Source organism: Plectropomus leopardus, chromosome 11 (assembly GCF_008729295.1).
Source record: "Plectropomus leopardus isolate mb chromosome 11, YSFRI_Pleo_2.0, whole genome shotgun sequence".
Taxonomy (NCBI): Eukaryota; Metazoa; Chordata; class Actinopteri; order Perciformes; family Serranidae; genus Plectropomus; species Plectropomus leopardus.
The window spans coordinates 17607859-17679947 of record NC_056473.1 but is presented as its reverse complement, the minus strand read 5'-3'; the positions used below and the strand labels follow the sequence as shown (position 1 = coordinate 17679947).

Below are 72089 nucleotides of genomic sequence, written 5' to 3'. Positions count from 1 at the left end.
GAAATGGTACAGATTTTTACATCTGAGTAGCCTAACCCTTTGAAACCTGAGCAAATTGGCTTGATTTCTTTCAAAAACATGTAAAAAAAAAAAAGGCAATGAGCATATTAACAAGAAATTACCCAAAAATAGTCAAAAGTTACACGAAAAATACCCTAGAAATGTAATAATCATAATGTTTATAAACACAGTTTTCTTGATATTTTACCCTAGGTATTTGATGTTTTTCTAGTTATTCTCTCTCTTCTTTTTTAAACTAATTTTCAGGTCATTTTCCTGTCACCCTTTACTATTTTTTGCCCAATATGCAGGACAGTTTATGGCAAGTTGCTGATTGTTTCTTTTCCCATGTTTTTGAAAGAAATCAAACCAAGAAATTAGTTTCAAAGGTCTGAATGCTTGTGAAAGGCATCTGAACGCAGCACAGGACCAGACTCCACTACTGTAACTAATAAATATGATGGTTCATTTTACGTTTACTTCTTTCAAAAGTTCTTCTACTTCAGGACGACTGACATTGTCCAGTGGAGTCCAGTGCTCCACCCTCTTTAGACTTTTGTTTAGGCATTCTTGACTTTAATATGGATGTATTAAGATAACTGGATACAACAATCATAAAATCATAAAATCATCAAGGCTGAAAAGTTCCCTTTTACACTGTCTACTCCACCAGGTAATGACTACAAACTTTTTTTTAAGCTCAATTTTAAATAATTTTGAATACATATATAAATATATGTATTAATGCATACTTTAATCTCTGCTTCCCTTGTCTGCAATTTTGCTTTTAATGGTGTTTTAAAAAGGTAAATAATATGGTAATTTATTTGACCTTTTATATCTTTTCTCTTTATTGTATCCTTTGATATATTTTATGCTTTATTGCTCTGTAAAGCACTTTGAATTGTCCTGTTGTATGAAATGCTCTATACAAATAAAGCTGCCTTGCCTTGGGATTTATCAATACGTGTATCTGAGAGACTTTTCGATGGACTTTTCTCAGGAACAATTCTGACAAACAACCTGGGAAGGTATTGGTGAATAAGACCCAGAGTCAGTTAAATTATGAACAATGTATAAAAGCACTAGACCATCAGGGGAAAAAAATCTTTCAATGCAAGCAGTAGACACGTTTTTTTTTTGGAAAAAAAAAAGCATGATAGTAAGACATGATGGGATAATGTGTTTGTTCTGAGGACAGAGAGGAGGAGAGTGAATCAAGCAGACCTTGAATAAGAGAAGGTGACCGAATATATACGTTGAGCACCCTCATTTAAATGTGTGTGCTTGTGTGTGTGTGTGTGCGTGTGTGTGTGTGTGTGTGTGTGTGTGTGCATATGACTCACCTAACGAGTGTTGTTGGTTGTTACACAGGACTAAATAAGTGGTCGTGACTCATGCTGATCAGTCCAGGACAACAAATGACCACTGTTTGGGGAAGGGAGAGAGGGTTAAAGGGGGAATACCACTTATGAATTCATAATATTCCAAATTTCCCACCTGACTGCTGCAAGATAACAGAGTGTTGTTTTTTTCAAAAGTCAAAATCATGTGGGTGAGTGGCCAAGTTTAAATTTGTCTCTCCAACAAACGTGTTGGAAGTCACAGTCGCCCATTTTGGTTTAAAGGAAGAGCACAGACCGTGTATCAGACAGGAGAGATCATAAGAAGCAGAAAAAGATTTTCCCACAAAGAGAGACGGCCATTATACCTTCTCTTCCCAAATAACACATAATTGCCGTGTCACAATGTAATGTGTTTAGATGGCTGGCGTGCAGCTCCATTTGAAGATGACCTAAATGACGAGTGATTAAGTGTAATTTGCACATATTATTAATAGCGTGAGGTGACAGAGAGGTGCTAATCATCTGCTGGGTTTAGTGGAGAGGACAGCAGATTAGCTCTGTGATCAAATATCCAAACCAAGTAAAATGACTTGATGTTTAGTTTTGTTTAATTGCGGTGACCATTAGCTGAAAGGGAGCTCAATGATCAAACTCTGGAGTGCTTCTTCCTCTCCAAATAATCTCATATTTTATATAGCAATGTTACCAACACTGATGTTGTTATTTGTTAAAAAAATAAACAAAATAATATACACTTTATTTATATAACACCTTCCATATCAGCCCGTTCTCATTCTGAACGTGTAAAATGTGAAAATGGGCTTTATAAATAAAATTGACTTGACTTGACTTAAAATACCACCGTTATGACAGTTCACGATGCCAAAAGCCACCTTTTACATCTGCATGAAACATCAGGTGAGAATGACAGACAGAACGTGTTGAACCTGTCGAGTCCACATGAAAAGTGGCAGGACAGGATCAGGTTTAAACCCTGATACCCTAATTACCCTAACCCTGACCCTGATTCTATCCCTCTGCACATTGTGTGCTGGAATATCAAGTGATAAAACCATAGGAAACACGGTTTTATTTCACATTTTGTGCTACGACTTAAAATGAGTCAGTAAATAAACCACTTGTGAATTCTGAAGTTTTTATGGTGACTATATGAGACAGGAGAATGTCATCACGCTGAACGTCTTTACAGCCTTTATTGAAGTAGGGATGTTATGTCATGGGGCCGTGGTGTAGTTCATGTCTAGCCTCGTGTTACCTTTTTATTTCCGGCGACTGCTTCAAAAATAAAAGTGGTGTTAATTTCTGAAGATTATCTTGCAGAACAAAATGTGTAAGTATCAGTATTTACTTGTTTTACTTGTTTGACAGAGAGCGTATTATCCACAAGAATCCAAAATTTAATTAAAAAAACCAAAACATAGCCTTTTAGATGAGGGAACCACTAACTTATGCGTCGGCCTACAGAAGGACGTCATCCCTGGAGCTCTCTATACATACAAATGTTTTTTCTGGTTGCAGCTCTGCATTTCCATATGAAGGAGATGGATGAAAGAGAAGAAGTTAGTTCAAAGGACACAAAGATGATGATGAATGACGAACTTACACAATAAGCAGTCCTGATGTGGCCTCAGCTCACACTGAGGATGAACCGCTCAGTGACAGATGCTCGTCATCCAACAGAAATAGAACTTTAATCTGAAATTTCTGCTGTTTTTCATGTTTCTGCTTTTGTGTGTGACTGTGAGAGTCTTAGGACCTCTGATGGATTTCATGTGTGTGTGTTGGTGTGGATCTCAGAATGATCCCTGCCTCTCTAAATGCTAATGATATTTGTAGATGGATGACAGAGAGAGCCCTGCTTTAGACCAGCAGGGAAGAACAAGGAACAGAATCGGCCGACAGCTGCTCAGGCTTCCTCATTCATCGCAAAATAATCACAATGACTGAACAAGAGGTTGAATATCAGTTTCAAATTTACGAGCTACCCGAGGAGACATTCCCTGTTACCTGTTATGGACACCCTCTGATTTGTGGATAAAAAAAAATATTTTTTTGGTGTAATTTTTGTTTCATATTCACCATTCCTATCCGTTATAATACAATTATACTTAAGTTAATATCTGAGACCTAAGAACATAATGATATCAATAAAAAAAGTTTTAAAAAAGTCTGTAAACAAACGTCTAGTTTAGAGAAACGTATTTGAATAGAAATAAAAGCTGAACAGTAAAATTACTGTAAACTGTTAACATTTTTATCCTAGTTTACAGACTGACTTTCTGCTTCAACTTTAGCCCAACTATGTCTGTGCTCACACAGTTTTCCAGTGTAATGAGAGGTTATTAAAGACTTTTAAAGTGTACTTACTTTCAGTTTGACCTACAAAAAAAAAAAACAAGTGGTTTCAGTAATGTGGATAAATTATTGGTTTGTTTACAATCTCTCTGACTGTATATTGTTATTCTCTCTTGACTCTGCCAAAAAATGCAATTCATTGAATGACCACTTGAAATTGGCTCAGAGAGCAAGTCATTCCCCGTAGTGAGCCCCAGGGATGACATTTTTCTGTAGGGCAACCCAGAAGCCAATGTCGCCCTGGTTCCCTCATCAAAAAGCCTATGAGATTTTTTCATGGGATTTTGGATCATTGCCAGAAATAAGCTCTGTAGCAAACAAACATTTATGACAAACATTTTATCCAGCATGATAATCTTCACTGACGAACTCCACTTTCAGGATTTGGAAGCCTAGATGCAATCGCCAGAAGCGTTATGGTATAAAGGAACTACCAAAACAAGGCCGTGCAGCCGTGTTCGGCGGGGAACACGTTCTGTAGTCTTTTTAGCCTCCCGTTAAGCCACGAGTGACGAATTTACTTATGCATTTTATGATGTTGAACAAAAAGAAAAATTCTCTCAGGCTTGTGTTAACCCCACTCCTTATTTCAGGCTTGCTAACTGATTTCTGGGTTTTAGGACTCATTACTGGTTTTCTCTATAGACCCCCATGTTAAAATGCCCAACTTTACAGCAAAAATCAAACATGTTTACAGCCTAGTGCAAGAAACAGTGTTGGTCTCTATTGCTAATTTCAACATGTAGTATAATTTAACATGTAGTATAATTTCCCTGTAAATAACCTTAGAAATCCGAAAGCTTGATGAAAGCCCATTTCAAGACTAACATGTTCTATGTTGTATGTCTTTGTGTCCCGCTGAGGCTGTCCTTTTGTGGCCATCTCTCCAGCTACCTTTTCCTGGATCCGTCAATGATGTTGAAATAGTCACCTCCTTTTCTCTTTTTTCTCAGCAAGACCTCTGTTCCTTCTCAAACAACAGAGGTCTGTTCCCCTGCTCCACTGCTGGGTGTCCTTTGATGATGAGGACAGCACAGACAGATATGAAAGCTGATGAAGCTGAGCCCTGATGCCCTTACCCACAAACTCTCACCACGTGGTAATTAGGAATTCGGGGAAGAAAAAAAAAGGCTTCTCCTCAGTTTCCTTCTCCCTGAACTCAAAGCTATAATATGCAGGATTGTCAGGTACTGTCTGTAACCATGCTCACCAGCAAAAAGTTAAAGTAATAATTAACCCCTGATTCTGCTTCACCTGACACTATTTGCATTTTTTCGATTCTGTGACTCTTGAATCCCTGCTGCTTACAGTCTGGCAACCGGTCGTTGCCTTTTTATAAAGCCTGGACCTCACCTGACTGCTGCTAAATGTCCCAAACACAGAAAACAATAGAATAATAAAATTCAGGCAGAGGGCAGAGTTAGCAGAAACATACACTACACCAACACATTTTCATCTCAACTTCTCACATACCGCTGCTTTGACAGTGGACTTACTTATTCACCTGCGGCTGCTGGTGACGTTCTGTGATGCTGCAACCAACGCCAGGATGACAACAAAAGCACATATTTAGGTTTTGGTAACAAAGGTACGTGGTTAGGTTTCGAAAAAAACATCACAGTTTGAAATAAAATAAATGTTTTTGTCAATAATGTAATGTAATGTCATGTGACACTCATATACGTCACATATGAGAACTCTATGTTATTATTAATATAACTTGATTGTCTTTTAGTTTCATGTGAGAGTTTGACTCACCTATCCACCTCCCCTTCTACTTGCCCTATGCAGACTTTCTCTTTATACTACAGTTGCTGTGAGCATCAAAAAATGACGCTGCCTGGTGCATCTCATACCGTGGCTAAAAGGTGCCTTGGTGTGTCAGTATCTGATGCCAAGGGCCCTTTAATTTTCCATACACAGAAGACTGCATAATGATCGCTAAAGCAAGATGCAGATAAAACAGCAGATTTATAATCCTTAGCCTTAGGGTTGTAGGCAAATGTTATGAATGATAATGAAATACTATTATTGTAAAATTCACCTTTCAGTTTTGCTGTACGAAGCGAAGAATGAGAGCAAGTCAAAGCTGAAACAACAGAAAGAATTTACCACAGCCCCGTGACTCGTGGAAGAGCATCCAGGCCCTGACCGCCTCTTGTCAGAAAGCTTTAACAAACCTCCACTGACAATACCAGGACGTGGAGGTCCTGATCCTTTGGAAGGAACTCTTCCTCATGTGGTGGATTGATTTCTCACACACTAAGTAATACTAAACCTTATTTAAAGATATGTATCCAGACAGGTCAATGGTTTACAGTGTATAAGATCTATTCATAACTGTCTCTTTAACCCAATTCAGACCTCCACAGTGGTCTGCACTGACAGCAGCAGAACCAGATTGAGGCAAAGCAGAGCAGGATGATCAGGTTCAGAGCACCAACGCAACACTCCAACCAATTGTAACTTAATCTATCGAGCTGCACAATGATGTGGAATCCAGGCAGACATACAGTATCCTCATCATCAAGTCCATGAACATCACATCAGTCTCTAGATGAGGCAGTCCAGCAGCAGCAGTTAGTTCTCAGGTCGGCTCAGAAGGAAATTAAAGGCCAAATTAGTGATTTGAATATAAACCAAAGCAAGATGATGAAGCCTTTCAAACAATTCGCTATTATGACATTGCCAGTTTTACTTGACATTGCAGATCAGAGTAGACAAAGAAAGAGAGATAAAGAGATTGCCTTTTGAAATCATATAAAATTCTTGGAATTCAAAATCAGTAAATACAGTTTCATGGTAATATGTTTCTGTTTAAATTCATGGTAATATTAGGTTAAACAAAACATCAGAGGGCACAAGACTTCCAAAAGACGTGCCACTTTCAGTATCCACAGTGAATGTAAGAAAAACCCTAATGAGAGTATATATGAGTAAATATGAGTAAAGCTGCGGGGTCTGCATTAAGAACATTTACCAACCAGCTAGTTAATGTCATCACTGATGTTTTTAACATATCACTGTCACAGGAGTGTTTCCTCCTGCTTGAAGTCAGCCACCATCGTCCCTGTACCTAAAAAGTCTGCAGTGTTTTATTTGAATGACAACCACCCATTCTGATCAGGGTTATTTTGAGTAACTGGTTCTTCAGTACATCAAAAACAACATCCCAGCCAGTCCAGACCATTCTCATCCCAAAGTGAAATATCACCTTATTGTTAGTGATTTTGGATCAGACACCAATACCAACAGTCACCTTTCACTGGGCCATCATAGGCCACTGGGCAGTGTCAGTTTGTAACACGGCTGAACGGAACCTTTCATGGTGTTATGGTACACCATCATTTCGCCGGATGGTACCTGGTGTAGCAAACATCATATAAGGAGCTCAAAAGTCCCTGTAGGGTGAGCCCAGTGTTTGCCTCATGTATGTATTTAAAGCCAAACTGTAATCTTATTTATCTGAACCTAGCCATGTGCTCGGTTACAGCGTCCTAGAACATCAATAGCAGACGCAGGTGGTCTAAAGGATAGGCTCTGCGCAGGCCAGTACCCACGAAGGCCCATCCCAGCAAGAGCCTATATACCTTGCAGTACCAACAGACTACAGAGTAGCTTCTTTTCTTCCCAAATCCACAACAAATTCAGATTTTTCTTGTGATAAGTCTATGATGGGGTGAGAATCTGAGGTACACAGTGTGAATCCAGGGATTAATTTGAGTGTCACCACTACAGGCTGCTGACTGTAATGGTGTGGAAAGTAACTTCTTGGCAAATGCTCACCACTTCAACATTGCATCTGTCAAATGGTAAGTTTACCTTGGCACGTATCTGAACAGGTGCATCCCTTTGTGTAATGTCACGGAGCACTCACTGTCTCAAGGTGGTTCCAGAAGCATGATGGACAATTCAGTTTATTCCAATGACCTGCACAACCTCAACAGTCTCAACCAAACAGAGCACCTTTGGGTCTCACCCAAGTGGCCATCAACGCTGTTATACTTGGTTGAATTTAGGTTGTGACATGGGGTGACCAAAATTAAACGTCAAGAAAATGTCTAATCCCAACATCAATTAGATTTAGAATACTGGCAACAGATGACATTGATGTTTTGTTGGTTTTAAGTTGTGCTGTTAAGTAACCAAAGTACAATGCACAATGATATTTTGTTGTAATATATGTTTAACAAAAGTCAGTGTATGCAAAATGTCATAATGTTAACATCCTTTGAACATAACTTTCTAACAACCAAACAGGAATTCCAGGTTTTAGATCCCATTACTGGGGTTCTACACCCGAACAATAAGAAAATGCCAGCTTTTTATGACGACTAATATTTCCCATTCAGAGACATTGAGGAGGAGAACTATGTAAACCATAACACAGATTGTGCGGTTCATGATCAGTGCAAACGGTACAGTAAATATAAAACCAATAAACTTAAAAAAGTTTGACTACTCAGAGCACAATTTGTATAAGATTGAAAATTATATTGATCCTGATAACCCCTATTACAATTACATCAACAACAACTGTGATGTACTAGACAGAAGAACAATCCAACAGTAGTGTGAAAATGTAAGGTGCTTCATCAATTTTACGGTGCGACCTATCATGCCGTATTAATGGCATTGTTCCCCTTTGCTGTTTTACTCAAGTTTTGTGTTGTCTTACAAAGTAAAAGGCCATTATTATTATTATTATTATTATTATTATTATTATTGCCCATTATTATTATTATTATTCAATTGTTCTAATTCACAGTTTTACTCTACTGGTCATTCATACCATTTGTTTAATTTTCAGTTGATTCAATAGTGTTCAGCACCTTCCACTGGTCATTGTAACGAGACACTTTCAGCTGATTATATCAGCATGCATTGAACTGGAGTACAGTCCAGCATTTTCTCTTGGTGAGGTTTTGAGAATACATGCCTGAATATTTCGAGCTAGTTTTATTGTACATTAATTATAATTGGATAATAAATGTATCCCTTTTGAGTTATTTTTGCAAGGACTTCAATGTGTGGAATAAAGGTAGTTACTGCTGATTCATGCAAGGCTGTTAAGCTAGTTCCCTGGCTAGTTAAATAATTAAGAGATGCTTGTTGTTCAGGTTCACCTACCTGGAAACACTATTTAATTCCTCTGTTTTACAGCTGTTTTATTTGAGGTTAAAATAGAATTGTAGCAGTGTTCTTGCCTATAAAAGACTTACGTATGATGTGCCTGCAAAATACAAAGGGAGCAGTAATAATATGAGCAATGTTTGTAAGAAATCATATCTTATGTATATTTTGTTTCAGTTTTACAAAGAAAACGAAGATTCAAGGAGACATTAGCATTGGGTCGCCGCTGGTTGTGTAGTCATTAAGTCATTTTCATTGAAAAGCTGTCTTTGCAACCATGAACAAAGCGATCCATGTCTTCAGTTTATCACGAGTCAAAATGCCAGTTAAAGTTGTGCCGAAGTAGTTACATCGTCTGAAACATCTGGCTCTCTTCCTTGACACTCCTTGAGGATCCATCTCTGCTAAAGCCAGGTGCTTGGCAGGCTTATCTTCCTCTTTCCTCTCATCCTCTTCCCCTTGTCCATCCTCTCCACTATCTTTCACCTACTCTGCCCTCTCATTTCTATTCTCATTTCAGTCTTCCCCTTTTTCTGTGTTCCTTCCCCTCGTAGTTACATTACCTTCTGTTTCTCCTTGTATCATGTCTCATTGTGTCCCTGCTCCATCATCTTTGTGCCCTGACTCTGTGGTAATGCCCACCACCGCGATGCCAGTGACCATCATCACACTCAGTAACAGTAAATCCTCAGGTGGGTTGGGGCCCCTCCACAGGTCACTGTGTGATGTGTGTATTCACAGAGAAGGTGGAGAATTGAAGAGAAAAAGAGAGGGAGAGAGAAAGAGAGAGCATGAAATGGCTTCCTACCTCTCTGTTATATTTTTCATCTGGGTATTAAAACATCAGTAAGTGTTTACTTGGACCTCCGCAGGGATAATGCAAATGTATGCAATATATTTTGTATCTTTTCTCCTCACAAACATTTTGGATGAATTTCATCAGTGTGTTTTTCTTGCTCTGGGCTGCTGAAGGGGTTCTAATATGCTTCAAATATAACAATGATAATAATGAAACACATCAGTATTACTGTTACTGAGGGTTATTATGTCTCAGAGGCTTATATATATTTTAGCAGTATCACACATAAGGGAGTGCTGTTGTGCTGAATGTCAACTGGATTTTATTCTGTTGTCGGCACGAAGCAGCAGTCTTCAAGCACCATTTATCAGTTAACAGTAATAAGTGATAAAAGATTATGATTTGTTTGTTTAATCAATTATCTGGCACCGCCAGCACAAATGATGCTGCAACCAAACTGGGATTGACTGTTGCCAGGTAACACATAAACAATCCTGCACACTAGCTCGCTACTTTGCGAATGTCTGCGTGTTACCACAGCCCAGCTACTTCATATCATGTACTTTTTTTCTGTATGTTCTCATTTATTGTGAAGCAGTGAATTAAGAGCATGATGTTTACAGTCACTTTGGTAGCATATGTTATTCTGATGAATTAACAGCTTGCATTGGCTGATGTCATATAAGCCTGGAGGTTTGCAGTAAAGTATCCAGTCTTCTCTCCTTCCCTTCTCCCTCTTTTGATGATCATTCATAATTTAAAACTGGGGTAGGCAGTTAAAATCCGGATTTCGCTTCCCGTCTGAATGTGATGTTTTTTTCACCTCCTCCCCCACACAATGACAGAGTCAGCTCATGAAATAGGTCTCTTTAGAAACATTGATAAGATACGTATGAAACGCACAAATGTAACTCATCAAAGATTTTCAGAAACACACAGTGCCAACAATTTCCTGCGGTGACTCTGCTGAAGCTTTATATTTGTTCCAAAAAACAGTTTTATAAAAAAAACCTAGTCTACACAGATAACAACAACAAACATCTACTCCCAACACGTTTTCATTCCAAGTTGTCTAATAATTTCGCTTTGCAGTGGACTTCCACGTCTGCATATTACGCTCTAGGTATCCCTTTGCATCTGCTGTTGATGTTAAGGAATACAGCTATCGTAACGTCAACACAAGCACATGTTGAGATTACGCTGCACGTGGTTATGTTTAGGCAACAAAAGCACATGACAACCAATGCCGGGACATCACCAAAAGCACATGCTGGCACGGATGGTTAGGATAAGGGGAATGAGGCACATGATAAGGTGTAGGAAAAACCACATCACATTCAGACGGTAAACGAACACAGGCTTTTGCATTAAAGTCTGGGGTTTGTTGGACTCATCCACTACCCTGGTGCTCCTTATATTACGCCGTTGCCAGCAGCATTTCTACCTGTTGCTGTTCTGTGGCATATCATGCGGATGCGACAGGTTACGTTCGGCCGCATTCTCAAGTGACACTGCCCGTCTGCATATCAGGCTGTCGTGGCAGGTGCCATCCAGCGACGTAAAATAGCATTGCGACTGGTTCTGTCCAGCTGTGTTCTCAGCTGATGCCGTCCAGGGCTGTATTATGTGGACACAAAAGGTGCCTTGTGGCATCAGGATTGTACGCCTAAATTGAGACATTACTGTAACCATTTCTCTCTACTCACATGTACATGTTTAAAACACGTGATTTAACATTGTCCAATGTGTCCCCTCGGTTCCAGCGAGGTGCCTTTCAATAAACAGTTGATTGTGATGATTGGGCCTCTGCTAGGATCCAATGAAGCGCTGTGTGATTGGCCTCATTTCAACGGCTTGGTAATTGTGTGCGAAGATTTGTTATGCTTTGAAAAGATGTGCCTGAGGACCAAACTAACTGCATGTTATTAGAATTGATTATTACTATCATGGGCAGATTTGCTCCCAACATGGTGTCAAGAAAATATTAAAGCTTTAGCAGCGGCTTCTCCTGAGCCTCCCTCAGACCAAATGTTATTTGATTTCGTCAGTAACATGTGTCACAGTGTGTGTCATGCTGATTCCTGTTAAAGGAAGAGAAAGCTGATGTTTAATGTTTCACTTGCACAGCTCATATAAATTAAATAACACCAAATTAAAATCCCTACAAAAATCTTCTAAGGTATTTAGAAGATAATCTAATCCAATAACAGTTACAGAGGCTGTGAACCCATGAACATTAAATACACAGTTATTCTTTATGTTCAACTTTTAAAGGGTTTGTCCAGATCACAGAAGATCTGGTGTCATAGTTCACAGATAAAAAAAGAAAATGCGCTGTCCGTGGTACTGACCCATTGGCCAAATGGATCACTTCCATGGGGTTACAGAAAAACCACGATTTTCTCATGTGATCACACATAGGAAACATGTTGCAACATGAAACGTGAAATAAAAGGTCACCACAGGTTTCGTACGGAAATCTACATGGGCGTCACACATAACACTGCAAAAATGTTCCAAATCCACATTTCCCATGTGTAAAGTACATGTTTCACATGTGAAAAGTATGTGTCCCACATATTTCACATGTGACCATATGTGTTTTGCACATATGATAATCTTGTGATTTTCCTTTAAGGCCTTGATTCAGAATTCTATTCCCTCTGGTTACAAGCTTATTCTTTTGTACATGTATATTTACCTACATGAGACGTGATAAACTGATCTGATCATTTGAACTTGATTTCCAGGCTGTGATGGTCTAGATTCTTCTAGCATTTCTTTGTAACAGACTTGCCCAATGGGGACTTTAAACATGAGTGTAATTTGGGAGTACTACTATTAGGCCTATGACAATAAGACCAGAATATATTACTATATTCTATCTGTAATGTGCCTTTGAAACCTGGATTGACAAAATGCAAAAAATGAGCAACTTGGTAAGAAATGTTCTATGAATTCTTAGAAATGTAGTTGGCGAGATTTAGAAAATGATTTGCAAAATGCCAGGGGAAAATGTCAAGTAAAAAAAAAAGGAACTAGGAAATAACTATATTTGTAACTATTACAATTACAGATTTTAAATTATGTTGTATAATGTTCTGATTCGCTGGTAGTTTTCTTGCACTTGTTACTAATTTCTTGCTCTTTTCATCATTTCTCCTTTCAGTGCTCATTGCCTTCTTGCCATGTTTTGCACGAATTCAAACCAATAAGAAATTAACGCAAAAATGAACACACATTAATCACTGACAGGATCAGAGTTATTGACCATGTGCTCTGTGGAAGCTGGGACGTGCTTGTTAAGAGTCACACACCAGATCAGAACTGAAAAACAGCGCAAACGTATTTCCCCCCCCTTTTTTTTTAAAAAAAAAAAAAATCAATCCAATGTCTCCGAGGGCGACATCGAAAAAATCTGATGATGGCATTATATGATCTTATTGAATTTCATTATGCGTTGTGTTCGTGACCTGCCCATCCTGTCTGCAGGAGGGAGCTGCTGACGCGAGCTGACAGCAGCGCGCTCGCGCTCCAATGCCATAAAAGGTGGACGGAGTCCTCATTTCATCCGAACCACTGACACCTACTCACTGCGAGCAACCCGAGCAGCTGATTCAGAGCGAACAGGCGGGACGGTCTCATCAAAGGTGAGTGACTCCTGAAGTTTCTTCTCTTTACTTACTGTCTGAAGTTTCGCCCAAACTGCGCACTAACGATGGAGAAAGTTTCTCTGAATGTTCGCCGGTGATTCATCTTCAGTAATTCATTCATTCATTAAGTGATGATGTTAAGGTTGTTTTTCTCTCTTTTTCTTAGATGCAGAAGTGCTTTGGGATTTTTTGCGTGTCGCTCATCTTTTGCGCAACTCTGTCTGAGACCATCGGCTTGGTCATTGGGGTAAGTTGCTCAAATTTAACATTCAACGCAACTTTATTTAAAACATGTGTTTTTCGTTTATACTCAGGTGACGATTTATTCAGATACAAAAATCCAAAATAACAATGTTAACGAGACAAATAAACGACATAGAATTAATCCTTTGAAACTTCAAAAAATAAATTAATTAAATTAACTCGTTTTCTTTCAAAACATGGCAACAAGGCAATGAGCGACGAAGGAAGAAATGACCCAAAAGTCAGCAAGAAATTTGTAACAAGTACAAGAATATTACCTGAAAATTCGTACAATAAATTTTAAAAGATGAAAAAAAAGAGGAAATGACCTGGAAAAGTGCTTAAAATTGGAATAATTCTGTGACATCATTTTAAATATGTAATAACTATAATTATAATTATACATATAGTTTTCCCCCAGCTTTTTTTTTCTTTTTTCCCTAGACATTTCTTAACAAGTTGCTCCAATTTGTTAAAGGTTGACGTAGCCTACTTGTGAAGTCTGAAAGCAGCAAAGGAAAAGTGATATCGCTCAAGATTTCAAATTAAAATATAAAAATAAATTAATGTATGCTGTAAAATAATATAAAAAGTATGAGATTTTCAATTTAGTTTATAATAACAGTTTCAGCAAGAGAGGCAATGACAAGACATACAGAGGGAAATACCATCAGGTATACATGTCAAAATGCTATACTGTGAATAGCAGTAAAAATAGATGTGGAAGTGTTGTTCCCAAAAGTCAGATATATCCTCACAATAAGCGTAATGCCAGCACATTTGTATGTAAAGAGGCAAAGCCACCTTCCACAGGTATCAGTCTGTAACCTGTTCGGCTGTAATATGATGCTTTTATTAGGTGATTTGGCATAACTGGTGGATGTTTTCCTCCTGGTAAATGACACTGAGGTTGTAATTTGTTTATTTACTATTACAATTCAGGTTCACCATTTTAGCAAATTGGCTTGATGTCTTTCAAAGACATCGGGAGAGGTCAGCAAGCAACATCAAGAAATGGCCCAAAAAATAGCAAGAAACTGATAAAAAGTTACAAGAAAATTACCCATCTAAAATTATCTACATCTACTATTACCCCTAGCTAATTTTCAGATAATTTCCTTGTCACCTTTTGATAATTTTTTGCTGTTTGTTTCTTGACAAATTGCTCATTATGTTTTTTAGGTTTTTGAAGGAAGTCAAACCAATTTACTCTTGTTTAGAGGTTTAATTAAAGGGTTTCTGAATGCAGCGCAAGAAAATTGACATTGAGCCAGGTGTTATTAATGATGCATCTTTGTCAGAAACTGCCACAAAAATTCTTAAACCAGAACAAGTGAATACAAACAGCTTACTTCTGAAAAACAATTAATGATAGTATATGAAAATACACACTCTGGCTGTCTGTCTGTGCTGAGATGTCTGAACAATATGTAGCACAATGATCATGGAAATCATTGACTGATAATTCATTTAAAAATGTACACTGAACATGAACCTGAATGTTATATTTTAAAAGACTTGAGACTCACTTGATGAAAGAAAAGACATCAGAAACACCAAAACATGACAATTTCCCTGTTTGTCTTGTCGATGATCTGATCACTGTGTGTCTGTTGACTCTGCAGGCGAAGGAGAAACGTGGCTGGACACTGAACAGCGCTGGCTACCTGTTAGGTCCCCGTAAGTACTGACTGCACACACACACACACACACACACACACACACACACACAGCCCACTTTTACACTGTATTTAAGTTATTACCCTAAAACTCACTTTGACACATCTGGAAATGTAGTTTGGGACATCTTAAAAATCATCATATGCTCTCACAGCAGTCACCATGTGCTTCCAGTATGTCCAAAACATTTCTCTGTCATTTTCAACCACAGGAATGTTACATTTGCATGTTATCATGTTGCAAATATCATAAAACTTTATGTTTCAACACTGTGGTTAAATGGATAGTTTGGGATTTTGTAGTGGGACTGTTTATGTATAGTTAATGTATTATGTACAGTAGCTGGGAGTCGGCGCACTCCCAGTTTGCAGAAACAGACGGGACCCTGCTGCAAAGAGGGGTTGATATCAAGACGTATTTTCGCCACTTTAAAAAAGGCCTACCTGAAAATAAATCTATATCAGTCCAAGTGGATGCTGTTTTGAGAGTATTTTCTCCACTTTAGCTCCTCGTCACAAAGCCCTTTCCTTTGGTGTTACATTTTCTCGACTGTATAACTTCCATATCTTTAATTGATTAGTGCAGTATTATAATGCAGATTGGCTTTTTGGTCAGAAAATACGGTCACAAAATCCGACTGAGACTAAACTTCACATTTCTAAATTAAACCACCACCAAATAAACAACAGAGTCAATGAGGAGCACTGCTGTAACCAACCATCAGGTAAAATTACGCTAAATACCAACAAATAAATGAAATGACTCATCAAGCAACCAGTAAAATAACCAGTAAACCAATAAAGTGTGTAATCCTGACATCATGTTATTTAGAAATATGTCATGTGTTTACAGTCTACAACTAGCTTCTGCTCCCACAGAAATGTCCCCTCTCTGTCTCATGTCTCTGAGACAGAGACAGTCTCCCTCCGCAGTTCTTCTCCTCGCTTCTCCAGTTCATTAAAGTATCCCTTTGTCTCCACGGTGAACACCATTTCGTTGTCACTGTCATGATCGCTCAGTCGTTTAATTTGCTTGTTTTTGTTGTCTCTTCCATAAACTGCCCAAGTTTGACTTGACCAGCTGACCGGTGGCTTGATACAATTCACTATGCAGTTGTGCAGGACCCTTTCCTTAATGCTGTCAGCCACTCAATATCACGATTTGAGCCTGTCAGTGGCAAAGACAAGAACCTTTAGTGGATGTAAATCGACAGTTCCCAATTGCCAGTAGAGATTTTCTGTGGTCTCTCTCTCAATACTGGACCATTTAAAAAAAACGCTGTCTCCATTAGTCTCTGAGACACAAAAACACGAGAAAATAGGGTCCAGGATGAAAAACAATGGACAGGTATTAGGTTTGTATCAATCTCCTCAGTCTCTCAATCTCCCAGTCAGAGAATTGTGACTAATCGGAGCTCACCTGTAGTGTTTGAAAATGTTGCCTGTGTAAAACAACTTACACCAGAAAAGGTCAAGCTCATCTTCTGTGAATCAGTGCTGTTCTGTTTCTTTGTCCCTGTCCACTGTCTCCACTGTGTCAGTTAATTTAGTGTAATTTAACAATAGTCTCATTACCGTTAACATTGGTTGTCCAGATGGTTTGTGTGTACGTGTGTGTATGTGTGTTCTTACCAAACTGAGGGGTCTAAATCAGTCCACAACCCTAGAAATGTTGTTCCTTTGTGTGTGTGTGTGCGTGCGTGTGTGTATCTAAACTATTCAGCAGAAAAAAATGATGCCATTGTTTCTGCAAATCATCGATACATTTATTTACATGTTATTATGTAGCGGATACGTTAGAACTTCGAGATTAGGTTTAGGCACAAAACCACTTTGTTATGATTTGTCACATTTTAGTCATTTTGATAATTTATACTTTTAGTCTAGTTTTAGTTGACTAAGACTCCAAACTTTAAAGTTGACAAAAAATAATGACATTTAGTCAACTTTTAGTTATTACCTTTAGTCAAGATGTTTTTTTCCTATTTAAACTAATCCAATTAGGCTAATATACGTTATTTACGAAATACGAAACACGATATTATAATCAAGGTGACAGGTTGTGTGAGAAAAACACATAGACATTATTTTTTGTTGGCCGTCTGTTCTTATTTCCTCTCATTTTAAATGTCATCCACCACTTATATTTTCATCACAATGTCTCGACAGTGAAAATGAAACAAAGATCTTGTCATAGTCTTTCTTGTTAAGATGTCTTTTTAGCTGGCCATCGTTTTGTTCGGAAAGACAAAAGGAAAAAAAAGGTCACTGCCGAATAATTTTTATTATCGTTTTTGTCAAAGAAATGAACACTGCTGGAAATACAGCAATGTTTTGGTAAAAAGCAAATTTTTTCATGCCACTATCACTGCTTGAAAAGAGCGTCAAGTCGCTACAAAAAAGCCCCAAAACACTGTTGGAGCCTAAAAAGCTGCTGGAAACACAGCAAAGACTCACTAAATCACAACAGGTATTGCTGCTATTGGTCTCGAACAGTAGTTTGCAGCTTGGCAGGCATCATTTGTCACCATCCCCTCCCCCCCCTGAAGACAAAATCGGCTCATATGTTACGTCACTTTAAAAACGTAGTGTAAAAAAGTAATGTATTTATGGTTTGTAGAAACGTACACTGCCAACATTTTCTTCTGGCAACTGAGTGTGTGTGTGTGTGTGTGTGTGTGTGTGTGTGTGTGTGTGTATGAGTGTGTGTGAAGCCCAGGTAAAGGTTGCTCCTGCCTCATCCTGTGTTTCAGGTCGTATTGATCACCTAATTCAGATAAAGGATTCTCCCACAACCAGAGGCAGAGACGAGCTGGTCACTCAATGTAAGATAGAAACATACGGCCGCTGCAGGGCCTTGGTGTCAGGCCAGTGAATTGCTCTGTCCAAACATCCCGCCTCTTAGCTGCTTCTGTCGCTCATCAGGGGAGGACAACCGTCATCCTACTGCTGCCTGCGCTTACGCATCCAAACACTGCATTTCTCTCTGTGCTATAAAGCAAAGAAAATCTCTTTGTGTCTGTTGGGTGAGGGAAGGTGTGGCATTGTGGGATTACACTGTACACTGAGCGGATTGACACACTATCCCTGAGCATCTAAAACTCACAATGGAGAGGTACCTGGAGTATATATATTACACATATATATATTATACAATATTTTAAAGCATAGGGTTAGGTATGGTTAAGATTAGGTGAGGAAGGCACATGATAGGGTGTAGAAAAAAACACCACATTCAGACAGAAAACGAAAACCAGACTCCCGCATGAAAGTCTGGGGTTGCTGGACCCATCCACTGCTCCTTCCACCTGCCCTATAGAAGCCCTTATGCTCCTTATATTATGTCCTTACTGGCAGCGTTTCATCCTGTCGTGTAGCATGCAGATATGACAGGTTCTGCCTGGTGCATTCTCAAGTGACGCCACACGTCTGTATATCAGACTGCTGCAGCAGGTGCCGTCCAGCGGCGAATAATAACACCGTGACTGGTTCTGTCCAGCCAGGTTCTCAGCTGATGCTGTCCAGGGGTGTTTCATGCAGATGCAAAGGATGGTTATTGGTGTCTGGATAATATGCTGAAAGCACTGTCAAAATTTTGACAGTACACACTCACACACTTTAGCTTCACTCACGTCTGAGGAAGATGTGAGCTCTCTGTTTGCAAACAGATTTGTGTACACCAGCTTCTGTTGGTTTATTTTGATGTTAGAAGCCGTTTATCTAGGAAGTTAAGACAACTTAAATATCCAGTGTGTAGGATTTAAGGGGATATATTTCGGCAGAAATGGAATATAACATTATTAAGTATATTTACTTTAGTGTGTTAATTTTAAAAGAGAGACAGTGAAAGAAAGAGAGGGAGTTATCATTAAAGGTTAATAAATATGAAACAATACAGCTATATCTGGAAAACTATATTTATAATGTTACTTGTGTAATTATTGTAAACTATTTTATTGATTTATTGATTTATTTATTTTTTACCAACTTTTTGTTTTTTCACCTATTTTTTTATATATATACCATTTTAGTGTGTTAAAAAAGTGTTTAAAATCTCAATTAAAGAAGTTTTACATGCTTAAGAAAAAATACTACATATTACCGACATACTGCATAAAAAGTTTGATGATAAAACAAAAAACACATCACATCAACCAAAGCACTACGGGCCCACTGAGACAGGAGGATCAGTTTAGACTTGAAACACAAAACCATTAAAATACATTATTTTCACTTCCTGTGATAACTCCGTTGTCATGCATTTTAATTGGTCTTATAGGTCAACACATACACAAACTCAAGCACTACTTAAGTTAATGAGGAAGCCCATAAGATGAGTCAAACACTTCCAGCCACTTAATATCCCTCCTCTTCAACCACACATTATGACCACTCATAATTTAAAGTTGTGGACTGGCTGTGGGAACTTAAAAGATAAATACACATACTTGAAAAACACTGGTGAGAGACAAATGAAAAAAAAACCAAACAGATAAGATAGATATTTTCTGTCTTCTGGTGAATATACATTTTAATTCCCATTTCAGCCCCAGTCTGTACCTCTCCTGATGTGTTATTATTAAATTTGTTTCACAGAGCTAAGCATCTGTTTTTCTGAAAAAGCCAAAAAAAAAAAAAAACAAACAGGCATTTTTACGGTAACATCACTCAGTGCTGTTTGGAGATATTACCCGGATCTGCATCCTGTGTTGCAACTCTATAATCTATCCAGGTAGCAATGACATATCTCCTTGCTTGTTCTGTACACAAGACAAATGCATTCTCGTTATTTGTATGATGTAACAGAATAGACATTAAAATTATTATTGACATATGTAACAAATGATGCTTTTAAATGTGGGCTCACATCGGAAAAATTAAGCAAAGACATCACAACTTGGGAAATGGTTTAAAAACATTATTATATGCGGCAATTACATTTACAGGCCCGAGTATATAATTTCTTATTATATTATTTTATCATGATTATTATATTATCATTTTGTTTAAGATGGTTGTCCCACTAAATAGTAAAAAAACAAACTCTGAAAAAGGGCTGAAATTACATCTACTCTTTCTGGCCTCTTATTGTATCTGTCATATCTGGCCTTTCTTCCGCCCCCCCCAGAAACCGAAACCAACATAAACAAGTTATGTTTAGATTTCTGCTCTCTCCTGCGCTGCTTTAACCACTGGCATAGCAGTGCTCATCAAGATAAATAATTTTAGCATTAGAGGCAGGGGCATAGCACCAAGTTTTGGGCCCTCTGCAGAAGCTGTTTCTGTGGGCCCCCACCCTATCTCTCCTCCATGTCACTCTCATGCATTTTGCTTAGTCTCCCTTTCCTTTCCTCCTGTTCATTTGCTTGGAACCCAGATGTTTTTGGAACCCAGATTTTGCTTTCTTCGGAGAAAGATATGACAGTATACACTGGTGCTACAGCAGCATGAGCACTTACAACAAAAACTTTGGGCGGTATCTTATTTTTCATTCCTACAGTAAATAACAACCCCTGGATGACAGGTGCACCACTTCCTTTCAGCTTTTCAGACTAATAAATCCGCAATAGACAGCCACCGAAAGTTATGAAAAGTAATTTTCTAATTACTTTCTTTATTAAACAGAGAAATACAACATAACTCCTTTTGAATTCAACCTTTGCTCGGTCACAGAAAACTGACGTTGCATAATTGCCTTGTTAACTCATCATAAACTACATTTAATTTAAACTGGACAGAAACTCACCGGTTAACATGTTCGTTTAGAACAAATGTTTTCTGGTGTGTGACATAGCAGAGCTGTCATGAACCACTTAGACTCGTTCAAACATTGAAAAAGGGTGTTTGCAAAATTTGTAATTGTAAGAGAGCTCAAAGGACAAAGACTCTGAACACTGTCAAAGACATCTCGCTGTGATAGGCCTGTACACTGAGAGCTAATGATGCACCCATCGCCATGGCTAATGCGAGCCCATTATTTATTTAAAATTTTCTATCATTATTTCTTTAAATGCATTTCCGTGTGTGTTAAAGCTGCGGTCCATCCTATTTAGATGTGTGCTTCTTTATTTCCTCTGTTGGTCAAATCTGTTTCACTGCAATTCCATGAGCCAAGCCCTGCAGGTGGTCCGTAAAAGTTTGGAAATTGAACCAAACAATTACAAACCAAATACCATGCTGAAATAACTAAGTGTACAATAATCTCCTTTAACTCTTGTCATGAGAATTAGGTAGAGAGGTGCCATGTGTATGTATGTGTGTCTAATGTATGATGCCTCTGAAACAGCGGGATATCTAGGAAATGTATGTTTTCTGTTGTTACGTTAATGCAGGACAAAACGTACAAGCTTGGTATTTCTAGTTCAAGTAAATATACATAATTTTATTCACAGCTGAAATATGGGAAAACCTGGAGCAGCTGAGAAAGATTTTCTTTACCCTTTGAAACCTGAATTGACATTATTTTTTTTTCTTCTTTTCTTCCCTGAGCATATTAGTTTGAATCATTTTAAAAAGGCATAGCAAAAAAGTGAACAACTTGATAAGGAATGTTTCACTAATTGTAAGAAAATAAGTAGATTTAGATTTATTTATTTTTTAATGCTATGCGGGAAATGTCTAAGGAAAAAAAAGACATAAGTAAAAAACCATTTATATTTAAAATCATCTTAATTACATTTTTAATATAATTATACACTTTTCAAGGAGTCTTTCCAGGTCATTGCCTTTTTTGCTGTCTTTTGTGGGGTTTTTTTGTTGTACTTTTTTTTTTTTTTTTTTTTTTTTTTTACTGATTTCTTGCTAATTTTTAGGTCATTTTTCCTTTCATTGAACATTGCCTTCTTCCCATACTTTTGAAAGAAATCAAGTCAATTTGCTCAGGTTTCAAAAGGGCTAATTAAATAGCTGTAATACTTCTATCAAGTTGAACTGCAGTTTAACTTTTCATCATTTTAGGTTAATTGAGCTTAGGGTTGCAACCAGTGAGATCAAATGATAGGTTGACCCATCTACAGTTTGTATGACTGTATCAATTGTAATCACTCCTCATTGTCCAGATGGAATTGATGGACACAGGACACTAGGAGACAAGCCGGGTCTGGCTGGCAAGAGGGACATGGGCCAGGAGGAGGACTTCAGAACAGGTCTGTCTGTCACACACAGAAACAGGATGGTCTTCATCTGTCTACTCTTAATTGATACACTGTGATTTTGTTGTGCAGTGACATGACAGCTGGCTGCACTATTTTTTTTTTGCCCCCGCAGGTGCTCTGAGAATAGCAGATGGAGACATCATTCACACCATCATTGACTTCCTGTCTTATCTAAAGCTTAAAGGTACATTGATGGTTTCTGTTTTACATAACTTGAATATCAGGATTGTCTGTAGGCCTGTTCAACACCAAAGGGTTTGCTGCAGAAAGCCGCAGTATGTACAATGAAGACTGACCTCTAGAAAACATATGATGTATTTTTTAAGAGCGGCAGCAATATTATATATATGCATATATGTATACACTTCCCTTTCTATATAATTAAATAATTGAAATGATAAAAGGCAGCATATAAACACAAAACAATGACAAAACTACTGCAAAAAAGTACATGCCAATTGCCTAGTAGATTTTAAGTCGTACCATGCACAAAGAGAAAAATTGGTGGATCACCAAAATCAAACTTCTTGTGTGACACGTCTAACGTACAGTTCTCTGAACGTTAAGAAATCCATGTTTGTGTGTTACAGAGATGGGAGCCTTGGACAGCCTGCCTTCCTCTGTGACATCCGACGAACTGGCCAATCCCTAATGTGTCAGCCTCTCCGCAGTTCATCTGTTCATCTCCATCTACCTAAGTCTTTGTTTCTGCTGTCTGGGCCCCCCTCTGCCCTGAACATACCTTACTGTAGCTCCATTCACACTCTGACACTGGATTTGTCCCTGTACCAAAGATCTGATTCTTTAACTCTGTGAGATCAATTGTCCCTCGATACAAATATCAGATCTTTCTGCTCCTGTGGAAATAAAACTTTACATCCACCAAAGGTCAGTGAGTGTCTGCTGACTGTAGGTGGACCTTGGTAACAGGGGCCTCTGACCAGAAACCAACTCTGTATTACTATCTTAAAAAATACTATTGTCTGATTTAAGAGAATCGAGTAAAATAAATAAATAAATGGCACCGGACTCAATGACCAGCTTCAATTTCTTTCTTTCAATCAGTCACAATCACAAGATTTATCACTTAAATTTTAGCTACAATTTAGTCAAAAGACAAATAATAAATAAATATCAATAATATTAATGTGTAATATATATTAGTATATTAATATTATATACACTATATATACTGTATATAGTATACACACACTCAGGGTAGAGACAGAGCAGCAGCACATCAGGCACTGTGAAAGTCAAACTGAACTGTTGATTGTGCTGGGTCTAAAACTTTGAATTAACTGGCAACAGCTGCTCCTCTCATCTATCAGTGTGATCTGATCAGCTGTGAACGGTTAACGCAACAATTATCCATCTCGCCAGTGACGAACGGCTGCTCAGGGAAAAAACAAACTCACGGAGATGTTTATTTGAAAAAAAGGTCATGATGAAAAAAGATACAGAACCTTCCAAACATGTTATTTGCCCACCCCAGGAAAGTTTTTTTATGAGCCATGTTTTCATGACGTGCACCATTTATTCAGCGCTGATCACTAATTATATGATTTTTTTTTCTGCCAATCAAATTCTCTTTAAACTCTTAAAACCAAAACAACAACAACAAACAAAAGCAAAAAAGGCATTCTAAGGAAAGAGCCAAAAGCTGCTATCATTTTGGGATCACATGTGTCTGGTCTATGGGTTTATTTGATCTACATATTAACCTTATGTGACAGATAATAATGTCAGTTTACATTATAGCACAACAACTGAATATATATGTCAGCATTAAGTGAATATCAAACATTGACATGACGATGGGAAATTTAACTTTAAAGGTGTTTAGTGACCCCCCTTGGCTTTTTTGTTTGTTTATTTTTGCATTACAACCTGTAATTTAAATGCGTTTGATTTGGACTTTTGTAATGGGCCTACCCAAAAGTCCAATGGGAAACTCTTGGCAGGTCTGTTGTGGGGCCACATTTTTCCATCTTTCAGGCTCTTGGCTTTTTTGTTTGTTTATTTTTGCATTACAACCTGTAATTTAAATGCGTTTGATTTGGACTTTTGTAATGGACCTACACAAAAGTCAAATGTGAAATGACAAAAAAGAAGTTTTCAAAATTGAAAAATAAACAAACAAAAAAAATGACAGCCTGAAAGATGGAAAAATGTGGCCCCACAACAGACCTGCCAAGAGAGGGCCGCATACCAATACTCAAGGGAATGAGGGCAGATAAGGTCCTCCCCTTCCCCAAAATATGAAACATGACACATTATGAAATAACACAGTGAATCTCTGCATGTGCACTTATGTTTCTTTAAAAGTCAATATTTCCGGTTTCCCTTTCATAATAAAAGCCTTCCGACAACTTTATGTCGACAGAACATGACACATGAAATCACACTGTGAATCTCTGCATGTGCACTTATGGTTCTTTAAAGTCAGTATTTCCGGTTTCCCTTTCAAGATAAAAGCCTTCGACAGTGTCGACAGTATCCCTTTTGCTGTTAAAAGGAGGCTTTTTATTGTGAAATATTAGCATAACCGTGTTGGTGACGATACAGTGGCTTGCATGGCTCCATAATTTAGAGGAGTATCGACGTTCAGTCGCGGAAACACAGTAGTAAGAGCAACAAGCAGCTCTGCTGCAGCAACGTGTCCGCCCCATCCCTGCAATTCACGTGATAATAATAACACGACAACGGCTTCACTCTTTCGGTTTCGATTTTTTTTTTTTTTTTGCGCGGTGAGGACGCCCACAGGAAACACGGTCCTGCAGGATGAAGCACTACTTCAACACTGGTTGGTGGCCGGCATAGTGGAGTGCAGGAGGCGCGTCGACTGGTTCAGGGCAACAGCGATAATTTGGGCAGCTCATGGAGGACTGGGACACTGTTGATTAACGCAGGGGAACTATAGGTTTTATAGTTTCATTGGATTAGCAATCTTATTGTGAACAACGACCCAGCTGAAGACCAACTTGAGTAATTGAACATCTCACATCGGTACATAAACGCAGATGAAAACGGGCACAATCATTTAAGTTTGAACTGAAGGGAAGTCCAGGATAGACAGTTACACTTTTGTTTGAGCATCAGTCGTGTGTGTGTGTGTGTGTGTATTTTGTCTGATCATAGGTACTTAGTCATACCTCGTCTGTAAATAACACTTTTCCTAATACTGTACGGACTGAACAAATGCAAGCAATGGTTTAAAAGTCTCATGCCTCTATTTTGTATTGAGTACAAGTTCAGCTACAAAAATATCCTTTTAGTATGTATTTCATGATTACCCAAATTACATAATTTATCACAACCAGAGACTGTATAAACAATGATTAAAATATTTTTTCGTTTCACTGTACTAATCATGCTTCTGTCTGGAAAATTAACCAAATCTAAGCTGACACTTTTGGGGTCTCAGTGTACTGTGATGCTTAAATTATGTTGTCAATTTTGAACAAATACAGTGGGCCTATTTTCAGATCAAATAATAATCAATCAAAATCTCTGTATTTAGCACATGTGTAGCTATCTATTTATTTCATGCTTGTCAAGTGGAACTTGACTGGTGCATAGAGGCAAACAACAATGTGGCGGGATTTCAAGTTGCATTTAGTCTTGAGTTGTTTGTCATTAACATACTGTTTGGTAAATTTACTCTCCTCTGATTGGTGATGTTCATGAATGTACAGCTCCATTAATCTCTTCCTTTTTTGTCCTCATCCAGACATGACTGATGAAGACGAGACCAAGACAGGCTTATGGGCCTTTAAAAAAGAGGAGATGGAGACAGACCTGGGGCCCTTTATAAAAGAGGAGCTAGACGAGTGGACAGTGGACCAAAGGTCCAGCCCGACATATCAGTTTTGTTTGTCAGAACCCTTTAGCCTCCCCTCCACGAAACTGGAAACAAAGGAGGAAAAGGTATTTTCTTTCTCTTATATTATCAATGATATTCATTTTACTTCTATCTCATTCACATTGTATATGTACAGTACAACCCCAATTCCAAAAAACGTGACTCTGTTAAACATAAAAACAAACCAAAATACAATGATTTGCAAATCCGTTTTGGTCTATATTTAGTTTAATATAGTACAAAGAAAAGCTATTTGACATTCAAACTAAGAAACTTTGTTGTTTCTTGTAAATATATGCTCATTCTGAATTTGATGCCTGCAATATGTAACAAAAAGTTGGGATAGGAACAACTAAAGACTAGGAACGTTTTGACATGCTCAAAAACATCTGTTTAGATCCTTCCACAGGTAAACAGGTTAAATGGTAACAGGTGATAGTATCATGGCTGGGTATGAAATGGGCAGCCTTGAAAGGCTCAATTGTTAACAAGTAAGGATGATGCAAGGTTAAGCACTTCGTGAAAAACTGTGTAGGCAAACAGTCCAAAAGTTTAAGAACATTACTCAACACACAATTGCGGGGAATTTATGAATTTCACCATCTACAATGCATAAAATCATCAAAGATTCGGAAAACCAGTGAAGATCTCTGTATGTAAGGGGCAAGACTGAGGCGCATTATGAAGTACAAAATAAGAATGAAGACCGCACACAGTTGATCAATTGAAGTTATAAAATAACCAAGTTAATAAAGTTTATCAGTTTGAAAATTAATCATCTTGTCTTTGTACTGTATTCAGTTGAACATAAGTCAAAACAGGTTTGCAAATCATTGCATTCTGTTTTTATTTAAGTTTTCACAGCATCCAAACTTTTTTGGAGTTGGGGTTAAAATAGTTTTTCAAAATAAAGTGTGAAATATCTCAAATTCAAGTTAAAACAAGTGTGTCCCCCCCAACAATAGGCAATTAACTCTAAATGTACTGAAATAGAAGGTAAAAACCAAATACAACTGTACGATTATGAGAAAACCAAAGAAAAATCTTACAACTGCCAGATAAACTAAATGGCTGAATCTGGAAATAAAAAAGGAATATGAGAAGGTTAGCTTTAGCTATTTCATACATAAATCGCAACAACATATGCACACTCAAAAAGTACATTGCAGCACTTCATTATTCTGCTTATACAAAACAATTATCCAAAAATCAGCATAGATTTGATAATAATAGATGTGTCAGATTTGCTGTTGTTTCACTCATATATACACCTTTATGGAGACACTTGTCATATTGCACTTCCGTAAAACTGTGAGCTTTTTCTCTGTGTAGATTCATTTAGACGGCCTGGGCACAGAAAGAGCCCCCGAGATCTCCAAGACCCCGTGCACCACGGAGACTCCAGCCCCTGCTGCCCGGGACTCACGGCCTGGGACCTCCAGGGGTCGCAAAGCTCTAAGAATGTGTGCTGCTTGTGGCAAGGACACGTCGGTCCTTGGCCACTTTGTGCACAAAAACAAGATATTCTGCCAGTCCACATCTGATGGGGTCACCCTGGAAGAGTGGATGCTGGACAATGTGCCCAGGACCACCAGGTGGAGGTGGAAGGTCCAGCAGGAAAGCATTGATGCCGGGATCACACTGCCCCGTAAAGAACACCACACCTGCAGCATGTGCAACAAGAGGATGACGAGGGAGACAGGTCACAGCATCCACAAGCCCACACGTCAGGCCTTCTGCCAGGCCACTGACCCCTTTGGCAGGACAGTGGAGGAGTGGCTTACAGAGATTCGTGGCGGGGTCTCCACAAAAGATTTTATGAAGACCAACCACAGAAAAAGACAAATGCGGTACCGTCACAAACCAGAGGTGAGAGAGAGAGAGAAAATAAAAAGGAGGGAGAGGTATCTCAAAGACAAGAGGAGAAAGGAGCATGAGAGGGAGGAGGAGAAGAAGAAAAAGAAAAAGTAGTTTGGAGTAGTACTTATGTAGTTATGTATGTAGATTGAAGGTCAGTGTAGGACTGCACAGGTTAGGAGTAACCAAACCACCCAATTTTGGCCTGAGTGCCTCCTCCCTAGAATGTGAAGTCTCAAAAATGGGAAGGGCTGGGACAGGGTTAAGACCACACTGCCTCTCGATCCACAGCACCTCCCTGCCCCCCGCACACACACTCAAGTAGTTGACTGGTGAGAGGGCGGTGAAGGGGTGGCGACAGGGGGCTCGGTTGGTAATGAAAGCAGGCCATTGCTACAAAGATCAGCCAATAGCCAAATCCCTTTGCAATACTCAGGTCTCCACCTTTGTAGGGCAGTATCATGTGCATTTATACACAATATGCATAATTTTAATACTTGACACTCAGATGTCAAGAGTTGGACTTGAATCAATCATTAACTCTACTAAACACCCATATACTGTATATTGCTTTTCAACTGAAAAATAGTGGTTCGAGGGTTCAGTTAGTCTTTAATACAATATTCATCACAATCACGATTTAGTTTCCTAAAGTTCATTGATCAGCTGTGACATTTAAAATGCGTGCTTTGCTCATAGAAAACTCCCCTGCATGTCGTATTAAGCTCTCCCTAATCTATCAGCTAGCCTGCACTTTGGAAGAGGTGTCCACAACACGGATCCCCTCATCACTTGTCATCAAGTGAAGTGGTGTCATGAAGTTGGAAGTATTTCAAATTTAGGATAAAAATACTCTCAAGAGTGCACAAGACTTGTTTGTGCCGCTAAGCAACACAAAAACCTTGTTGAACCAATTGAAAAAACATCATGATAGGCAGTGCGATGAATGCATGAAAGCCAAGAAGAAAAATGTCTTGAACGTTTCCACACACTGAGTCTTTCCTCTGCTAGCTTAAGCTCAGACATCCATGACAGTGATGCTGCACTGCGTCATAGTACAATGACTGCCAGATCATTCCAGCGTATTAGTCCTCTTTTTTGTATTTTTTTATTTTTACTTTTTGGCTCCAGTAATGAATTTTGGCAATGTTAGTAATCAACAACAAATGCTCGATGCTGAAGTCATGGAGATGTTGCTGAACATAACTTTACATTTTTTTACTATAAAAAAATGGAAAAATATTATTATTATTCAGTTATAAAGCGGCACCTCTGTTTTTTTGATATTTTGCTCTATCTTATATACAATTTGATACTTTTCTCACTGCATAGTCATGCTTTTGTTTTACTGTGCAATGTGTCCTCTGAAATCTAAATAAAGATATTTTTAAAGGATCTCTGCCTCTGACCTCTGTATGACTCTAGCCTAAGAGCTCCATGAGATGGCACTGGCAAGTTTGTTGACCTCTGGGCAGCAGCATGGCGGATTAAGCATTCCAAATTGAGGGAGCTGGGTCCGCTCCATTTCGGTGCACCGCCAACAATAACAAAAAAAAAGCATTTCATTTTCAGTGTTGATTTTAATATACTGGAGAGATTGACACTGAAAATGATTTCCCTCTGGTTTATAGTGTGAATACAGCAAATAGAACTATCTTTTTGCATTTTGTATTTACTGTTTTTTTACATGCAGTATTTTTCTTTAAAATCCCCCTTTTTATTAAATTTCCCTTATGTTTGTTTCTCCTTTAATATAGGAAAATATAAATGTCCTTTTACTTGGGCTAGCTGATAAATTACTCAGTGATTTTTTCTGTTATATTCCTTCAGGGTGTTTATAGGTGTTCAGTTAGTTATTTAACAACCATCACTCTCCTCCTCTGTGTTCGTCCAGCAGTTTATATTTATCTAACACCTCTGAGCAGGCAGGAGGTCTCACTCCACTGACTTTTTGCTTGCACACATTAAAAGCAATATTGTACAGTTTAACATTAATGTGGAATTTTGTAAATGAAACAAATATTTTAACTAATAAGAATTTAGCACCGGAAATACACTCATAACTCACTCCCTCTCGACCTTGATGGCAGACCTCTGCCATCTGCCCACGTCTTTCAAAAAAGTAATGTTTAACTTTTAAATAAACAGTTTTAATCAATAATGTGTTCTTATCTTCAAGGTTTGATCAAACTATCATTTCCAGACTGGATCCCGACACCATGAAGACTCTTTTGATTTTGTTGGTCTTAATGAATCTGGACAAGCTCCTGAAGACAGGAGACTGCACAGAAACACAGTAAGTTGATCGAGCTACCTTACAGATAAAAGAATAAATACATTTCCTTGAAATTTCCACCATTTTACACAAACAAAATACCTTATGACCCACATGTACAATTACACACTCTCATGCTATGTATATTGTGGGGCCTGAACTCGTACATTAAATGTCTACAGATTCAGCACATACTTTAACAAAACATCTGAAATTATACGCCTCACCTCTGTATTCTGTCACTGTATGGGATTAGTTTTGTGGCAATAGAATCAAACAAAATTTCTTGAATATTAAACAAAAATAAGATAAAATAAAATTCACTGATGAAAACAAATAAAAAGATGTTGTCTCAAAAGTAAAACTTTCAAAGTAATTGTGTAATTGTGAAAAAATCCGCCCACGCAAGAGATTTGTGCCAAAACTGCAAACAAAAAGTCATGTGAGATGATAGCAGTTTGATTCTATTAACACAAAACTAAATCTATCTCACTGTCAATAATACAAGTAAAAACATTGTGATATACAGTACTTGTTTCTGATTGGCCCAGAGGGGTCTACATCATTCACAGGGGTCAATATATTTTACCAATGTCTTGTTTTGTCTTGTTTTGTTTTACCAATGTCTTGTCACATGCCTATTTTTTTGCCTATTTTTTGCACTATTGTACATTTCATATTTTATATTTTGTATATATTGATATTTTACATATATTTTTATTTTCTGTACACACGGCTGCTGTGACAAGTGAATTTCCCACAAGTGGGATAAATAAACGTGTCTAAGTCTAAGTCTAAGTCTTTTCTTTTTATCCAGAGACCAAATGCTATTAATCACTCCGAAAACACAGGAGCAAGTGAACCTTTTGATGAACATTTCCACTGAGGTAGAAATTTAATTTTCTTTCATCATTGTGCTTCTTTGTTTTTATCTCCCTCTGTGAATAATTGTGTGGCCTTTTTTCTCCCAAGAAAAAGAAGAGAAAGGTCCTCACACTTTAGCTCCCCTTGCAAGTTTTATTGAGCTACTCATTTTTATTTTCTCGCCCTCTCTCACCTCTGGTTTCTTAAGAGGAGCTGTTAAGCTCAAAACGTCACTTGTGAGTAGCTCAATAAAAGCTGCAAGGGGAGCTTAAGTGTGCGTACCTTTCTTTGTTTTTGCTTGTACTTTGTGTGGGTCCAGCACCCTTCTCAAACTTTTTATGGATTTGTGCGTTTTCTTATCTTTTTTTCCTATTTTCTCCCAGTCAACCTTATGCCTGCCTGGTTCACCTGAGGACATCAAAGAAGAAGCTGAGGTCCGCTTGTTTGTTTATGCAAACAGGGTGGAGACCGTCAAGGATCTTCTACAGAAACACGCCATGACATATGAGTATGTTGCTTGTCTAAAAATATAGTTGTTCAGTTAAATTGGAGGTTGTTTTATTAACTTATATGTGTGTTGTAGGGTGTTAGTGGCCAATGCCAAAGAGATGGTGGAAATGGAGAAGAGGAATATCTCTGCTGACAGAAGCAGCTCAGCTTTCTACGAGAGCTATCACAGTCTGGAGGATGTATGCTTCTCATCTGATCAGATTCCAGCTTCATAATAGTTGTCATTGATACAATGTCAAACTGAGCATCTTGAGCTTCACAAAACACCTATTTACATGACTCTTGGATTGGATGTATTATATAATTGGACATAAAACACACTGTCTCCATTACAGATCTATCACTGGATGAACATGACCCATCAGGAGAATCCCGACACAGTCAACGTAATTCTGATTGGCTCCTCATTTGAGAAGCGACCACTCTATGTCATGAAGGTAAATTCATTGATCGCCCAATAAGCTGCGATGATGATAAAAAAGGGTTTTTGGCAAACATTCAGCACAAATAACCCTTTGAAACCTGGAGCAACATCACTTTATTTGTGCTGCTTGCAGAAACCTTTCACAAATATTTAACCTTTGAGCCCTGAGCGAACTAGAGTGATTTCTTTCAAAAACCATGGAGAAAAAGGCAATGAGCAACTTGGTAAGAAATGCAAGAAATCAGTAGATTTAGAATTTTTTTAAAAGGTGAGGAAAAAATGTCTCTAAATTCAAGGACTCTTGGTCAAGATGACAACACAATCCCCAGCGATGGCAATGTCTGCAGCAAAAATCGGGCCTGCTCATTTGGCCTGATTCTTATCAAATTTTACGAATGTGGTTGAGTGGTCTTTGTAACAGTTATCCTTAAAATTAGATTTCATCTGCATACAAATGTGCCTTTGGTAGGTTTATTCCATGACCTGTAGGTCATTTATAAAAATAGAAAATAATCTAGGGGTTTAGATTGATCCCTGTCATTAAGATGATTTGTGAGAGATTCTTCTTACACCCACACTCTAAGTGAAGTCTCTTTTTCTCAGTTGTCTCTCAACAACAAGCCGAATAAGAAAGCAATGTGGATTGACTGTGGGATCCATGCCAGAGAGTGGATCTCTCATGCTTTCTGCTTATGGTTCGTACAATATGTGAGTATATTTAGTGTAATATATAATAGTATGGTACTATATAATAGTGTAAGAATGTCATGTAGTAACATATTTTGTTTGTTTTCCATCAGAGCAGTATTACACTGGTCCAGCACTAAATCAATGTCCATTCTTGCACAGTCTTTGTCATCTTACAAAATAAACCAAGACATCACTCACATCCTGGACAACATGGATGTCTACATCATGCCTGTTATGAACCCTGATGGATACGAGTACTCGTTGACAACAGTAAGAATATGTTTTCTATATTTTTAAGTACTCGTGCAGTTGTAACTGAAGACAACTAGATTGTTGATTTTTACCTGCTTTATTTGTCTCAGGACAGAATGTGGCGGAAGAACCGTTCTGTCATTAACGGCAGCAACTGCATCGGGGTCGACCTCAACAGGAACTTTGATGCCAACTATACCAACTGGTGCAGTACGTTTTCGCCCTCCTTTCTGATGAACAAATCAAACTCTTTCTTCTGTTTCGTAATCAATCACACGTGGGAGTGTCAGAGAAGTTAACGCAATTCTCTGTACTTCAGAGGAGGAACACTCTGATGACCCTTGCTCTGAGACCTACTGTGGTGCATTCCCCGAGTCAGAACCAGAGTCGCAAGCCGTGGTCAACTTCCTGCGCAATCACAAGGATTCAGTTCAGCTCTTCTTCAGCATCCACTCCTACTCCCAGAGGCTACTCTTCCCCTACTTTCACACCTTTGATGAACCAGAGAACTACCAAGACCTGGTGAGTGGTATTCAGTCTTAGCTTACATGTTTCCACAGGAAGGCTCAGTTGTAGGATCCTGAAATTCAGATGTGTTTTATAAGAGTCCTTTCAGCTCCAGAGTATTTAGAAACTGTGATGGTTGTCAACTGTTGCTGAATTCCCACTCAACTTGTCAATTCCTGTCACTTGCGATATAAAAAAGAAACAATGTTTTTGTCTTTTTAAAAGAATGAAATGGCCCAAGAAGCTGCCGAGAATATCAGAAGATATCACAATAACACCTTCTCATATGGCCCTGGAGCAAATACAATATGTAAGTAGGGCCTCTTTTTATAGCAAAAATTATGACAAGATTCAGTCTGTCACACGTGAATGTCATCTGTTCTCCAGACGTGGCTCCTGGTGCATCTATTGACTGGGCATACGACCTCGGCATCAAGTATGCTTTCTTGTTTGAGCTCCAGGATCATGGTACTTATTGCTTCCTCCTGCCTCCATCTCGCATTGCAGAGGCCTGTAATGAATCTCTTACTGCTGTGAAGACCATAGCTCTCAAGGTTATAGAGAAAACACATGCTCCAACAAGTCCTCCTCAAGCTGCCTGAGCTGCCATCAAGGCTAAGAGTTCAACATCTAAGCCATGTATCAATATTAAGGTTATAATCATGTAATTGATGATATATATATATATATATATATATATATATAACTGCATCAATATACATTGCCAAAAATGTATTCCTCAAAAACCATCAAGACAATTTCAGCAAAGTATGCTCTAAGGGCAAGTATTAAGTAAAAGATAAATTGATTATTATTATTATTGACTGGCGAACCAAGATCATGGTTACCATGAATTTTATTCTAAGATTGATTAAACTCTAAATTATGTATTTTATCTGTAAGCCATATCAAGGTGTATAGAAATAGTGGTAAAGACAACACTCATTGTGCTGCCATCTAGTGTTTAATGCTGCTAACTTAAAAAAAAATTGAAAAAATGAATTGAAGAGTGAAGAGTGGGAAAAATGCTTCAAAATATATAATGAATTCTTTAACATAGTTTGAAATATGCTATAATTACAAATATAGTTTTTTCCTAACTTTTTTCTTTTTCCGTAAACATTTTCCCTTGCTTTTTTTTTTAGAAACAATTTTCTAAATCTCCTTTTTTTTTGCAATTTGTGGAAGATTTCTTACCAAGTTGCTCATTGCCTTTTCACTCGTTTGAAATAAAATCATAACAATTTCTGTATGACAGCCATACTACAAACATAAGATCGTCTCATAGAATATGATACATTTCTGTAGATTAAACTACCCAACAGTGACATGCAACACACTCATAAACCCTCTGAAACCTGAGCAAATTGGCTCGATTTATTTCAAAAACATCGGAAAAAGGCAATGACTAACGAAAGAAATGACAAAATTTGCAATAAATTTGAAAAAAAAAAAAAAACAACAAAATGAATTACCTAAAAATCAGTAATAAATAAATAAATAAATAAAAAAAGTTCATACAAATGTATAATCATTGTCATATTATCTTAAATATCTTGTGTAATTAAAAATAAAGTTTTCCCTAGAATTTTAAAAACAATTTTCTAAGTGTACTAATACTTGAAAATATGGTACTGTCAATGCACCCCCCACCCGTTTGTAGGCGGTGACGTCACGACGTAAGAACTCACACAACCGCATTGTTGTTGGGGGAAGAGAAGCTCGGCCAGCCGCTGAGCCCTGCTGCATTTAAACAGTTTTCATTGATCCGTAATCACCCTGATCAAGGTAATAACACTCTGAAACCGGCTCCGTCGCCCTGGATACCTGTCGGTCACTCTCCAGTTTAACTCGGTTCAGCGCGAGCCGCGGCAGCCGTTGGATCAGCGGACTGAATGTGGATTTAACTGCCGCTTCGCTCCGCAGGCCGCGCGCGCCATTGCTGCCGTTTTTACAAGCTGAATTCGTGAAAATACCGAGGTAAGTTCAGCCCAACTCTGTCCTCGCATCTTAAATATCAGCCGTCTTCAGTCTGGGCCGGTTGAAATCTACAACCAGGCCGCGCTGCTCCGAGGAGAAGCCAACTTTTCCAATCGAGGCAGTTTCTTGTTGTGTTGGTCGCCATATTTCCTCCCCCCTTCAGCTTGGTGTAATGCTAGCACGCTAACGTTAAGCTCGGTTTGTGGACGGAGTGTCCTAATGCATCAAACCGGCCACCGGAGGCTCTGCCATCTGATGGGACGACACCACCGGGTCGTCTTTTTTTGTAACAGACCTATGTTTGGTATTTCTGGTTGAAGCTGAATCGATTATTAAACACAAATCGACGTTGTGGTTCGATTAGGGGAAGCTAACGTTAGCTGGTGGCTAGCAGTAACCGTTCAACAGAGAGAAACCAAACGAGCTGCAGCTGCTGTTAGCCACTGATCCCCAACAACAACCAGCTCTCTGCGGCTTCAGTCAGGCGAGCTGAGCCCACCGCAGGCTGGGTTTTGTCGGCGACGAGGTGCGCTGTTCTCCGTTCATTTCTTTCATTAAGCCAGTGAACGTTATCTTAGTCAGTCTGATTCCAACACCTTTACTGTAACTTCATTCAGCAGCCAAATGAAAACAAGATCTCGTGAATTAAAGGTGCACAAACAGACACTGGGACTTCCCTTTAAAAGCTGCGGTTGCAGTCGGAGTTGCAATCAGCTTCTGGTGTTAGCTTCACAACATAGCAGGGGTTAAAACAACTTACTTGATCAAGTATATTGGCACCCTTTCTTTTCAGTTGCTCTCAACTGGAGCTGCAACGATTTTTTTATTATGTTATTACATGTAAAAGGTCCGCTTTCAAAGTCTTACTCAGGTAAAAACACAAAAGTATGTTCTCTAAAATATACTTAATCATTTGAAACCTGGAACAACATCAGTTTTCCTGTGATGTGTTCAGATGCCCAAATCATGTGAGCTATTTCCAAGCAAAAATGCCAAACATTGTGTATTTTAAGCTTCAAAAAGATAAAGCTTTTTCTTCAAAGACTTGTTACAGTTGCTATTTGTGTGCAAATCACTCAACAAAGGGCTCAACTGGAAACCTTTTTATATTACGTGGTCGAGGTTAACTGTACGAATGCATGATAATATCGGCATGTCATCGGTATCGGCCAATATTTAAATGAAATATTTGAATTGGCCAACTTACCGATTTCTGAGGATATCACAAACAGGTGTTTGGTTGGTTTTTTTTATTGACAAAGTGAACACGTACATACCATCAACCCTAAGTTTAAGTATTTTTCTTATTTTGCAAAATGAAGTGGAAAATTACAAACACTGAAAAGCATTGTATAGTATGTCTCCATCTGCTGGTGGGCCATCACGATAAGAGTATGTGTAATAGGAAAAAAGTGGATAAATTGGTATTGCTTATTGGCATATGGGATATTGTCAAAAAATCCAATATTGTGCATCCCTATTCAACTGTCTTTAATTTCAATTTAGTATAAAATAATACCTTTTTTTATCTTTCAAACCACTTGTATGTTGTTTAGAGGCAGTTATGAAACCTCACTCACAGATAAAAAGTTGTGTATTTTGTCTTTGCATATTTTTCTTGTCCTTTATGATTGAAGGCTGTTAAAGGTGATAAAAGGTGCTGATACACTTGTGTAAACACACTGCTCACCAATGTTTCTGCAACACCTCATTGAGGGTTGAGGATGTTAATTATTACTGCAGGTTCTCTTATATCCAGCACACACTGCTCTATGTGCAGGCTGTTGCTTCACAGAGTTAATGACATAAATATTGTTGTTGTTCTGCAGTTGTTACCACCACTTCACATACGCGAGTCATTAAAAGTGTCGTTTCTTTTGTCTGGTTTTCAGGGTCTTTACGGCTTCAAGATGAAAAAGAAAAGTCGGCATCACCGACCTGCGGCACTGAAGAGGGATTCATCTCCCATCAAGCCATCGCCCAACCGGGAGACCCTGACATATGCACAGGCTCAGCGGATAGTGGAGCTGGAGGTGGATGGCCGCGTGCACCGGCTCAGCATCTATGACAAGCTTGACGTCATCACTGATGATGACCCCACGGCGCAGGAGATTATGGAGTGCAACAGCAACAAGGAGAACAACGAGAAGCCCCAGCAGGTCCTGGTGCGATCTGTGCGTCTCAAAAACAACCAGCAGAAGAAGAACGCTGCACTCATGGCCTCACACGGGAGCAGTGGCACGCACAGCAGTACCGGAGGCCTGTTAGAGCCAAAGGTTAGAACGGTTGAATATAATTTGCCTGTGGTGCCGAAGAGGCCAACGGCGTATTACAAATACACAGAGAGGACAGCGGAGGAGCTGGACGAGGAGGTGGAGTATGACATGGATGAAGAGGACTATGCCTGGCTGGAGATCATCAATGAAAAGAGGAAGAGCGAAGGCATCAGCCAGGTGTCGCACAACCTGTTTGAGTTTCTCATGGACCGCTTTGAGAAGGAGTCATACTCAGCCACGCAGGGTCAGAGCGACCTGCAGTCACTAGTGGATGAGGACGCTGTCTGCTGCATCTGCATGGATGGAGATGGAGCTGACAGTAACGTCATCCTCTTCTGCGACTCCTGCAATATCGCTGTGCACCAGGAGTGCTATGGCGTACCATACATCCCTGAGGGCCAATGGCTCTGTCGCCACTGCCTGCAGTGTCCATCGAGGCCCGCTGAGTGTGTCTTCTGTCCCAACCGAGGCGGAGCGCTGAAGAAGACTGATGACGACCGCTGGGGCCATGTAGCATGTGCTCTGTGGGTGCCTGAAGTCGGCTTCTCTGACACAGTTTTCATTGAGCCCATTGATGGCGTCCGCAATATCCCACCAGCGCGCTGGAAGCTCACCTGTTATCTGTGTAAAGAGAAGGGCGCAGGAGCATGCATCCAGTGTGACAAGATCAACTGTTACACTGCCTTCCATGTCAGCTGTGCCCAGAGGGCCGGCCTTTACATGAAGATGGAGCCCGTCAAAGAGGTGACTGCGGCCGGTGCTGCCACCTTCTCTGTGAAAAAGACTGCTTACTGCTGCAGCCACACGCCTGAAGGCTGCGACCGCCGACCGCTCAACATCTACAAGGAACCGCACCCAAAAAATGGAGCCTGCCATAAGAGGGCCGACAAGAGGGGGAAGTCGCGGGGCAAGGGCTGGCACAAGAAGAAGAGTAAGAAAGTGGAGCCTGAACCAGAACCAGAGCCAGAGACCCCCACCAACTCTGGGCCCAGTATCACCACTTCAAGGTAAGCTGGCAAACAGGACTTCCAGAATGCTTCAGATGCATATATTATTAGTTGTTACTTCTGACTATCGATGGTCCTCACAGTTCTACTCACTACTTAGTCATTTACACCCAGTTCTAATTCAGACCTCCAGTGTACACCAGTCTCAATATTGGTAAGGACTATTATCAGGGTTCCTGCGGATCCTTAAAAAGTCTTAAAAGGCATTGAATTAATTAATCTAAAAATAAGACCTTAGTTGGTATTAAAATTACCTAAATTATTTTTTGTAAAGTCTGTATAATACTAAAACATGGATGACAGTCTGATTCTATTAATGTTTTTCGTTTTGTTTTTTTTGCCGTTGCATTGTGAAATCTCGGTAACATCTACTTTTTTAATTAAAAAAATTCTTCCTCTCAAACTTGAGATGGGAATTCAAGCAGTGGAGTCTCACATGCAGAATGCAAACACAAAATCGCCAAGAAAACCATCAAGAAAAGCAACATATTTCCCTTTTCTGTTGGTAGACCAAATAGATACTTATAATAATAGAATAATTTAATTTCACTTCCTTTTTAGTTCCATTCTAAAAGGGCTTTATTTTTTTTGTTAGATAGATGATTGTGTTTGTGTTTAGGTTATCTCCTCTGAATGAAACAAATGATTTTTATTGATTGATTAATATTCCCTTTGGTTTCCCCGTGGGTCAGTTTCGACACTATACTGAACCAGGTGGCAGTTCAGAGGAAGCGTGTGTTTGTTGAGCGGGTGCTGAGCTACTGGGTGCAGAAGAGGCAGTCAAGAAACAATGTGCCGCTGATCCGCCGGCTGCAGGCCAACCCTCAGCCGCCCAAAGTCAAGCAAAAGGTCAGTGCTGTTGAAACTCGCTGCGGAGCATTATTATCCTTACTTGTTGTGCTTCTTACTGAAGTGAAGTTGGCTTTCTATAGGACCGTATGGAGACAAACCAGGCGCTGAAGGAGCAGTTGAAGGAGTGGCACCGCCTCCGCCACGACCTGGAGCGAGCTCGCCTGCTGCTGGAGCTCATCAGAAAGAGAGAGAAGCTGAAAAGAGAGGAGGTAGAGCCACCTTATTAAATGCTGCTTTGCTGCTACTCAAGCCTCATTTCAAATAAAATAATCTATAAATAATGACGATAAGCTTCATGGTTTCCTGTCTGGATATGTATATGTGCGTATATGTACGTGTATGTATGTGTATGTATGTACACATATATATATATATATATATATATATATATATATATATAGATATAGATATAGATATAGATATAGATATAGATATAGATATATACATATTTAAAATTCGTTAAGAAAATTGATGCCGATTGATCGGGTTCTGTGGTCATTGAAAGCCACAGTGGCTTTGTAACATGAGTTTTGCACGATTGGAGTACTTTAATCCTGAAAAATCACCTTAACGTAAAGCATTTAGCAGCAGTGCCCATGTTAACAGGTAAGAGCATCCACACTGCCTGCATGGGCAGCGTTGGTCAGGTGCGTCTAGTTGCATGTCAGCCGCGGCACATCTAGAGATATGGTAGCTTGCTTGACTCTACACCACCTTCTAACTTCAGTTTAAAAGTCTCTCTCTGTCACAGAGATGAGGAAATACAAAGATGTCTGTTTTACTCAAAACTTGCCTGTGTTTCTTTCAAAATAAAAGTCCTTTGACAACATCCCTGTTGACAGAATCCAATCAGTTGTTAACTCAAGGCATTTTATTTTGAAATATGCGCAGGATCGTGCTGTTGACAATGCAGGAGCTCGTACAACTTCATAAATGAGTGGAATTTGTGCTTGAAAATGTGAATTGAATTTTTAAAAATACATTCACAGCAAAATTGGATGTATGTGACTAATTAATGACAGAGCATGTAATTAATTTGATTCATTTTTAAATCACCTAACAGCCCTAAAATATGTATGTGTGTATATATATATATATATATATATATATATATATACACACACACACACTCACACATACATGATTATACATGACTGTGTCTTTTCCCGTCAGATGAAGCTGCAGCAGTCAGTGCTGGAGGTCCAGCTGACCCCTTTCAACATCCTGCTGAGAGCCGTGCTCAGTCAGCTGCAGGAGAAGGACCAGTACAGTATCTTTGCTCAGCCCGTCTGCATTAAAGAGGTGCGCAACCTTTTATGAGTCTGCTCAAAAACAATTTGCTTTGCTATCTATCAAAAATAATAATAATAATAATAATAATAATACTAATATATTTCTCGGGATTTGTGTTACATCACTGAAGATTAAAACCCAGTATTTCCTGTTTTGGCAGCTTCACAATAAAAGTCAATAAATTACAAAACAATGTAGGACTTTTTGTTGTGAAGAATATAATAGACACAAAACTGGCCACTGTTTTACAGCTGCTTATATTGACACTGGCTGCTTGGCTAATTTATACTATGTGAAATGCCATAGGCTTGTGCTAATAATGTTAGCATGTAGTATTTGTTGATAAAATATGTCTAGTATAAGACAATGGATTTGTTGGTGAACCTAGTGAGTTTTAATTGAGCCAAATTTTTGTATTACCTTTGTTAAATGTTGCTGTTGTTCTTGGCTTTATATGAGTAGAGGATATCTCCACTAGCTGCTAGGCTAATTTATACAATGTAAAATGCCACAAGCTTGTGCTGATAATATAAGCATGTTGTATACATGTGGAAAAAAGTGTTTTGTCAGAAAACCATACAAGTTATACTGAAGTTGATTTCGGTACATGTGATATTTTCGCTATTAAGGCATGTTTAATGTGTGTCTTTAATGTGTGTTTTGAATCAATCAAACTTCACAGCACTTTGCAGAATCTCAACCACCAAATACAGAGAAAAAAATTGACGTTTTGTTTTTTGTTACAAGAGACTGTCATGTTTAAATTTAGCACTTTGATAAGATATCTGTCAGTTGAGCACTTCGACATGTCTTATGTTCATTTCATCTGTTTAAAGCCCTGTCTGACAGCAAGCATCTCACACGTGTTTTTGCACTTCAGCATCTAAGTTCAATAAATGTTTTTGTTGGAAAAAAAAAAAGAATCGTGTGAGAGAATCGTGACCCCAATTCTTTAGGAGAATAGTGATTTAGAACAGCAAGAATCGTTCTGCCTTAATATAGACCAAAATGTTGGAACAAATTAATGTTTAATTTGAATATTATGCATAAGTATTGCCTGCATCATTTCCTGCATGTCTTTGAATGAGAAGGCAGGGGTAGACCTTTAATGTGAAGCAACCAAAGGAAGTGTACAGTGCTAACTAACAAATTCTTGACTCATCACTTGTTAGGTTTAAATAATGAATGAGAAGTTATGTCTGCAATAAAAATTTAGCTAAAAAGAAAAATCAGTTTTAGTTGTCAACTGTGAGATTAGTAGCCAATTCATTTGACAACTATGTATTGTGTATCGAGTGAAAAAAGTCAAAATTATTTGATCCCAGCTTCATAAATGTGAATATTTTCTGGTTTCATTACTCCTCTATGATAGTGAACTTAATATCTTGGGTTTTGGACCAAACAAAACATTTGGGCGTCATCTTGAGTTTTGGGAAACGGATATTTCACTTTTTTTCTGGCATATTGTAGACCAGACAACTAACTGATTAATCAAGAAAATAATCCGCTCATTAATTGACAAGGAATGTAGTTGCAGCCATGAATAAAAGTGAATCAGAAAATCTGCGGCCTCAAATGTGTCTCCTGTGTCTCTTGCAGGTTCCTGACTACCTGGACCACATAAAAAACCCCATGGATTTCTCCACCATGAGGAAACGTATTGACGCTCACGACTACAGGAGCCTGGAGGAGTTCGAGGCAGACTTCAACCTCATAATCTTCAACTGCATGAAATACAATGCCAAGGACACATTTTTCTACAAGGCAGGTCAGCGGATGCAGGACCACGGAGGAGCCATCCTCCGCAGGGCCCGCAGAGAGGCTGAGAGGATCGGTTTCGACTTCCCCAGTGGGTTGCATCTGCCCGAGGCTCCGAAACTGGAGCCGCCGCCCCCCTTCACCTGGGAGGATGGTAAGTTGCTTGATCATTAAGAAACAGGAAATCGGTCAGTGTTTGGATATTGTGGACTGAATCTCTGTGTTTTTGGACTGGTGCTCAAAGTTCTGTTTATGTGTTTTGGGCATATGTCATTATTGGGGATTTTTTTATTTCATCATCTCTAAAAGTGCTGGAGTAATGTTATGGAAATAATACTGATGATGTCATGTGACCATCTGTTTCTCTCAGTGGACCGGCTCCTGACCCCCTCTTACCGTCAGCTGACCCCTCTGGAGGATCAACTGAAGGAGCTGCTAGAGAAACTGGACCTGAGCACGGCCATGAAGCACAGCCCGTCCCGCAGCAAGAGGCTCAAACTGCTCAAGAAAACCATAATGGAGGTCCGCAGCGAGATGAGCCTGAAGCAGTCCCTCAAAACTCTGCCGAATGCAGCTCCTGAGCCGAGCCCAACCCCTACCCAGTCAGAGGAGAGAGCACTCTCTGAATCTCCAGAAGAGCCCTGTACGCCACAGGAGGAGAAACCTTTACCTCCGCCAACACTGGAGCTGTTAACCTCAGTGTCGCAGCTCGACACCTCGCCCGGGGACTCGGAGCTGCACCCCCTGAAGGCCGTCAAATCCAGCACGGACCATACTCCCATGGAGCTCGATGGCGACACATCTACCTCAGCACTCACAGAGGCACTCAACGGACACCTCCCAGAACCGTTGCTTCCTAACGGCGACCTCCACACTGAAGCCTCTAGCGCCTGCAACAGACGGAACAGCGTTCTCTTCCGCAAATCCAAGAGCACCAGCCCCCAGAAACCCCCCAAGACCAAGACCCAAGAGGCAGCTGCTGTGACGCTGCCACCCCTGGGCACCAAAACCTTCCTGTCAGTGGTGATCCCTCGCCTGGAGACTCTCCTTCTGCCGAAGAAAAGAAGACGCAGCAGCAGCGCTGATGGCGAGGAAGATGAAGAGGAGTCGCCAATTAAACGCCTTGGTACAGGTACTGACTCAAATGTCATGTTTTAAAATCAAAGCAAAAATCTCCCCAGTGACAAGATCTGAACTTCAATGTTAAAGAAACCGTTTTAATCATCAGAGTACTATTGTACCTATAACCCTACACTACACCATGACAAGTTTCCTTTGTTGTTTTTCCTTCCAGGAATAGCGAACGGTTTTGTTGTGGAGGAGGAAGAAATCTCACCTTCTCCCCGCCTGCTGGAGCCACGCCGCCGCTGTGCCTCCGAGTCAAGCATCTCCTCCAGCGGGAGCGTCCTCTGCAGCACAAGGTGAGTTCAGCAGGAAACATCCATGCTGTTTAATGATAACACAAGGTTGAATATATGAATATATGAATAGCTGTGCCCATCATTTCTGTCAGCACTGATAACATCCTACTGACCTAATTCATAGCTGAGATCTGATCTAGCAACACAGTCACATGATGGGATTGATGGAGAAAGCCATGAAAAGAAGAAAACAATGTCTCTTTAATTTGTTGCTCTTTATGAGAACAGCTTAATCTTTGATTTGGACCCCACATGTTTTATTGCCTACATATTAAGGTGTACATTTACAGTAGTTATTAATCTGGAAAAAACATAACAAGATTAGATTACGTAACAGATTATAACAAGTAGCCACTTCACTTTGTTACTTATTTATCAATGAAAACATAAAACACATACCTGTTGTTTATTTTTCTGTTTGGATTCATTAACTCCTGGATTCAAAGTACATTGTGTGTTGATGATATACACTGAGGGGTATATGTTTGGTTCTGAACGAAGCTGATCTGTAATCAAGGAAACAAACACATATAAATAAACACTGAAAAACCTGTAATGCACAGTTACACAACCAACCCCAACACCCTACTTATGATCAAATAATCGATAAAACAGTATTTTGAGCCATGGTGATGTCAGTGTGGCATGCAAAATATTTTATGCTATAAAAAGAAAAAATATTTTGTAAGAACAAGAAAAACATGTTAAAATGAAGTTAAAACACCATAAAAATATCTTGATATGAATTGAACCCTGATCATGATTTGTTTATGATGACAGCAATACACTGCAGAGTCTTAAACTTAGACTTCAAAATTTCTGTGCAGCTGGTGTGTTCAAGACACTCCACCTCACAAAGTTTCTAAACATCTTCCTTGCCTTTCTTTCCTTGTCTCTTTTAGTACCGTCATTGTGTCCAAAAACGGTAAAGGGCGGTCACCAGCAGCTCGACGGAGCACTGTGGACGACAAAAGCACTCTGATGACCTGCATCGAGAACGGAGAGTTCACCAAAGCTGCCAAGATTCCTACAGGTGAGCAGAGCAACATCCATCTGTCCATATCTGATGAATGTGCATGACACAGCATGGCACGCTTTGATTGGTCAGCTCTTCTCTCTGTCTGCTGATTTACTAAACTTATTGAAAACTCGCTATTATTATACTAATAAAGTTTATGTGCAAGTTTACTTATTTCTTCCTTCCCTATATTGGGAACTGGGATTTTTACAGAGCCAGGAACTCCTACCATCTCATTGGTTCTTCATCTGAAGTCCAGGGGCCTCCAAGGTCCTGGATGACTCAAAATTGTGGGTTTTAGCCATAAAGGAAGTGATAAATGAGCAAAGAGTCCAGAAACAGGAAACCTGTGATAGACAAGGTGGAAGCGAAGTCCGTTATTTTCTTAGTGTGTGTTCAGTGAATTATAGACTCACATCCTGGTTTCTCAACAAACAAATAACAATTCATTTGGAGAAGTGAAAGTTATCTTTGGTTCAACTTGTAAAACTACATTGTTCTTTCTAAGATCAGACTGGTGTACAGTTAGTCTCATTAGGTAAAACAGCTACATCAGCTGGAATGTTAAAAAACAAAATACTTACAAAATACATAGCAGCACAAAGTAAAAGATTTAATAAGTCTATGAAATTTGACACACAACTTTTCAAGAGATTCTTAATCCAAATTCTAAAGGTCCAAGTCCAAAACCAATATATTTATAAACTTAAATCATTGATTTCTGAGTGAATGTTGAGCAAATCCACAAATGACCATGAAATGATCCACTAGAAAGACGACATCTTAAGGCTCATTTATAGTCCCTTTTTGTATTACACTAGCTATGTCTGTTTCAACAGCTGTAAATGACATTGGCTTCATACTTCTACGCGTCCTTTATGTTGGCATGGATATGGCCAAGAAATGGCACTAGAGGGCAGAGTCAAAAGTTTCATGCAACAGCAAACAAGGCAATGGTGGAGAAGGTTATAATATTTACCTTTTAAACAGAGGCAGTGTTGTAGATGCCGGGCGTCTGTGCGGCCATTAAATACATCCCGACGTGGACGTAGGGTTCTTTTTATTAATATCACTACATATCATATTACTGATTTGTTTCGTTTCGGCATTATTTCAATTTGTTTGTCGTTCCCTACGGTTGATCTACTTTGAACTTGGCTGCACTGCCCCCATAGTCTCCGCTGGTACTGCTTCATTTCGTCTTTATCAAAAATCAGAAAAGTGCACAAATAAGGAAGAAGTTAATGCGGAGTACGAAAGAAAGCTTTGTCTGTCTTTGTATTTAAGGTTGAGCATAAATGAGTCCTTACCCTGTTGGAGTTTTTGAAACTTTCAAAAACACTCAGTTCACTCTGATTGTACAGTGATACATAGTGGAGCGTCTTCTCTCACAAATCATCTTTGATGAGCACAGGCCCCAGCTGACTGAGAGCACACAAACTCAACTACATGCATGTTTAATTTTGGCCTGCCAGCAAGTTACTCACTGAATGAATATTAATTAGGCACAGCCAATATGATCTGCTGCCAGAAAGGTTTTTAATTTTAACCGGTGAAAGTGACGATCAGTGCCAGTTAAAAATGGGAAGCTGCTAGCTCATTGTTACATAGACTGATCTTTGCAAATAAGAAGTCTAAATTTTTTTAATTTCATGTAAGCACTGAAATACTTTTCCTGTAATTAAAAGAGTAACTAAACCACAGAATTTTAGCTTAAGTGCCTCTTCTGTGGAACATGAAAAACAAGTATCAGGACAGGTCTGGCCCTCCTTTGTGCTGCCTCCCGACCCGTGGTCTGGAAGTGTTTTTGAAGCTGGGAAAACAACAGTGCTGACCTATTCTGGCCTATAACCCACCAGTACCTATCTATCAACACTACTAAATACCCATATACATTGATACATTGAAATACCCATATACATTGATTTACTACTAAAAAAGTGTTGAGGCTAACAAAATACAGTAGAATACAGTAAGAAAAGAAGGCATTTGACCGCCTTTATGTTAACCAATACAATCCATTAAAGAATGCCCTTAGTGGTGCGCCTTTACCACAATGGTAACAGCAAATGGCACATAATCGCAATGTCCTCGGTTCAATTTCCAGTCTGCCTCTTTGCTGTCATCTCTCAAATAAAGACCAAAGAAATAATCTATAAAATTATACCGTAATGAATCGGCCAGGACAATCTTACTTCCACGTTATGTTCATGGGGGAAAAAAACTATATAAACCCTGCATCAGTCTGAACAGCTTTACAGCGATATATGACAAACCCAGAATCTCTCTTTTTTTTTTAAAGGTAATCTTTAAAAAAAACCTGTTTGTGTTCTTTGTTGTGTGTTCAGACTAGGCATGGGCAGTATCTGATTTTTCATACCTTTCTGAAGTTTCTATCTATTTTCCTTATTAAACAGAGATCTATTACTCTACACCTTTTGAATTCAACGTACTCATCATAAAACCCACTTCATTAAAACTTGACAGAAAAAAAAATAAAACTCAGCCAAACAGTCTTGGTTACTCTTTTTAGTAATCTACTAAGTAAGTCTACTGTTCAAACTATCATCAGGTCTGGTTTGGTCTGAATAAATCTGACTGGATGTCATGGTGTCTTTCAGCTCAGCTGCCTGTTCCACCAGTAGAGATCGGAGACTGAGTTCTGGTGGTGCGTGCTGTGCCACTACATGCAATAAGTTTAGTAGAAAGAGGAGCGCCTGTGTTTTGATGGTATTAAAAAACATACCTTTGGGATTTTATCTACCCTAGTATACCGTAATACCATGATACTGCCCAAGCCTAGCTCAGACTGCTTGTGCTCTGTGTCTGTTGCATTGAATACTTCATAACTTGCTTATCGTTGTTCCTGTAGAGGTGTGGAAGCCCTCCGCTGCTTCTCCATTTGTTCTGGAGCCTCTTAAACTAGTTTGGGCTAAATGTAGTGGATATCCCTCCTACCCCGCCCTGGTGAGTGCGTGTTGGTCCCCTCTGTGTCTCATTACCCATCTGCCCCTCTGCCATCGTGCGTGCTGTAGCTCGTGATTTGTGCTCACAGCCATGCGGGAGCTTCCAGCTGGCCGATCATGGACTGCTTTGTGTTTGTGGAGTCGGCCGCTTCGCTCAGAGCGTTTCCGGCTCGACTCAGCCTTGCATGCTTGTGTCTCTGACTGCGGGCTCTTCTACGCGGTTGCCAGGAAATACTCCACCCTGATACTGTGAGGAGGCAGCTTCACTCAGTGTCCCTCCCACTCTGGTTTTTGGTTTTTTTTTTTTGGCCATCACAGATCATGGACCCCAGGGCCCGGAAGACGGGTTGTCAGCACAACGGGGTGGAGCTTCCCCAGCCGCCGCCGGACGTTCTCAGAGCCGGAGAGCGGATGCAGTTCAGGTCCGCAGAGAAACTCTTCCTCGTCCACTTCTTCGACAGCAAGCGCAGCTGGTGAGGAACTTAGCGACTCACGTAATAAAAAGAGGAATAAAAAAAAGCATTTCCTATCAAAAGTAGGGATGTCAACAACGAACTGTTAATTTGTCAATTGAGAATATGTTTGACTGGTTAGGCATGTGGTCTTATAGGTTAATTTTGCAACTCTTAAGTTTACTGCATTGTGCACCACTCATGTCTGGTAGGTAACTAGCTAGTGGTCTTATTTTGGCAAATGCCTCTAGAAACGCCATCCAGATCCATCAGTGTTGCTGCGGAAACATAGTGCCCAACCTCTGGTCTTCCTCCCTGGCTGGCTGCTTTTCAGTAAAGCCAGCAGAAAATAAAAGGCAAAACAGTTAACATCACAAAACATCAACATTTCACCACCTCTAAATGGTTAGCACTTTGAAATGCTGTGCTTAAGATGACCATGTCAACGGAGAGCTGGAATTACACATACACATTAACCTGTAGGTTAGGTACAGTAGGTTGTAGGTAGGTTTCAGGTGTGTCTGTTCAATGTCACAGACAGGCTGGTGAACAGGTAAAAAGTAGAAGGCTGCATGGACAGAGGCCTGTGAAAACTTAGTGCCGATGTCACGACGATGTTAGGATAGTATGGAAACAGTAATCACCACCACAGGGTTGTAGACTACATAGGAGTCTTAAAATGTGGTCTTGTTGTGTTGGGTGCCATAATAGAGTAATGGCTCAATACTGCGATTTTATTGTACACCAGCAGCCACTGCCCATCTATATATGAAGACAACAATGGTTAAATGCGATTAGACAAAAGAACTGACGGAGGCAATCATCATAACGATAGGGATTATATAAAGATTTTTGTTTTGGCTTTGGGGGAGCTGTCATGTCATCCATCTATGTGCAGTCTATGATTTACTTTTCCACAGTTTTGTTTTGCTAACAAAGCTAACGGTAACTAATGTGATAAGAAGTTAGCATTACAGTGAAATCTCGTGTTCCTCCGTATACCTCCCCACTTTCTGATTAGGTGGACATGATAACCCACATACACATCACGTTATTTATTCCTACAACAGTAAATACTTTTAACCCTTCCTGATATGAAGTGTGCACTGCGCACATGAGCATTTTTCATATTTACCAGTACATCTGTCTTCTGTCCTTGCTGCTGGCTGGGTCATTGGTTAAATCGTGGTATTTGGAGTCCTGTACATGGCCATTTAAAAAATAGTTATAGGCACTGAGGACTGCACCCTCAGTTTGTCTTAACTCTACACTCTTGGTTTTTCTGTCAGGGAAGTGTAAATGTCAAATCATCCATCCACTGACTGAGAGCATACGGGTCAACCAGTCTGGTCCTGCTGGTCAGCGTTAACTTATTCAAGTAACCCTTGCGGTCCCAGAGAGACAGTGACCTGACATATTCAGAGAGTCTCATTTCATCCTCCTCTGTTGTTGGAAACAAGCCAACAAAACTTGCTAGCTAGAGCTAGCTAACGTCGGTGGATAAATTGTTTTGCCTCCAGCTAAGCCCCACCCACCAAAAAAGATCAAACTGTTTACTAACAGTAATAGGGTCTGCATGCCTCTTTCTAATTCGGTCTCTCTCTGAAACGTGGTGCGGACTAATGTGGATCGGCGTTTAAGCGCAGCTTAGACGATAATTAATGGCAACGCATCATTGCAGCTCACCGGCTATGGAGCTAAAATTAGCGCATTAACCCGGGTGTCGTGTTTCCATCAATGTCAATCAAAGCTGGAGGCGATAAATACCCGTGACTACTGCAGTCATTTTACCCGGTTGTGATGTGATTGCACACTTTCCCATTGTATTAAAACACCAGATGTTGCTGTAATGTTTTTTTTTTCTCTGCAGTAGAAGTGAGGCCCAAGTGTGTTTAAAATATAGCAGAAATTTCTAGTTTGAAGATTTCTGTCTTCATTTAAAGGTTGTAAGTGAGGAGAAGCTTAGGAGCCATTGACGAGAGTCAGCAGGACACTGATACATCAGGAATATAAACTGTGAGGTCACTGATGTCATCTAGAGTGAGAAGCAGCTTTTTGTGCAACCAGTGTCACACTGACCTCTCGTTTTCTCTTTCCGCAGGCAATGGCTTCCTAGATCCAAGATGGCTCCCTTCGGGCTCAACCAGGCGCTCGACAAATTCAAGCTGATGGAGGCTCGCTCCTCCTGCATCCGTAAAGCTGTGCAGCTAGCCTTCGACCGAGCAATGAACCACCTGAACCGTGTAAGCGGAAAGCTGGAGCCGAATGCCGGCCTCACTCCTGTAGACTGAACCACCTCCTCCTACCACCTCTCCCATCATCCACCTCTCCCCTGTCAGCTTTTTGTTTTGAACACCGTCACAGCAGACACACTCAGTTTCTGCCTCATACGCACAACACACACAATTGTCATGTTTACCAATTCCTGCAAACTGGAACCGAATCGTTTTCATGACTCCCCACACATGTTCCCCTAATCCCCACCCCGTCCGAATACTGTAGCTTGTGACGGCCATCTTGTTTTGTCAAAGAGCTATGCAACGAAAACGACTCGGTTAGCGGGTGTAAAAGGTTGAAAGAGAGAAAAAAAAGTCAAACATGGGCTGTGAGGACTGAAAAATCACGGGTCTACACCTGTTGAATGTGTCAGATTTGACATCTGACCTCCTTAAATGTGCTGCAAGACTGCTGCAACAATCTCACTGCCATGAAAATGTCCATCAGTGTGTGTGTGTGTGTGTGTGTGTGTGTGTGTGCGTGCGTGCGTGCGTGCGTGTGTGTGTGTATGTGTGCGTGTGTGTGTGTGTGTGTGTGTGTGTGTGTGACTGCAGCAGCTCCTGTAAATATCCTGTACAAGGCCTGACACTAATTTATTCACTCCCTCAGTTTGTTTTGGTACATTTGGTGTTCAGATATTTATACAGTCGGAGGTGATGATCCACTGACAGTGTCATTGTTTCTGCTGGTGCTATCTCTACACAGAGAGAAAAAAAACAAACATGCATACTGTAATGAACATTTTTATTTCAGCTCCTTTTTTACGGTTTTTGTAAGTTATTGAGTTCTCAAGCTTCAAGTTCTCTTGTCTTTGGCATTAATTTTTTGTGTGTTTGCATCTTTATTTTTTACCTGAATGTTTTTACTGGACTACTTCTCTTTTTGTTTGTACATATTTATATAAAATCTATATAGATACACTCAAAATTTAAAATGCCTGAAGTGCATCATTCACACCGAAACCAAAAAAAAATCTGCTGCCCACAAGTTTCCCACTGTTTTTTTTGGTTTTGTTTTGTTTTTTTACAGTTTCAATCAGGTTTTCAGTCTTTTTGTTTGTTTGCTGTGATGAGTTCAAGTCCTCTGTAAAACGTCACAAAATCATCTTTTCCATCTGAACTGAACTACAGTCGGCTGTAGGAGAGAAGAGAATGTGCCTGTACTAATTTATTGTAAAGCAGAAAATGTATATGCATTACTTTATAGAGAGAGTATTGTACTACGGGCACACGAGGAGCCGTATGTAGAGGCCCCTCCTCTTCTGTTGTTTTGTGAGGTTTTTTACATTTTTTTATTTTGGATTGATAGCATTAAATCTGAGAGGTGAGGTGATAGTGTTTGATGTTTTATTTGGCAGGGTTTTGATGGGTAGATTTTCTGTTTTGTTTGGCCCCTCTGGATGTGGATGTTGTGTGTACATAGATTTGGTACTTTAGCTGATTCTCTGGGAAAAACCACAGTTATAGCCAACGGGAGGGGAACTAGCCAACAACAGGCTGGTGGGATTTTTATACTAAAACACTGAAAAATTAAAATATGTTAATGAATCACTGATTCAGCGTGCCCTGTTTTTTATTATTATTATCATTATTATTAGTAATTAATTAATTATATTTTTTTTTATATCGGGTAAAATATTATTTTATTGCCCTTTTTTCTTTATTAAATATATTAAGTATATTTAGAAAATATTACTTAATCTTACTATCATTTATTTTATTTCATTTTGTTTTTTAATGTTTCTAATTCTGTTTTGTCTTCTTTAGTTCTCTTTGCTATCATTTTCTTAAAATTATCCTGGTTATATTTTATTCTGTGTTTGTTTTAAGTTTATTTTTATTATTAAGCACTATAGAATTAAAAATGAATGATAAGTAAAACTATGACAAATACATTTAAGGAAACCCTCTGAATATAATGATTTGATTTCTTTAGTTTCCTTTACTTTTATGTTTTTATTTATCCCAGTTTTACATTATTCTGTCTTGGTTTCACTTTATATAGTTTTATTCTTTTATAATTATTTATGATTAAAACTTTTTTGTTAATTTTAATTATCAGATATTACTTATCTCCATGCTGGCCCTAATTGCATCTTAACATAAAGCCTCAAAACAAATACACCTAAGATGAAACACTTAACAACAAGGAACTGATAACTTTGCAATGTATTATACTGACCAAAAGGTGGCGCTGTTGTTCTGTCAGTGAAAACAGCTGATGTTGCAGAAATAGAAAGACAACACTGCAATGTCACAATTCCGACTCAGAAGGATTTTAATGTGCTTTAATTGTGAAAAGAGATCCCTACTAAATTATCTAAATTAGGTGTTTTACAAAGTCACTGAGCACTGAGTTTATCGGCATCTGGAACGTTTTTACCGCATGCTATAGTATGGCATTTTTCGCCACTTCACGAGCTAGAGGCTGTCCTGATCTTTCAGCACTTAACTTAATGTTCCCTACACAGCCTTTCCTTCACATTGTATACTATAATGTTCTTCAAAATGCTATACTATGACTTTTTTTTACATTTGGAACGATGCATTTTTCGACCATTTTTTCCACATGCTAGAGTATGCTGTTTTGAAACATACTATAGTATGACTTTTTTCAACATTTTAAAATCTGTAGGTGCTATTGGTTCCAGTGTCCCCGCAGATCCAGTTTTCTCAGTTGTCTATCTTTTGAATATCTGTGAATATTTTGCTGATGACTTAACATTTTCTTATATTTAGCAGTAGATATTTTGGGCATCCTGAGCTTGTCATCTAGCTTAGTCAAATGCACACATACGCAAGCACACAAGCACACAAGCACACACAAATTCTCTGGGTCTCTGGGGGTTAAAATGTCTTAGAAGTTGGGATATAATTATCCAAGCATGCAGGGGTAATTAACTGTGCCCAGCTCATAAATAAACACATTTTCTCTGCACACACACTGTTAATGCATCAGACGCCGCTGGAACAGAAAAAAAACCCACCAGAAAAGTCAAGCAGTCTGTCTCAATAAATAAATATTAACTATTGAAAATACTATGTCTTTCTGTTTTAGGGTTTTAAATTCCAACACAGCATGACAACTTTTAATTGGGGGGCGGGGGGTGTACTGTAACAACAGTTTTTGAAATTATTACAAATAAAAGCTGAATCAGTTTTTGGCAAGTTGAAAATGGCATTTTATTTGTCTGTTTGTCTTTTAAAGGTATTTAAGCAAGTAAAAGAGGACTGGGTGAGCTACAGTCTGTCAAATATATTCACTATGAATGAAATCAAGTCATTTTGAGGCAGAAACAACCTTTCACTAACAAAATAACAGCTGCAATCACTTTTTGGCACATTTTATGCATTGCATTGATATATTACTATGAAAGAAATCAAGTCATTGAGGCAGAAAGAACCTTTTAGTGACAAGATAGGAGCTGCAATCATTTTTTGGCAGGTTTTTATGTGTTGTATTGGCTCTTCAAAGGTATTTTTAACAGGTAAAAGGATGTAAAATAGACTGGAGTGGTTATAATCTCAAGGATAATCATAATAACAATATTAATGACTTAAGTTATATAGATACACTAACTGAACTTCACAATTTTCCTTACACAATGACCATCCCATGTCCAAACAACATTTTTCATCTCTATATTTGTACCCCTAAATGTTGGAAAATGGCATAGACATGTACCTTTTCTCAGTTTGGAACTTATATGTACCCTTTCAACCTAGAAAAGGTACATGATAGTATCTTATGGACCAACTATGACTCTTTGACGGTACATCAACTGCAGATATACCTTAAAGAACAGGAATGTGCCCTAACCGTACCCCATATTCTGACATTTTAGTAGGGTAGTATGGATATTAGAGCGCACAGACATTTTATTAAGAACCAAAGCCCTAATTGCTTAAAGCGCTCACTATGTAGCAGCTCCATTTCTCTGACATCAATCTACAATTATTGACAAGCCTACAGGTCCTGTGTGTCAATGTGTGTATCTGGTGTATCAGTGTATGTAAGGATTACAAGAGTGAAAACATTGAATTTCCCCTTGAGGGATTTATAATTGAAAATATATTATTTTATCAATATTGATTCAAGCTAAAAAATATAGAAGCATAACAGACAGTTATGGCACGGTGGCCATACAAGATCATTCCAAGAAATACATAGGCACGGCAACCAACCAAAAATGATGAACCATGACAGATTTTAAGAAAATAAAAACACTATATATCTTGTGAGAGAGGCAAGAATAGTAAGCCAGAGATAGAGATAAATAGAGATATAGTTGGAAAAATGAGGGAAAAAAACTGTGGGGTGAGAAATGGAGGGATAGTCATGGTACAGCGACCATTAAAGATAACCAAACAGACATATCAGCACAGCAGCAAACCAAAAACACAACACAAACATGAAAAATAAAAATGGCACTTACTTTTTGTAGATCTTGCTGGGCGGTCTGCAGGAACTTGATGTGGAAACTGGAGGATCGTGCCCTTGAGCAAGGCACTGAAGCTGTAACTGCTTGGAGCTCTGAGTATGTGTCAGCTCCCTCAGTCTGACATCGCTCTGCAACTACGCATGTCTAAAGGTCCTGTGTGTGCATGTGTGTGTGTTTTTGTGTATACATAATAATAACAGAGTGTAATATTCAATTTCAACAATTATTGTATCATATAGATCTAAACTAATAGATCCAAGCAGATGGACACAGATAGTCATAGCATGGCGGCCGTGACAGATAATCAAACCAACCATACACAACACAAAACCACCACCTCAGCATAATATCTCACATTTTTGTCAGTTATTATTCTTATTCTGTATTTTGGGACTTTTTATTTAGAAAACCAAAAACTGTCTTTTAAATTTTGCAATTATGAATGCAAAACTTTGAAGCTCAATATCTCAAAACTGCTCAGAACGCAGATAGAAACTCATAATTCTAAGGTGGCAAAATGTAAATGACACTTATATCTCACAGCAGACAGAGAGATTGAGAAGAAATATATAGATATAGTCAGGGCACGGCGGACATACATAGATAAAGAGGGATGAGGACTAGAGATAGACACAGAGATGGAGAGGTAAAACCAGACATAAGACAGACGTACATACAGATCGGTTGGCATGGCAGCCAACCAAAACCACAACACAGACTTAAAGAAAATAAAAATGGCCCTTACTATTCGTAGATCTAGTTTGGCGGCAGTAGCTCAGTCTGGTGTGGAAACCAGAGGGTGCTGGGTTGGAGTCCAGATGTCCAGCGTGGACCATGTTATGAAATGTCGACTGGTAGAAAGACAAAGAATAAGGAGATGTAGAGGAATAGTCATGGCACAGCGGCCAAAAACACAACACAGACATAAGGCCCATTCACACGGGACTATTATTACCCAGGGACCTCATGTTATGTCAAAATTAACCCCCCACGTCTGTGTTTCGTGGAGCGCATTCACACAGGATAAGCGATGGCTGGGTTTTACCAAAATTTACTGACAACATCTGTTGTTTATTCATTAAAATGGCAACATTGGCGCAAGGTAGCAGTGAGTGGATACACAAAGTTGATAGTGGTTACGTTGTGTGTGAGCCTCTTGAGTCAGTGTTAAAACACTGCAACAATATGAAGAACCAACATAACCATTTAAGCCGACACCACGCAGATGTTTTGCAACCTGTTGCTAACACTTAAACTGTGGATCACAAACAAATGCAGGTTGACAAATCCTGCAGAAATGTTTATTTTGTTAAGTTCGGCTTAGACAAAATGTGCACTTTTCCGAAATTAAGTGTCCTATTCATATTGTTGCAAATATCTTTGAACTTGATGGGAAGATGATAAACAGTCAAGATTGGGTGATCTTGGGTGATCTCAACCTTGAGATCACCCAAGATGACTATCTCAGAGGATAGAAAAGGTGACAGTGTTAGTCGAAGCTTCCACATGAAAGTTTGCCCGGTGAGTTGTTAATCACTGTTAACCTGATAAGCTGTGTCTATCAGCCAGGTTGGCTGCTGTTATCCTACCAGTAAGCTGCTGTTGTTAGCTGGGTTAGCTGCCGCAGTTGCCCGGGGGCTGATGTGGTTATCTGGTTAACCTACAGGTGCCGCAGCAGGTAGCCTACCCAGTGACACCCTAATAGGCCAGCTAACATCCATATAAAGTATATTCATGGGCAACTGGGGGCCACTGCCGAACTTTGTCAATCCATCTACCCATGCTGCTGTCACTATAGTTGATCCATGCACTCTGATAACGATCAATAGGTGAAAAATTTGACACCCGCAGTGCACATAGGCCAGCCCCCCTCATCTGCATAACAAGGTGGAAATGCATTTGGAAATGCATGTGGAAATGTAGGTGGAACAGGCAAAAAGAGAGGTAAATGTGTTTGAGGGAATGAATGGAAGGGGAGGCAAATGAGGAAAATAATACATAAATAAATGCATAAATAATTACAAAATAAATACATTTAAAAATGAATAAATAAATAAATATGTAAAATGGAAATAAAATGGGAAAATTAAATAAATAGGCAGGACTCACAGCAGGTCCCCACAAAGCAAGCTGTAAAATTTTAAAATTAACAGTTGTGACAGAAAAAACATGTTTTTGTGCAGACCTGCAGCCAGACATAGAAACAAAAAGCCCTCTTGCCAAAAACAAAACAAGTGGTTGCTGTTGTTTGTGTGAATGGCTAAGCTCATTGCCATCTGCATCCTCATGAATACTAATGCATGGCAGCAGAGGCTTCAGTCCTTTGAAGTTTTGATGCTATTAGCAGCAGAATTCTCTCCTCTGAAAACATCACAATGGAGGAGTAATTACACAATGATTACGGCTTTATAATGAAAAGAAAACTGGTGTTCTTGGGCCTCGTTCAGCTGCTGTCAATTGTTTGAAGGAAACAAAAAGGTTTTCGATCTTTCGGTTGGGGAGCTGATGCAATACGATATGATAAGGTATGATACGATACGATACGATACGATACGATACGATATACTTTATTGTTCCTTTACAGCAGTTTGTCTTGGACTCAGATGCTGTGCCAATAAATGCATTTACAGTTACAATAAAGCAAACTTCATATGAACAAGACAGCTAAAGATCCAGAACGCACATACAAAGTATTGCAAATTAATTGCAGATAACACACATTACACACACCCAGCAGTAAAACATTTGAAACTATTGCAATGCAGCCTTCAACAGCACTGTTTAAAAGTTCAATGAATGTAGGAACAATGCAAGTTTTTAAAGTGGTTGAGTTTGCAGTGGGGACCTCTGTACTGCAACCTGCTGTAAAATCTTTAACAATGGGCCTCATGCAAGAAACTACATACAAACAAATTTTACCTATGAGAAAAGCAAAACTAAGAAAACGTTGGTGAATCCCAAAAATCAATGGGTACTAACAAGATTAGAACAATTCTGGATATGAGAAAAAATAAGAGAAGAGAAAATTTTACGAATGGTCCAGAGCACTTGGGTCAGTACGGGGTATAAAGACACAAGTTGCTATTTAAAAAATATATATATTTTAAAAGGTAGCTATTATACAGTGATGACAAAGAATGACAAAGAGTTATTTTAATTGCAGCCATAAAGAGCTGGAAGAGAAGAAGTTTCAGGCTTCATTAGAAACCCTCTCTCACCTTTTAACTGCTGTGAGAGCGAGTTGCTGGAGGAGGCTGATTGACAACACGCTAATTAACCAATCAAGGAGTGCGTGGCGAGCAGTCACCTGTGTGGTCACTCTGAGTGCAATTACCTTCTGCCTGCTCCCCTGCTTCCTGTTCAGCCAATCTGTCGGCCTCCAAGAACCTAATGACCCGCTAATAAGACAAGCGCTCCGGAGTCCATCTTAATGAAAATCAGCCGACCTCCTCCCTCTTTGCTCTCCTCTCAATGTTGCCGTGGATCATTGAAGCTGGTCCTCGACCTTTTGTCACCTCAGCGCGCTGCGAAGCCATGTGGCGTTGGAGATTATTAAAAAGGGAAGATGATTTCCTGAAGAGGCCGTTGGACTTAATTCTCTCCCCTGAAAGGGAAATGAGCTGGTGGGGTATGGCCGCCTCTCAGCACGAAATGAAAAACCTGCTCTTTGATTTTTTCCCCCCTCATCTCTCGATCCCCAGGTCATTATTGGATGTGATTGGATGAAAATGGTGGGTCTGCCTATCTGTCCCGCTGAAACGTTGTCACTCCAAAACGTCTAAATCTGGACTGTTGGGTTGGAAATAAAAAAATAAGTAAATTAGAGAACATCTGAACTGTTTCAGCTTTCTATAACATATGCTGTGAATTCAGAATGTGGTATCACCTCTGCTGGAGGATAGTTAAGCTTGAAAACACAAAAAAAGTTAAATATTAGTATACTTCACCCACACAATGACCATTTGTATATGAATTATTCATCGCTTGTTACCCTGAATTATGAAGAAAACTTTGCTTTTCTCAAAGGCCTCCGATGAACAAAGAATCCAAAAGGGCAAATATTCTGCATAAATCGAAGTTAATTGGGACCACGACTAACAGCAGCAACACTATATCAAAACATCTGTTAACAAACTCTCACACAGCTTGTGCAGTATAATCCAAGTCTCATTTATCCAGTCGTATGCTCAGTACTTCCCAGACGCGTCTTTTTGCTGAAACATTACAATTTAAAACACATCAGTACAAAAAGTTTTAAGCATGGCCGAGTCGTGTGCTCGAGTAGTGGGCCGGGAGGTACTGTGAAGAGGTGGCACGATTGGGTGACTGAGTGTGTCTTAATACCAGCCCTGCCCATTTGTAAGACATTTTTCACATTCCAGGAGGGAGGCACTCAAGCCGAAGGTGGGACGTTTGTGACACCAATTCTAATAAAGAACTTGATTCGAAACCCATCATGTGAATGGAAGCACTCAATTGCCTAAAATGCCACCAGAAGTCATTTGTAGTAAATCCATGTAGGTTTTGGTGGCATCTTAGCACGCTGAACTGCCAACAACGTCAAAAACTAAGCACTCGACTTCATCACAAAACAGACTGTATGGGTTGTAGCTGCTGGAGAAGTGGGCCAATTACATCACATAACGTCACATAAAAAGAATGCTTGTGGTGACTGGAGCAAAACCATACAAATTGTCTTTTTTTCTAAATCTGGGTACAAAAAAGATCAAATTCAGGTGTTTTTTGATTAGAGTAGTTTCAACACTACTTGGCACTGGATTATTTTCATTAATTCCTGATTGATTTGATAGACTAACTCTTGTTTGACTTTTTGTTATACATGGGACACAAACGCCTGTCTCCCGGGTCAAAGTCCTGTGCTTCTATCATATTGCTGGCTTTGGTCCTTTTATTGTATTTGATGATGACAAACAAATGTACAAACAAACAACAGAAAAAAACACCAACTTTACTTTAGAGCTTGAGAGTGAAAGTTTATTCTTTACCTTCAAACAGCAGTTGGCAAAACACTCTCCACAGGGTCCCTTTAGTAAGTCCTCAAAGTCTTTTTAAAAATGGTTATTTGAATTGTGCAGCTCCCTCAGCTGAAGAAGATCATGTGATTCCATCAAAAGTACCTGAACAACGCACCCTTTGGTGAGATATTTTTGCCAAACACTGTGTCCAATATTTAAGAAAAATGCATAAATCTTAATTTAATTTATCACTTTTTTCTTAAGAATTGAATATTTGTAACAAAAAAACTGGACTGTAAGTGCAAGTATTGTGCTTACACATACAATTTCAAAATAGGCCTGCTTGTCCTTAATTTTTAGATTTTATGCTTCTTTCTTTTTCTACTCCACTTTTGAATTAGTATTTTACTTTTTACTGTGTGACATTTATTAACATTACTTAGCAGATTTAGATAACGAATGCAAAGTATAATCAACACATAAATTATAAGGTACTATTACAGGTTAAAGCAGTTAATAATATAATTAAAATTGGCTCCAGTTTTAGCAGCTGCAATATTAAAGTGATGAGCGCATTAATGCATCAGAAATAATAATACAGTAATATAATATATACGATTCTGAAATAGGCCCTTCTACATGAGTAGTTTTACTGTGGGCACTTGAAGTGTATTTTGATGCTAATACGTGTTTTACTTGAATGCAGAATGTTTGTACTTGTAAAAAAAAGTATGTCTACACTGCAGTACTGTTACTTTTACTTAAATAAAATATCTTCTTACTTCTTTCACCACTGTGTAAAGCATTCAAATAGTTGTTCAGATAAAAGATTTCAGAGACATTTCTACTTGAAACACAAGCAAAAAAATGACTGAACGACAGCTGGAGCATTATGGGTAACTAGCTGACTTATTACAGGAGGTCACACAGTGAGAGAGGCTGCAGTGTTTTTGGGGGACAGTGATCAACGTGCTATTGAATCTAATGGGATGTTGGACTATTGCGTTTGTGTGTGTGTGTGTGTGTGTGTGTGAGAGTGCTGCTGGGGGAGTGACAGTATATTTTGCAGAGGTATGAATATTTTATGGAGTGAACTCATTAGACACTCGGCCTCTTGGGAGCTCAGAGGAGTTTGTTTTGTTCCAGATTATTTGCGTGATGAATTATACATCTCTGGGATTCAACAATATGAAAACAACACAGCTACAATTAGATGGAGCATGGAGGGCTATATTTACACTCCACACATCAAAAAGCCGCCTGGCCCACTTTACTGTCCACTAGCTAACTTCCTGTCCGTGAAGGACACTTTAAAAGAATATGTTTATACATTGTTATTATTATCAGTGCAATAAATCCTATCTGGAATGAAACCTGTGTAATTCTACAAAGTGTTTCATATGTATTCAAACAAAGGGTATCTGTTTTCTATTTTTAGTTTTCAGTTTTTTGTTGTTTCTACACAAACCTCTTTGTGGAATTTTAGTAAGCAAATAATACTCTCTTTCTTTCTGAGAGAGAGATAAGAATAACAATCAGTACAAATGAAATCAAACTGTATTTTTTCTCGGGCTATAAACCTCTAGTCCATTGGTTGGTCGATATGCTCTCACCTGACCAAATTCTGGTACCTAGAGCATGATATTTAGACACAGAAGTCCACTTCAAAGTGGCAATATGATAATTTGGGATGAGAACATGTGGACATTGTCAACCCCAGAGTAAACTTCTATAGTTTCCAGTATGTTAGAATTTTCTCATCAGTCCTGTACAACGCTTAATGGTGAAACAGACTTGTGCATGCAGCTCACATGGAAAAGTGTGTACACGGTTTATTTTCAGATAATATTACATCGGAGATAACATTTATTTCTCACTCAAGGCATTCTCCTTGCCTGAACACAGTTTACTAGCCCTGGGAATGTGTTCCATGTGCATGTGAAAGGTGCCTCTTGGCATCACGTGCTTGTGCCAAAAGTACTGACAAAGTGGTGCTATTTTACAAGTTTGGACTGAGAACAGGCTGGCCCGTTCAGATGCCGATGTGGTCCTTAGCTTTTAAATACCACCAACAACGCACTGGTTGTTCATGATTTGTTTACTTTATCTTTTGTTCCCCTGCCAGAGCTCAGCCTGCCAGCTGCTGTCAATCAAACAAAGAAACCTTCACTAGAGAGAACATTTTCAATATTTCCCAAACAACAAAAATATTTTTGACATTAAATATAAAAATCACTTTTTGATAAAAGAGAGGAAGAAAGAAAGAAAGAAAGAAAGAAAGAAAGAAAGAAAGAAATGTAACATAATGTGACTAACCCCCTTTAGCTTCAAAAAAAGCGTGTGTATTTTGTGAATGAGGGAGAATTTGCTGATAGTAGGAGATAGACTCCTCTCCCACAGCCATTAATCCAGAGCTGTGTGCATGGCTTTGCAGTAGATGACAGTTTGTTTTGTTTTTTACTGTATCACATTCAGCGTCACAAATACTCTGGAAAACAGGTTAGCAAACAGTAGAGAGCAGCCTGAAGGCCAGTGAAAATGGTACATAGTTACTTCTTTTTTTATATCTGCCACTTATTCAGTGTATTCACTGTCACAGGCTAGTTTTAAACAATGTTTGACAGTTGCTCGGACAGATGATGGACAGAATTTGTGGTAGCGTGTCGTCACATTGTGCCAGAAAAGGCCGCGATGATTGCTTATCACAGCCAATCTGGATCTGGAGCTGATGAATATCTATTGACTATTGCAGAGGGACTTTAATCCGGGGAATAAATGCAATTGTAATTTAACCAATTTATGACAAACCCAGATTATGGTGGATCTTGGTGGATATTTTTCTAGTGTGAAAGAGGTTTAAATAGGGATGAAAGATAATATTGACACATAATCGGTATCAGCAGATTTTGCTTTAAAGTGAAATATTGGAATTGACCAACATGCTGTTTTCTGCTGATATGACAAAAAAAAAAGTAGAATTTCTGTTATTTAACACAATGAATGAATACACTGAAAAGCATTGTATTACATGTCTCAATCTGCTGATGGGCCATCATGGTAAGAATACTTATAATATTAATTCCACTCCAGAAAAGACTTGATGGTCACTAAAATCAGGTGGGGAAAAATAGTGGATATATCAAGATCGTTATTAGTTACAGGCCAAATTAGTTATTAAATATCTGCATAGAGTATTGGCAAAAAGTGCACTATGCATCCCTAAGATTAAATGTACTGTTTTTGGGAGAACACTGAAAGGAATTTACAGAGCAGATGTTTATGCTGTAGCAGAAAAAAAACACTTTAATTCCAGTTTGACTTCATCAAATAAAGTGAAGGCAGTACATTGAAGAAACTCAGTGTTCACTTTTCACTAGTTTTCTGTCTTTATGGTTGGCTGTAACTTTAACAGTGTGATGGGGGATGGGGGTGGGGGATCGTCTCCAATCTCCGCTGGCTCCATTAGAGAGCTGACAGGGCTGTGAATGGGCTGGAGGCCTTGTGGCCTCGGAGCAATCACCACGGCCATTTCACACCCTGCTGATCCCCTCATCTGCTGCAGAGACGAGAGAGGGGCTCCAAGGGCCCCAGAGGCCCCTGATGAAGTCCTGACCTCGCTCTCCAGAACCCACGGGATTAAGAAAATACTCCACCTTCTCATAGTGACGATGACTGCTGAAGTTAGGCGATGGACAAATGGGAAAGTTTTATAGCAGGATGAGAAAAGTGACTTTGGAATCACTGAATACTACCTTTAATACATACATTTAAATGTTTTATGTCATAAAAAAACCTAAAAGAAAAGAAATGAATAATTGATTTTTCAGCCCATTTTTCTGTCAAATATCCTATTGTGGAAAGTTTTCTATTTTATATTGAAAGCTGGCAAATTCACAGATTAAGTTCCTTAATTTGATTCTTACAGTTTAATAGCAAACTTGTAACAGTGAGTGCTCACACACTCCTGCTTTAAATGTCTACTGGAAACGTTTAAGAATGGAAGTATCTGTTCTTCAGCAGTCTTACTCATTATGTCGTGTGGAGCTGTTTTGCTGCCTTTTTTCCCCTTGTTTTACAGTTGTAAAAAGATAGATTTAACTGTCTGAATGTGACTTGTTTCTATCCCTGGTCAGCTCAACTTGTCCCCTGTGGTTACAATGTTTCTCTTTAAAAACTCCTCTAAAATACCTGTATTTGTTTGCCTAAGATAGAAAAACTTAACCTTTCTGCAACTGCATGTTAATAACCATCACTTTTCAAAACGAAAAATTATAAGTAACTAATCACATTTTGATAGCCTAATTAATGTGTAAAAATTCCAACACGTACTCATCCCAAATGATCACATATTGCCGCTTTTCAGTGGACTTCCACCTCCACAAATTTAGTTTAAGGTATCCGTCCAACCGTGATGTCAACAAACGCACATGATGGGATGATGCAGCACGTGGTTATGTTTAGACAACAAGCACATGGCAACCAATGCTGAACGTTAACAACACATATGAAACGCAGGGGATTGTTGGTTTAGATGTTGGCATTAATGGTCATTTATGATTAAATAAGAAACCTGTCCAAATACTGTTAAAATGTGCCTATAAACTATAGTTTTTGCCTTTCTGTTTTTCAGATGTTACTATAAGCTCTGTTGGCTGTCTTTGAATATCTTATTATATAATGCCAATTAAGTTAATAAAAAAATGTTCAGCCTGATGATTTGGAAACTTTGTGAATTTCACTAGAATTTAAATTTCTGTGTCCAGCAGAGTCAAGGTTTCTTCACCCTCTGCAGATTCAGTGTGTTGGTTGATAAACAGTATTATGGGCAGCCTGCACGTGTGGATGAAGACTTTGATGAAACTAGCAGGCCTCTTTGTTGTTTGTAGAAACACGGAAACACACAATCAAAGCTGTAAATGACAATCTTTCTCCCGACAAAACCAGGAATGAGATCGCAGAAGAAGAAAAAAAAAAAGAAATGCCACATTCAGGGGCCACTGCAGCCCCGCTCATGTAATGATCTTGAATCAGAGGCCACTAAAAGGACAATTTTCCTCCCTAGGCTTTAATGTGTGATACTCATCAGGCTCTCTGCCTCAAATAGAAAGTGATGTGCCAGGTCTCTGCCTGTTTCTGGAGAAAGTGAGAATTTCAATTACCTCGCCTCAGCGGCGGCCAATCTTAATAACTTTTTTCTTAATTCGTGTTCACGTAGGTGTCGAGGCGTTGCATCCAGGCGTTTCCCCTCACAACGGGCTGCCGAATACGAGACTGGCACCACTTAGCTCCATCAGAAACCCCCTCCCTCCCTGCTAACCGTCCAGCTCCTGTGGAATAAAGGTCAAGTAATCAGGCATCTGGAAGGACAGCTCATTTGTCATCCCTTGATAAATGCGTCAGCAGCTAATCTGTAGAGCAGGACCCCGCCGCACCGCCCCGAACAGAAAGGTTAACCGATTCAAAACAGGAAGCAATGGAGGACGATGGTATGGAGAGCAGCAGAAAAAAAAAAGAAAAAGAATAAAACTCCATTTTGATTCAATTGTTTGGTGGCTATTTCTGGACCAGTGGATTGTGGGTTGGCTTTGACAATAACCTCCACCCCGCCGCTAAATGACAGCAGACTGCAGCAAACATTAACTGTGACAAGACATTACCGGCGATGAGGCGATAGGTTTCAATGCAGGAAAGAAAAGCTGCTGCCTCTATCTCCCCTCTCACATTCACTTTATCTCCTGCCTCCCTACACATTTCCTTTCCGTCTGCTGAAAGTCAACTTGACGACACTGGAAAAAAAGTGGTTTGACTGTTTTGGTTGACAAGGAATCCAACAGAGATTTGATTGGAAATAAATTGTTGTATATATATATATATATATATATATATATATATATATATATATATATATATATATATGTATATATATATATATATATATATATATATATATGTATGTATATATATATATGTACTGTGTATGTATATATATATATGTGTGTGTGTGTGTGTGTGTGTGTGTGTGTGTGTATATATACACATATATATATATATATATATATATATATATATATATATATATATATATATATATTATAATCACATTTTTAAAAAACTGCCTTCTGGTCTGTCAGAGCTCTGAGTGAACCATGAACTTTATTCAGGGACAAAACAAGTGGGGTTTCCTTCAACTCAGACGCTCTGGCCTTGTCTCGTCCCTAAAGTGCGGCTGAGTCACTTGTCCAAACATTTGATGTCCCATCCATCTTCCTCTGGCCAGTGGATACTGGAGTTGATTGGTGCTGATATCGCTGTATCACAGGGCTACCCAAAGGTCTTAATAGCACAGGAGGCATCAATTAGATGGATGATACTGAGAGCTGGACAGAGTTATAGACTTCTATCTTCTATCAAGTGCTAAAGGGCGCTGTCCTTGTAAAAATATTCAATTTAATTATGTATTTACTGAGGTCACCAGTTTCCATTTATGGTGGGGGGACTATTCAGATTCTTACCTAAAGTAAAATTACAAATGCAACACTTTAAAAATACTCCACTACAAGTATGTCCATTCTGCAGCACCACCAAAAGGAAGAATTTCAATATATTATTGCCATGGCATAGGTAAGTCCAATCAATAAATTTTGTCAACTCAAACTACGCTCTCTCAAAGCCAGAAACCAGACAAGTAAGTCACACACAAATCAGGAAGGATCGCAAACACAGTCCATCATGAAGGAGTGTAATGTTTTTTTGACACCTTACCATGTGCCCCCTTGCTCTAATGCTCACCATCTGTACCAGCATTTGCATTTGTTGATGTCCTAGCATTTGTTGTCATGTGCTTGTGTTGTCTAAACATAACCACCTGCAGCGTAATTCCACCATGTGCATTTGACATCACAGTAGCACCAACCCAAAATATCAACAGCAGATGCAGAAGGATGCCTTAAATGTAATATGTAGATGTATAGGTCCACTGTAAAGTTGCATGATGTGACAAGTTGGGATAAGAGCATGTTGGAATAATCTATAGATCAAAAATAAGTAGATACCAGATGCAAAGATGTCTCCTATTAAAATTGCTTAGTAATCAGCCCTTGTGTATTTAAAAGCCCGGTGTGTCCTCCATTCAGTTGCCAGATTGTCTTTATCACCCCAGTGTGTTCATGCTTTCCAGCCTTTCATCATGTTTGCTTACCCGGTTCTTTGACTCTGCTTGGATTTTGGACTTTGTTACTTTTTGTGATTTCCTTGAATGGGCTTTTCTGCCTTCGCTAACTGCCTACAAGTGTATAACCTCTGCTTTCTTCAGTAAAGATTTGGATTAGATAAACTGTGATTGGTGTGTGGTGCTTTTCTCTGTATCTGAGTCCCAGTTTTGTACTAAAATGTTACAAAAAAGTTTTTAGCTTCTGGGTTTACTGCCACGGTATGCAGCGCACTGAATATATGCAGCAGTGTTTCTTCCCTGCTGGTGAGTTCCTGACGAGAGCCTGGTTCATAGACTTTACATTGTGATGACATCACAGACAATTAAATCACTTTTCTTAGCTCTAGGACAGTTTGACAAATATCAAACCTCCATGGATCAAAACTTTATAATAAAAAGAGTCATTATTGACATTTTTTGCAGTTTGATGTGTCCTGTCAACAGTTTTACAGAAATCTCATTCACAGTAGTGGTCTATGTGGAAAATGTTTTCTGACTTGCAGGGGATTTTTTTGATGCAATACCACAGAATGGCATCTCAAAATTCTTGCCGTGAGAAGGTAGTGTAGAAGGGGCTTTTGGGTTTTCTTGTGCGGCATGTTAACTGCGTTTTCTCAGCAACAACTTTTAAACAAGTGGGAGACTGAAGGTGCATTTCAATCAATCAGTTACTTGAGTCTTTTCTTTTTAAACTTCCTTCAGGCTTTGTTGGATCGATCTCCCCGTTAGTGCAGATCAGATCAACCCCGTCAGCTCTCAGTATTCACTGTTCACTGAAGCATGTAAAGAAGCCAGAACTTACAGTCAAAGTAAAATGGTTATTTAACCATTTGTCAAATCAAACAGCACGGTGGGTCTGTCATTACTAATGTGTATTCTTTCAGCTCAGCAGTGTTCAAACCACAGACTATTAAACTTTTCAAGCAACCTTTTACCCCATTAACTAATGATCAACTAAACTTAATATCATCTATATTACGAGTACCGTATGTTTTTATACTTGCTTACAATCCTTTTGAAAACAGTTCTTCTGGTTACGAAAGTAGGCAAAATATATTTTTATTTTAGCCTTTTAAGAAACAGAGCTCAGGCCCATTTTTTCTTTGTCCAAAGACTGTAAAAATGATGGGTGTGTAGCTGTAACAGCTGCTGTGACATCACCCACTTTGTTATGGATAGCAAAACAAATGACGTTATAAAACACCAGAAAAATACTACTTACTTACAGGTTTTGTTCAGTAAGATAGTCTCCACAATTGAGCACCACTTTCAGTATTTTTGAAGCCTATGCAATTGACAGGAGTATAAAGATATTGTAAGGTTAAACAAACTACATTACGGTCGCATCGAACCACTACCAGGCTATAAAGTGGTGTTTGGTGTGGTTTGACATGATGACATCCTCTAGTCTGATTTAGAAGTGCTGTCAATCACACACGCACACACGCGCACACACACGCACACACAGCATGGAGTCAAATGACTTATTGATTAGCTGATTCATAAACAAAGCAGGAAAATATTCAGCTGTTCCACATTTGCATGACTGAATGAACATTGAATATCTGTCAACCTCCGAACACACTCATTAGCGTATTTCATGCCTTCAATTAGCTCTGACACAATTGGCTACTGAGCTTGCAAAAAATAAATCTTTGTACAAGGTTACTGACTGCAAGTGTGTGTGTGTGTGTGTGTGTGTATTTATAAACTGCAGTCTAAGCAAGTAACATGCAAAGCAGTTGATTCAAAGAGAAAATGACAAACAGCGAGTCAAACTGAACAGTGATGGTGTTTTCTTTATCATTTTAAACTTTTTTAATTAGGTAAACTATGAAAAGATGAAAAGAAATGAGAGAGGAGGGTATCGTGCAACAAAAATTTTGAAACATTCTCTCTTAACTTTGGAAATAGAAGTTTGCAGTGTTGTCAGATTGTAATGACAAGATGTTTTAAGGGCCCTAATGACCATGAGATTTCAAGCAATTTCATAGCTGAAGTGCCAACAACCAAGAAGTTGCCTTTGCGTTTTTCCTTAGCTTGAAGACGACACACACTGCAAAACATGATGATTTTCGGAGAACCCAATTTAGCATATTGCCACTTATCACTGAATTTCCTCATTTACAATTTTGGTCTATAAGACTGTTTCGATAGTGACAGCAGTTGTCTCTTCAGCCTGGCATCCATTTTCTTTTTCTTTTCTCATTTGTTTTCTTTAGCTTTTTGGGCGCTCCAATCCCAGAATAAATCTCCACATGGCACTGAACTTGCTTTGATTTCTTCCTGGATGGCAACATGTGTTGGTCCGACATTTCAGCTGACACAATTACATACATGCACAAAACGTAATGGCACAGCATATCTAGCAGGTGACTTGAGATTATGTGTGTGTATGAAGTTATTTTTTTTCTAGTAGTTGGTCATTTTGTTGTCACCAGGTTTAATGCTTGTAAAAGGGATGTGAACACAGTACAAGAAAATTGATGTCAATCCACATTTAGAAGGGTTTAACCTTAAAACATTTTTCCTCTTCATAATATGTCATTATAGAATATCTTGTTAAAATGAATGGTTCATTCTCTTGCAGGAATATGTCTAAAATAGAAAAATAAATCTCGATCTCCCATTTAAGTCTTTGCCACGACAACAACAACCAGCGTTTACAACATACACAACATACACAACATACATCACTACCACCAACAGCTGCACCCACTTTCTGCATGACAGACGGGTGTGTTTTGATTTAAGAGCCGGAGCAGAGACACTCATCTCAGATGGAGCTGTCACCCTCCCTCACCCAACCATGGTCCAGTAATATGACTTGACACCTATGGGTAACATATGACTGCAAGGCTAGCCTGATAGTATCTGCACTTCGCCAACTGAGCTCTGAGGTGAGAAGGGAAGATGTTACACAATGGAGGCTTTTCTTTTGACAGATGACATAATCAGGAAGAGGAGGAGGTGATGGACTGTGTGGCAGGTAGGAGAGTCGTGTCAATAAAAACACCAGCTGGCAGAATTCAGATCTAAACTTTGTATAACAGAATCAAGATATGTAATATGTAATGGCAGCATCAGGTCAAATAACATGTAAACAGCTACCCCCACTGTATATATCTGAAAAGTTGTTTTTTTTATTAAAACCATCTAGGAAACTAATTGCCGTGAAAAATGTAAGTAAATATAACTAGTGATTTTAATTTATGTTTACTTTATATCTATTTTTAAGTTTACTTATGATTTTGCAGAAATTATTTGACTTTGTGATGTTAAACAACTTAAAAATGAAGTTTAATTTAATCAATCTTTTAGCAACTACAGTAAACCCAATTTACTGTGTTTTAAATCTGTATTATACTAATTGCAAAATAATTCATTTTTGTATTTTCAGAACAGAACTCACACATCTCCTAACTCCATCACTGGCAAAATCCTCTTTGTCATGTTACTGTTTTTGTTGGCAGCTTACATTAAGATGTGCCATACATGTCAAGTGACAGGTAAACTCAATCAGGTTATTAAGTCTGCTCCTCTCTGTCCAATCCCTGTGGTGGTTAAACCATTTGGCAGCGTCAGATGATTCTGTTCTCTGTGGGCGTTTTAAGAATTCAGAAACTCTACAGAATTTAGAGGCCTCATTGGCACACTTGAGAAACGTGCAGAGTTGATCAAAGTGATTAAGAGTTATCCTTCCTTGTTTCAGGACACTCCTTCACGAATAACTTTGATCGAACATGACATTGATGTTGGTGACGCAAAGCCTATTCGTCAGACATTCTATCGAGTCTCTGAAGAGAAACGAAGAGTCATTGATAATGAAGTTGAGTACATGTTGGAAAACCACATTGCTGTTCCTTCGTCTTCAAGTTGGGCATCTCTTTGTTTGCTGGTTGAAAAATCTCACAAATCTCCTAATGTTGCACAGACTTCCGAAAGGTGAATGCTGTGAAACCAGATTCCTATCCATTGCCACGTGTTGAGGACTGTATTGATGAAGTTGGTGCAGCCAGGGTAGGTGAGCAAGTTTAATTTGTTAAAAGGGTATTGGCAGGTGCCATTGACCCCAAGAGCTCAAGAAATTTCTGCTTTCATAACACCTTCTGGTATGTACTCTTATACGGTCATGGGTTTTGGACTACGTAACGCTCCAGCTACATTTCAGCGGCTTATGAACATGGTGGTGAATGGCCTTGAAGGTTGTGCCGTTTACCTGGATGATGTGGTCATATACAGTGATACCTGGGAAGATCATTTGAGTCGCATTTGTGCTTTGTTTGAACGTCTTGTTGAAGGAAATCTGACTGTAAATCTAGCAAAATGTGAGTTTGCTAAAGCCACTGTAACATACCTTGGTAAAGTTGTCGGTCACAGTCATGTGAGGCCAGTTGATGCTAAAGTTTCAGCTGTCAGTGAGTTTCCTGTTCCCAACACGAAAAAAGAACTGATGAGGTTTAAGGGCCTAGTTGGCTATTATCTGTTTTTGCCGCAATTTCTCGACTGTTGTGGCACATTTGACTAATTTGCTT

At 39.0% G+C, this 72089-nt stretch overlaps 4 protein-coding genes across 7 annotated transcripts; all 4 read left to right on the top strand.

Moving 5' to 3' along the window:
- The first annotated feature begins 13253 nt into the window (after positions 1–13253).
- On the top strand, positions 13254–23159 carry gal (galanin/GMAP prepropeptide). Of its 2 annotated transcripts, XM_042496870.1 has the most exons (7): positions 13254–13304; positions 13474–13554; positions 15176–15230; positions 17983–18054; positions 22288–22374; positions 22496–22567; positions 22974–23159. In XM_042496870.1, exons 2-7 carry the CDS (start codon positions 13474–13476, stop codon positions 23033–23035), a joined length of 429 nt encoding a protein of 142 aa, XP_042352804.1. In that variant the 5' UTR covers positions 13254–13304; the 3' UTR covers positions 23036–23159. The 2 variants fall into 2 exon arrangements, with proteins under 2 accessions (XP_042352804.1, XP_042352805.1); XM_042496871.1 differs by lacking the exon at positions 17983–18054.
- A 2025-nt stretch (positions 23160–25184) lies between these two features.
- Positions 25185–28219, top strand: LOC121950146. The gene is made up of 3 exons (XM_042496064.1): positions 25185–25392; positions 26117–26313; positions 27581–28219. The coding sequence occupies exons 2-3, from the start codon at positions 26119–26121 to the stop codon at positions 28217–28219; spliced, it is 834 nt and encodes a 277-aa protein (XP_042351998.1). The 5' UTR covers positions 25185–25392; positions 26117–26118.
- Positions 28220–30318: 2099 nt separating this feature from the next.
- LOC121950552 (carboxypeptidase B2-like) lies at positions 30319–34324 on the top strand. Its single transcript, XM_042496586.1, has 11 exons — positions 30319–30401; positions 31198–31267; positions 31628–31752; positions 31828–31933; positions 32090–32191; positions 32782–32886; positions 33028–33138; positions 33231–33330; positions 33440–33642; positions 33853–33937; positions 34015–34324. Exons 1-11 carry the CDS (start codon positions 30325–30327, stop codon positions 34227–34229), a joined length of 1299 nt encoding a protein of 432 aa, XP_042352520.1. The 5' UTR covers positions 30319–30324; the 3' UTR covers positions 34230–34324.
- A 1010-nt stretch (positions 34325–35334) lies between these two features.
- On the top strand, positions 35335–51411 carry LOC121949875 (bromodomain-containing protein 1-like). 3 transcript variants are annotated; one of them, XM_042495696.1, is made up of 12 exons: positions 35335–35607; positions 37500–38890; positions 39583–39739; positions 39823–39951; positions 40916–41044; positions 42635–42947; positions 43164–43925; positions 44088–44214; positions 45117–45247; positions 48105–48199; positions 48517–48671; positions 50752–51411. In XM_042495696.1, exons 2-12 carry the CDS (start codon positions 37518–37520, stop codon positions 50939–50941), a joined length of 3561 nt encoding a protein of 1186 aa, XP_042351630.1. In that variant the 5' UTR covers positions 35335–35607; positions 37500–37517; the 3' UTR covers positions 50942–51411. The 3 variants fall into 3 exon arrangements, with proteins under 3 accessions (XP_042351630.1, XP_042351628.1, XP_042351629.1); XM_042495694.1 differs by lacking the exon at positions 48105–48199 and having other exon boundaries at positions 50752–50864; XM_042495695.1 differs by lacking the exons at positions 48105–48199; positions 48517–48671 and having other exon boundaries at positions 50752–50909.
- Positions 51412–72089: the final 20678 nt, after the last annotated feature.

Coding starts and splice junctions, on each gene's coding strand:
- gal (XM_042496870.1), top strand. CDS start 13,474: ATGCAGAAGTGCTTTGGGATTTTTTGCGTGTCGCTCATCTTTTGCGCA. Junction 18,055..22,287: donor AGACGAGCTGGTCACTCAAT/GTAAGATAGAAA, acceptor CTCATTGTCCAG/ATGGAATTGATGGACACAGG. Junction 22,375..22,495: donor GGAGGAGGACTTCAGAACAG/GTCTGTCTGTCA, acceptor TTGCCCCCGCAG/GTGCTCTGAGAATAGCAGAT.
- LOC121950552 (XM_042496586.1), top strand. CDS start 30,325: ATGAAGACTCTTTTGATTTTGTTGGTCTTAATGAATCTGGACAAGCTC. Junction 31,268..31,627: donor TGATGAACATTTCCACTGAG/GTAGAAATTTAA, acceptor ATTTTCTCCCAG/TCAACCTTATGCCTGCCTGG. Junction 33,139..33,230: donor ACGAGTACTCGTTGACAACA/GTAAGAATATGT, acceptor TATTTGTCTCAG/GACAGAATGTGGCGGAAGAA.
- LOC121949875 (XM_042495696.1), top strand. CDS start 37,518: ATGAAAAAGAAAAGTCGGCATCACCGACCTGCGGCACTGAAGAGGGAT. Junction 39,740..39,822: donor CGCCCAAAGTCAAGCAAAAG/GTCAGTGCTGTT, acceptor GGCTTTCTATAG/GACCGTATGGAGACAAACCA. Junction 41,045..42,634: donor AGCCCGTCTGCATTAAAGAG/GTGCGCAACCTT, acceptor TGTCTCTTGCAG/GTTCCTGACTACCTGGACCA.
- LOC121950146 (XM_042496064.1), top strand. CDS start 26,119: ATGACTGATGAAGACGAGACCAAGACAGGCTTATGGGCCTTTAAAAAA. Junction 26,314..27,580: donor TGGAAACAAAGGAGGAAAAG/GTATTTTCTTTC, acceptor TTCTCTGTGTAG/ATTCATTTAGACGGCCTGGG.